General features: G+C 27.4%; 2 protein-coding genes, 1 long non-coding RNA gene and 2 pseudogenes across 6 annotated transcripts in view; 2 read left to right on the plus strand and 3 right to left on the minus strand.

Annotated features, from left to right (window-relative positions):
* The first annotated feature begins 2,812 nt into the window (after nucleotides 1-2,812).
* LOC149061131 (uncharacterized) lies at nucleotides 2,813-3,979 on the plus strand. Its single transcript, XR_016189879.1, has 2 exons — nucleotides 2,813-3,503; nucleotides 3,683-3,979. It is a non-coding gene; the product is annotated as an uncharacterized LOC149061131 (long non-coding RNA).
* Nucleotides 3,980-8,475: 4,496 nt separating this feature from the next.
* On the minus strand, nucleotides 8,476-18,760 carry MAPk-Ak2 (MAP kinase-activated protein kinase 2). Its single transcript, XM_015516115.2, has 8 exons — nucleotides 18,587-18,760; nucleotides 18,365-18,504; nucleotides 12,298-12,362; nucleotides 12,082-12,189; nucleotides 11,825-11,923; nucleotides 11,681-11,756; nucleotides 10,787-10,997; nucleotides 8,476-10,723 (listed from the first exon to the last, which is right to left on the minus strand). The coding sequence occupies exons 1-8, from the start codon at nucleotides 18,758-18,760 to the stop codon at nucleotides 10,517-10,519; spliced, it is 1,080 nt and encodes a 359-aa protein (XP_015371601.1). The 3' UTR covers nucleotides 8,476-10,516.
* A 671-nt stretch (nucleotides 18,761-19,431) lies between these two features.
* Nucleotides 19,432-22,689, minus strand: LOC149061132 (uncharacterized; annotated as a pseudogene).
* Nucleotides 22,690-28,730: 6,041 nt separating this feature from the next.
* Nucleotides 28,731-31,395, minus strand: LOC107167180 (uncharacterized; annotated as a pseudogene).
* An 11,046-nt stretch (nucleotides 31,396-42,441) lies between these two features.
* Nucleotides 42,442-53,347, plus strand: part of LOC107167193 (single-stranded DNA-binding protein-like) — a 15,256-nt gene continuing 4,350 nt past the window's right edge. For 2 of the 4 annotated variants that reach the window (XM_089215741.1, XM_015516127.2), the window contains exons 1-15: nucleotides 42,442-43,156; nucleotides 45,799-45,871; nucleotides 46,025-46,086; nucleotides 46,767-46,851; nucleotides 46,928-46,969; nucleotides 47,051-47,137; nucleotides 47,222-47,314; nucleotides 47,400-47,477; nucleotides 47,552-47,597; nucleotides 47,775-47,807; nucleotides 50,952-51,157; nucleotides 52,733-52,771; nucleotides 52,951-53,011; nucleotides 53,077-53,147; nucleotides 53,243-53,347. The exon at nucleotides 53,243-53,347 is cut by the window's right edge. In XM_089215741.1, the coding sequence (XP_089071867.1) occupies nucleotides 43,101-43,156; nucleotides 45,799-45,871; nucleotides 46,025-46,086; nucleotides 46,767-46,851; nucleotides 46,928-46,969; nucleotides 47,051-47,137; nucleotides 47,222-47,314; nucleotides 47,400-47,477; nucleotides 47,552-47,597; nucleotides 47,775-47,807; nucleotides 50,952-51,157; nucleotides 52,733-52,771; nucleotides 52,951-53,011; nucleotides 53,077-53,147; nucleotides 53,243-53,347 (1,137 nt within the window). In that variant the 5' untranslated portion in view covers nucleotides 42,442-43,100. The remainder of the gene's footprint in view (nucleotides 43,157-45,798; nucleotides 45,872-46,024; nucleotides 46,087-46,766; nucleotides 46,852-46,927; nucleotides 46,970-47,050; nucleotides 47,138-47,221; nucleotides 47,315-47,399; nucleotides 47,478-47,551; nucleotides 47,598-47,774; nucleotides 47,808-50,951; nucleotides 51,158-52,732; nucleotides 52,772-52,950; nucleotides 53,012-53,076; nucleotides 53,148-53,242) is intronic. The other 2 variants (XM_015516125.2, XM_015516126.2) reach the window with 2 other exon arrangements.

Here is a 53,347-nt window from a genome sequence, read left to right on the forward strand (position 1 = left end):
GAATGAGCGATGTGACTGTAATGGGTCTAGACCGAATGCGTCGTTAGCAAATGCATTTCGTCGTCGAGTAAAACAAAATAACACAGCGAACAGTGATTATTTTTAATTTTTCGGGATAAAATTTCCATAATGGTTATAGGTACTCATAATTCATAATGATTATTCGTACTTATAAAATATCAATATATTAATATTATATTATACCTATTCATATTTTGGATGAAGGTATCGAACTGTTCATTGTTTTCCTAGAGTCTTGATTATTCCATGTACTCGTATTTCCATTACTCGTCATTATATTAATTAGTACCTATCATTAAATATTATATATTTTACATGCATTATGTATCTTTACGAACGGCGGAAAAAATTACCGAATAAAAAATATTTAAATGAGTAAACAGATTACTTTTTTCATTTATTATGTGCAAAATAAAAATATCTAACTAAATGTTTCACGACAAACTTTTCCTGTAAAAGCAAAAACAAATTATGAGTAGACTCTTACACAATACAATGAAAATACATGGAAATATATTTTATCGATAGATTTATAATTAAATGTCTTGGCATAAGGCATAATTATTGCATTTAAAAATAAATATTTGTTGGGATGTACAGAATTAATGATTATTAATTGTTATTTGAAGTATAGATACGAAAAAAATAATGGAATTTGTTTCTTTACATATCATAGTCAAATGAATACTCATTACTCAATGATAAGGTAGTAATTATTTAACTTGATGAAAAATTATATATATTTATATACCTACGGAGATATATTGCTGAACTATATTTTCATACCTAATTGTTATTTTGTGAAATAAACAAGTAATACCAACAGACTTACAAGTTTCAAGTAGATAGGTCGTAAGAATATGAAATACCGAACCCCGGAAAAAAATTCGACTAGAAAATTATTATACGAAAAAAAGTCTTGTTATACAATCCACAGAATTAGAAGGTAAGATATAACCTTCTAGAGTGGCTATTGATGAAATATCGGTGGAAGAATTTTTAATTAATATTGGCCATTGTATTCGAAAACGAAACAAATATTAGACATAATTATTTATAGTTTTAAATTATATTTTATATTATTGATGGCAAATTTTATTAGTATTTTGGTATTATAAATTTTAAATTCAATAATCAATAAATCAAACTGGACTTTAGTCGTATAATAATCTTTTGGTCGGACTTTTTTTCCGACTCCAAAAAAACCTACATTAAAATCAAAAGATAAAAATATGGGCGTTTTGCACTTCCCGATTTATCATATTCCAAATAAATGGATTTTAACCAATTTTGTCATAGGTGTTACAGTAATAAGTAATAACTAATAATATAAAAAAAATATTCTGTACCTAACTACATATCATACTTTCTATATGTATGACGAGCTTAAACACATACGTACGTTTAACAAATAATAATTAATAATTATAACATAATATTAAATTATGCATCATCGCAGAGTACAATATTCGTATCGCTGTAGAATAAAAATATACTTGAATATATATTAATTATATTATACAATATTATATTCTACAGAGTTGAAAACCACGCGTCACGCGTATATCATATTTTTATTTCTGTATACGTATCTCTGTGTTAATGTGTTATTACTTCTTAATTAACATTAAATTATTTTATTTATCATTTGAGATTATGACTCGACTGACTAGACTATATTGTATATGCATATTACAAAATAGTATATTATATTAAAACGAGCATGAGCCGTGGTGGTAATCGGAGTAAAATATTTTCGTGTGTCATTCATATAAAATTAATTTTAAAAAGATGAAACTGCAATTTGTAGGCAGATAAGCATGTCATATTATAATATGCCTACGACTAAACTAAAGTAGAAAGTTGAAAAATACCACCTACAGTCTGCCTCCTACCCATAAAATATAAAGTCATCTATTGAATAGGCGTAGGTCGGCATATACAAACCATACACATATTTTTACCCATAAAATACTCAATTAGATTAAATCGATGTAGGAATTTTGTTTTTCAGTATAAGCTTGTTTCATTTTTCTATTTTAAAACGTCGTAATATATAGCTATGGCCGATTTTAGAATTGACGAATATTCACGTAATAAAAGAATGTAATCATATTAAAATTTTTGCTTGGGGTACTCATTACCCGTATGCAAGCATCTATATCGTTTTTTACGAGCAGACCTTATTTGAATAATTATGATTTCGGATAAAATATATCAATATTATTTGTCATGACGTAACTATAGGCAAGGTATTCGTTCGGAATTTAGGAACACTGTTTTTTATACAGGTGTACAACTACAGTCGACTATAAGATACTGAGATAGGATATATCTTAGTATCTTACATACCAAACGTCGACAATAATATAACAAATAAAAATAGTACAACACAACAATATTTTATACCTAACGATATTATTGCTATGCCCCGAGAGTGATGGCGACGACATACCACCGCGCGCGCACACAAATGTTCGTCCACTCGTCCCTGCGCTGTGACGTCATCACAGGCGGCGATCTAACCGCATCGGAATTCCGACACGAAACCTTCGCCGGCGGTGCGTGCGTGAGTCCACTTGGTGGGGATCGAATGGCGGGTGGGTGGAAGAGTAGGCAATAGGCATGTAACAACGTTAATGCATTCGTATTCAGATGCGATGCGTTGCGATGCGTCGAGTGCGTGCGTGTGGCCAAGGCCCGTGCGACCGTTGCGAGTGCGGGCGAGCCGTGTGTGTTGGTCTCTCCACAGTTCACTGTTCGGCGCTCTCTTTCTTTTTCACATTTCCCTTCAACGCGTTCGGTTTGCAGTCACTCTTGTTCCCGTGTCCGAACTCCGAAGCCGCTGCTCCTGCCGTCGTCACCATCGTTAACTCTGAACTCTAAATTTTTATCACTCTTAATATAACTTCTTTTAAATATTATTTATTTTAATAATTCTGCTGCCTCTATCTCCCAAGTCTCCGTACTCGTCAACGGTCTGGCGTTTTCAAAACGGGTCATCTTCCCAAAACGTGTTTTTCGTGGTTTCGTTGACTACGGGTTTTCACACGTTATCCTTTTACTTGTTTTTTTTTTTTTTCAAACCGTTCTCGAACTAACGTTTTCATTTTTCATATCCTAACCAAACTTGCTCACCCACGGCCAGCGCGTTAAAATTTTTGTTTTGAGGTTTGGCGACGGCGGCGAAGAAACGTGCTTCGTGCGTGCGCGCATACGAATGGAACGCGCGCGCGCACGCACCGGAGCGCGGCGTGTTGGCTACGTAGTTCGTGGAAACGCGGAACACGTGAGAACGACAACGGAGCCGGCGGCGACGAGTACTGCTGCGGCGGTCTGCAGTAGCAGCTGACGGCGACAATGCCGAGAGTTTCAATGTCACGTACGGTTGGTGGTGTGGTTACCCTCCGCCGCCGTTCAACGATCACGTGTTTTGTGCGTAACACAAAGGTGGTTCGCGCGGTAACTGCGCGTCGCGTTGGGTAAGTATCATACTCGCGCCACACGTACGGCGACCGCTGTTGGTGAAACGCGCCCGTTCGACCGGAAAACGTTTCAGAACGCGGTCGCGTCCGTGTGTGGCGCGCAGACGATTTACAAAAATAATAATAATAATAATAATTGTGATGTTGCATTGTCTGTTGCGCGATCGGCGTTCAAGGTTTTTTCAGAGTCCAAGACGTCATGTTCGTTTCAATATCGTCATTCCCTTGTTCGTTCGCTGGTCGATCTAGGCTATTTTTTATTTTCCATCATCGTCGTCGTCGTCGTTTTAATAAGAATATTTAATTTTAACTTTAGTGTGTGTTTGAATTTATTTTTATCCCACTGCACATTGTTTTAAATTTTTTTCTCATTCATGTTTTTTTTTTTTTTTACCCATTCTTGTTTGTATAATATTTTTAGTTTTTTACGCCGTCTTGTTTTCTTTTCAGCTACGATAGACTTTGCTATTGAGTGAGATCTTGATAAACTCGCCTGTGAATTTTATGTACTAGGCGAGGATATAAAGATCTTATTTGGTATTCATTGATTTACACCGAAAACAATAATATTCATGGAAATATAAATAATAATATATTTTAATAGAATGTACTGTTCTGTTGATTTATTGTATTCCGGTTCAAGTCATTCAACTTTCATTGTCTATATTTTTAATAATAAAAACTGTATAATTAAATGTGTATATTATTATTCTTTCAACTGTTTTTTTAATTGTTAATTATGTTATACTCTGATGATAATGATTTTATATATAGAAATAAATAAATGTAAACTGTTAAGATAAGGTATTGTTGACTTTCTCCAGGTGATGGCATAATAATTATCTGCTGATAAAATTTTTATTTTGTTCATAGTTTAGAGTATAAGGTCTATTATAATAACTATCTCAAGTCATTAGCTACTTATCAATAACCTTCTCATATATTTAATTGTTCACATGCTTGGGTTGCATCTTCAGACTTCAAGTAGAGCAAATCATTAATTGCCCTGTAATATGCTGTTTGAATTTTGTAATGATATTACAATTGTTTTATTATAATAGGCCAAATAACTTGACTACATCCATATAAATTATTTTCTTTTTTCAATTAGATCATCGTAGGTTGGGAATTCTAACTATTATTAAGTGAACTCCTGATCATAAAGTAGCACTGAAATCAAAAATAACTCATTTTTTGAGAAAATCAGAGTTGTAGTATATTAAATATTTATAAAACTAAAATTTAGGAATAATTGTTAATTGACCTTGTCTTATATGAAAAATATTAGATAATGAGCATGATATTACAATTTATGTGTGGTAACAAAGAAATAATATTTTTAATGAGGTATATTAACTATTTACACACGTATGTACTCATCAAACAAACAAGAATTGCGATAAATGTATGTAAGTTAGATACATATTATTATGTTTTTCAGTAAACATATTTCCATTTGATTTGACTGAAACATGAGGTTTTCATTTGATCTGAATTTAGTTCTAATAAAATGAAATAATTAATACATTTTCTTACAGGATAAAAAATGCAATAAGATTTTATGTACGTTCTTATGTTGCCATATTAAAATTTTATGAATCTCAAATAACAATCCTTAAATATATTTTTTAATACAGTTAAACTACCTATTTGAAAATGACTAAAACTTCGTTAATTGTATTACTTTTTAATTGAATTAATTTTAATTGTGTTTTTAATAAATATGGCACAGTAGTATGATATATAAATATTCTATAGTTATAAGCAGGGTGGCTTTAGACAAAATTTATACATAGGCAAAATCAAAATTTGCCGCATTTTCGTTTTTGTAAGTCTAAGTATCAACTTATCCATAATACAGCTCTGCCTATCACCGAAAGGCCTGTATTGCTTGTGCCTTCTTATAAGCCATTAGCACGAAACTGCTGCAGTTATCAGCAAATTACCTACTTAAACCAATTACACAAATTTTCCTATAATACACATTATAATGAAGTAATAACTAATTAATATTTGTACAACTATTTTGAAAAATATAACTACTTTTATAAGTATTTTATATTTATATTGGTCATGAATAGATTATAATCATCAAATATAGGCGTATGGATATAATAATAAAAGTGAATTTGGCTATGTACAGAGGCGTATTTAGGCACAGGCCCTATAGGTCCGGGTCTAGAGCGGCAAAATTGAAGAGCTGCAAATTTCAACAGTTATTTTTTACAAAATTATAAAAATATTTTTCATTTGATGAAATCAAACTCAAATAATTTTTGTTCGCTCACAATGAATCAACTATATATCTACATGTATCTCAATGTATCTTTTTTAGTATAATATTATAATATGATAAATTGTATATTTAAATTTGTTTTATAAATAATTATAGGAAGGAGGAAGGCGGCGAATTGGAAAGTGCCTAGAGGCGGAAAAACCTTAAATACACCACTGGCTATGTAGGCATAGTTCAATATTTATAATAACGATAAAATGAGGTGAATCCAGACAGATTGGATTTTGTTATTTCTTACATTTGACAAAATACCAACAAATGATCAAATGCTTCTGCCCATAATTTAATTAAATTATTATTGTAATTTTCAGACTGGTATGGAGCTTTCTGCTTAATTGAAAAGGTAAAACACCTAACCACCTAAGTGTGAAATTAATATTCACTTTTATATTATCATATGGTTTTTAAATATTTCATAGTTATTTGGAAAACTCAGATTTAGGTACCTACCTTTCACTTAACAATCTGCCAAAAATTAATTATAATAATTTTAGTATTTATGTCCGAGTTATATGGTTTTTCGAACTATATTACAATTTTATTTTTATTTTATCCCATACACTATAATATAAATATGAGGTATGATAAATTTATATTTACTTATAAATAAAATTTAATTATACTTATTACAAATTAAGCATTTCAAAAATATAATATTATAATGTGGATAAATTAAAATAAATATGATATAGTATTTTCCATATAACTAAATCTAATAGAATCTATACATTGATATTTGAATTTATTTTTAACATATTTATCATTATCCACAACGATTAAAAGTGTACCAGTGACGTGTCACAATTACTCTACTAGACCATAAGTTATCGCAATAATAGAATTACCAATGAAAAAAAAAAAATGCCATTAAGTTGTGGGTCATCAAAATTTGAAAATTTTCCATAACAGGTTGTACCGTGAAAAGTATGGAATCTTCCAATTCATACAATTATAAATCTATGATGTATAACTGTAATAGTGATCAGACATGTGAAAAAAGTGTAAAGTGGGATAGGAAATATACACAAGAGCTGCACTTACAAGCTTGAAAACTACATAATTGAATATATGAAGTTCACTTTACCTAAGCTATAAGTATATAAGAAGTGGCGAACTGAACAGCTATTTTTTGAGGCAACTGCCTCAGAGAAAATACGAGTGGGTGGATGGGTAACCAGGTGTGCAACTGACCAACTGGGCACTAGTTTAATTGTACATTTTAAATATACTATTAATGTATACATTTTTTATTAAGTGAAAAACCTGATGGTTGTAGGGTGGGTGTCAAATTGTATAGTTTGCCTCAGGTCTGAAAAATGTTCTGCACACCACTGTATATAAGAAGATACTGTAGGCAAAGTACTGAAGTGTCTACTAATACTAATGTATTACAAATTTTATAATTAATTAATTAGTTAGAGATGTATCTTAACTTTTTGTCTTCCTTGCTATGATACAATCAAAACATTCACTCTGCAGCAAGTGAGTCCAGATTTTCTGGTACAAAGAGGTATACTTGCTCAATAATCTTAGATAACATTTAAATTTAGAATATATAAATTTAAACAAGCCATTTTTTTTCTTAAAACTTTCAATTTAGTTTAATGAAAAAACAAATATTTAATATTCGTTCTATGTATTATCTACTAAGCACCCTATTTCATATGAATATGAATCAGTTACACTATCAAAAATTATGTTTTTGTATTTATAATTCTGGAATTCTTAATTTAATTTTTTTATAAATTATTATTATCATTATATTTCATTTAATGTGTTTAAAAATCTGAGTATTATAAATCGAGTATATAAATCAAAATTATATATTATAACTTAACATATTAAAATAAAAACGCAAGAGTAGTAATGCACACATAGTAATAAAGCAATATTTTATAAATTTTAACCCCTCATTTAATCTAATTATTACAACTTGAAATTAGAAATTAGTATACTAGTACCAAATGCCTATCTAGCAATACAAAATAAATTCAATGATACCAAAAAACAGTTATAGAATTTTATATATATACCAGGTGATTTTTTTATCATTGAACACTCATTATTTCAAAAATTATTGATGTTTTTGAAAATATTATTTTACATAGTTTCAAGTTGTTAAAAACCAACTTTTTGATTAAAAAATTATATTTTTAAATATTTTTTATCCTTATAATTTTTTAAGTTTTTTATTTTTTTTGAATGACAACAGAGTTTTAATTTCATATTCCAAAGCAGAATATTTTTCTAAGTATTTTGATTCATAAAAATCGAGTTTAGGATAAGTAGTTTATGAGTTATAAGTATTTCAATCTAAACTTTAAACACTTATAACTGATAAACTACTTGTCCTAAATTCGATTTTTATGAAACAAAATACTTAGAAAAATATTCTGCTTTGGAATATGAAGTTAAAACTATGTTGTCATTCAAAAAACTAAAAAACTTAAAAAATGATAAGGGTAAAAAATATTTTAAAATACATTTTTGTAATAAAAACGTTGGTTTTTGAACAACTTGAAACAATGTAAAAAAATATTTTCAAAAACATTAGTAATTTTTGAAATAATGAGTGTTTATAATGATAAAAGAATTACTCGGCATAAAGTTTATAGCCATTAAGGCATGCGATACTTGAGTTGTTTTTCGTTAAATATAAAAGAAAGAAAATAATATTTTTACATGTTTGTTTATTTTTTTAACGTATCTTTCTAATAAATCTCTTAACAAGTACTATTAAAACATTAATTTAATTGATATTAATTGTTATAATTTTTAATAATTGCATATCTTATATTAACTATATAATTTAAATCAAGTTTCATTCAACTAGTAATAGTGTATCAAAGTATTCTCAATTATTTCTGTGTTATCTAATATTACTAAGTTACAATATACTTTAGTAAATTTAACTTAACACTGTTAAATTTATAATATGTTTTGTACTTACACTAATAAATTAGTATCAATTATAATTTATATAAGTATCTAAGGGCCAGTTGTACTGTCTACGGTTAAACTTCGATTACGCTTAATCAGCTGATGACAGATATTTAGCCGTGCAAATTCGGCCGATTAAACTCCGGTTAACTTAAATCAGAGACAGTACAACTGGCCCTTAGCAGTATAAAAATATTTATACATTTGTATAATCTACAGGTGGTCATACAGGTTCATATTTTAAAATAAATATAGAAATATAGCTTATAATTATTATACCTCTGAATTACAATTTTAACATTAAGTGTCAATAGAATATGAAACAAATAAAAATATATATGGTGTATATGGTGTTTAGTTTACATTCACAATTCAATGAGTTACTTAAATTTATATCATATTAAAAATTAAAATCATCTATTGATAAAATGGACTATTATCAACGATACTGGTATTTCGTTTTGTAAATATTATACAAATATGACTCCAAAAAATAGTATAATTTAAGAGGAAATTATACTCGAATATGTTGGCTGTCTATCTAACTGTTAATATAACAAATATCACAGCGGGAATTGACATAGAATTAAGATTGATCTCAACAATACATGCAGGTATAATATCCTCTTAAAACACTATAATTTACAATATACGAATACAAAAAATATATCAATCTTTAAATACTTCAAAATAATACTATGCTATTTTGAAATATATATATACTTGAATCAGGAATATAAAAATTAAAACTAAAAGGATAGAAAAACACAATTTCTAAAATAATATTTCATCACAACCAATAATAGACTTTCTATACATACGTTTTTTTTTAAAATTTAGTTACACTAATATGTCTATTATATTATGATAACAAACCATCACAAATCACAAATTTGGTTTCATAATAATTGAATATAGTCTATAGATATACTTATTTATAATTTGTTCGAGTAGATTATATTAGTAATAGTTTACATTTAATAATACTTTTACATAATTTACTTTAAAACTTTTTTATGTATTAAAAGGAAATCTTGGTTAAACTTTGAATATAAATTGAATTCCAAAAATAAATCATACTAAACGATGTAGACAACAATTGCAATAATTTTCACGCCAAATATAATGTCTTAAATGACTGAGATAATTTAAACAAAATTAATATTTTAGCTTTTAATAAACAATAATAAGTTAAGCAATTTCAAATAAATAAAGATACATTTATGTTTTAATTGTTTTTTAAATAAATAAATATTGTAGAAATGCATTAATATTTCTGTTTGAATTTTATGCATTAAAAATATTGCAACAGCTTAAAATAAGAAATATAATAATTATAAATAGGAAGTTAATGATTTTTAAATCTGATTAATTATTTTTACTCTTGTCTTTTAATTTATCTTATTTAATAAAACATTTTGCAAGCTACCTATATTATTAAGCAATTTAATCTTTTTAAAATCATTTCTTTCTATTATTGATAGCAGATTTAATTAATTTATAAACTAATATTTCAATAAATGTTCATGAAATGGCACTAATTTTTCCGTAATTAAAAAAATTCTATCAAGGTTCAATAAAGAAAGAGCTATTTTGTTATTTTTTAACTTACTATTACATGCATTACTTTAACTATAAATAAACAGTGGTACAAAAATCAAATTTGAAAAAAGTACATAATTTAAAAACCAACAAAAATTATTAAGATATGGGCATTAAGGAAAGGGTCAGTTTATAGTGAATAATCTGGAAAATAAATGTAGTATTAAAAAGTCTATGCACTGTTAGAAGCTTTTTTTCGTCGCTTGTTTAATAATGAATTATTAGAAGTATTTAACGATTTTATATTGACTTGATCATAATCCACACGCATTGTAGCTAGAGACCGGGTCATTTCTTCTTGAACTTCGGGCCACACATCTTCAGACTCTTTCAACATTTTTCCGGTATATAATGGTGTTTGGGGTACTTCGGTATAGCTCTAAATTTTTAAAACATATCAAATGTATAGAATATTATTTAAGTTAAAATATTAAGTACTCACTGCAATCCATTTATGTTTCACAACTTCATTGATGGTAAGACGAACTGAAGGATCAACAGATAACATACTTGAAATTAAAGTTTTAGCATCACTAGACACATTATTCCATTCTGGACTAGGAAAGTCAAATTGTCCAGTTTTAATTCGATTTTTCATGCCAGGCGAAATAGCTTGCCCGTGATTACTAAAAAAAGGCGGAAATCCACACAATCTAGAACAAAAAAAAATTAGTTGAAAATGGGCAACACTTTACAGATAGTGTTAAAAACAAATACCTACTAAACCTATAAATTTAATAAAGGAAGGGGCAGAAATAATATTAAGTAGATAAATATAAGAAAATTAAATTACATATGTAAACTGTAACATTAATCAGGGAGTCACTATCCAAAAGTCTTCCCTGTGTTACATTAAAATGTAAATATTATCGCTAAATGATTCACATTAAAGTATAGAAACACATTTTAAAAAAAATTATAAGAACATAATATTATGTATTTTGTAAGAATTTTTTTAGTTGTTTTATTAGTATATATTTTTGAAATAAATATAATTATTTAAAAAAAACTTATCAAAATAATTTTGGTATCCCTAATTGAAATATTTATAATAAAAGCTTCATACAAAAACACAAAATATATTATTCTAAAAGTTCTTTAAAATAGTAGTACCTAACCATCTTAATTCATATTTTTAACCAAGTAATCACTAGTAACAATGAATAATATTTTTTTATACTCAAGGTGTGCGAGATACTAATAGAGCCATACAAATAAATCCTACTGTGGGGTCTTTTTAATCAAGCTAAATTGCACGAATATTCAATTTTTATGTTTATTATTTTATAGAAATCATTTTGTATTTTTAATATTGAATTCATACATGCATACTTACAATATATACATGATCACTCCTAATGACCATATATCACAACTTTTATCATACTTTTCTGGACCTAGAACTTCCGGTGCTGTAACAAATACATGTACATTAATAGAGACAATTATTTTTGCATAATAGCTGTTGCTTTTAACTAACCAACATAATATGGCGTATAGCAAGGTGTTTTTAATGGAGCTTTTTGTGATACTTCCTTGGCAAATCCAAAATCAGTTAATTTTAAAATGCCATTAGCACCTATACAGAAAATAAATCAATGACAATTTAAATTAAAATATTAAAATAATAGTTTGTTGTTGTGAAACATTTTAAAGAACACAATTATTTATGTAATTTTAACAACTAATATATTAATATTTATTTAAGATATGATTTCTTAAGTTAAAGTCAATTACCAAGCTTAGAATACAAGAGATTTTCAGGTTTTAAGTCACGGTGAGCAATATTAAGGTCATGAAGATACTTGACTGCTGAACAAATGGCTGTCATAATATGTGCAGCTTCTACATATAACAAAATTAATTTATTACATTTTACATGTATAAAATGTATCTAACTGAATTAAATTATTAATAATATATTAATTAATATAATAAATTTATTAAACTTGCCCCTTTCGGTAAAAGCTCCCTCATTGTGTTCTTGTATACGTTGAAATAATTCACCACCTTCCATGCTAAAAAATACATTGGTTAATCATACAATTTTAATATTATCAATTTATTAATCAAAACTTATTAAACTTTTCCAGCAGAAATAATGGTAAAAATAATTAACTTGTTAATATAAATAATTTACATTAAAAATATGTTATTTGTACGAGGTAATTGAAGAAATTAGGAGGCGCATAAATTCAAAATAAAAAATAATCACATAATAATACATATAAACTATTTACATTGTTATTATATTTATTCTTTTAATACCCATTATTCATGTATGTTGGTTATTTATTTGGCTATTTAGAGTTATGGGGGCAAAGCTCCTGTAGTTCATTTTTTCAGTAAAATACTAGTCTTTAGTAAAAAAATCTAATGAAACCTCCACTTAATGGTGATGAAGGGCAACATGATTACACTGAGATGCTACATTTGATGGAAGTATACATAATTGACAATTGTATGTCTTTGAATAAACATATAAATATATTATAACTAGTAAAATATTCTGGCAACACCCCAGCGCAGTTTTATTTTTTGCACAAATCCTATATAGTATATATGTTATATAAATGTTTCTCAGTTTAAGTGTATCTCAGTATTAGTGCATCTCAGAGCATGGACAAATTAGCAACAGTGTACCTAGCTTTATGAAATAATTTTACCTAAATGTACAACTGCATGCCATGGATTAGATTTAGCGTTTGGTAGATTTATTGACATGGTTAGAACTACTTATTATCCAAACTTTTCTGACATCTATAAAAACAATCTATAAGATTTTTGTTAAATTCAATTGAGTATATAAGCTATCTAATGATTTGATACATGCTTGTACCTGATCTGTTTAAATAACCAATAGCAACCATTTATTTAAAAAAAAAAAATGAAAATGCGAATCTCAAAATCCATGTTTAACCACTACTTTAAAATGAGAATGCCAGAAAATTCTTTTTTATTGCACATTTACATAATTAGAGAAATCACAATTCCAAACTTTAAGCTTGTGTGTTTGTAGTTTTTGAGAATTTGCAATAAATAAGTGAGTTAGTGGTTTTTAGCTTATATTATATGGATTTATCATAGTAGAAATTGTTTATAATGATGTTTAAAGGGCCAGGATAAATAGGCCACTATTAGGGCTCAATGTTTGAAAAAAGAAAAATATGTATAAAAAATTTTAAAATATGCATGAAAAAAAAGGCGGGTAAGTCGTGTATGTCGCTCTGCTGCACAGTAGGTTACAAGGGGTTACTGGTTACTGTAATGGATGGAACTAAATTTGAATCCAATGATATTATATCATTGTATACAAAAAACGATTCTGAGCGAAGACGGTTTATCTGTCTATTATAGATTATTAAAAATTTTCAAATCTTAGATTTAAAAAGAAAATTTTTTATGAATTTCTAGTTTGAAATAATTTGCGAATTTTCGTGATTTTTACATATTATGTTGTCAAAATTCAAACTTTGAATGCTTGTAAAAAAAAAATTGTGACTACGCATTTCTTTTATTTTTCAATTTTTATAGTAAAAATATATTATGAGCCTTGTATTAAATTTTCAAATCTTAGATATAAAAAGAAAATTTTTTATGAATTTCTAGCTTAAAATAATTTCTGTATTTTTGTGATTTTTACATAATATGTTGTCAAAACTCAAATTTGAATGCTTAAAAAAAAAATTGTGACTATGTATTCCTTTTATTTTGCAACTGCTATTGTAAAAATATGTTAGGAGCCTTGTATTAAATTTTCAAATCTTAGAATTAAAAAGGAAAACTTTTATGAATTTCTATCTAAGATAATTTGAACATTGCCGTAATTTTTACGTATTTAGTCAAAATTTGAACTTTAAATGCTTATAAAAAAAAATTGTGACTATATATTTCTTTTATTTTTCAATTGCTATTGTAAAAATATATAATGAGCCTTGTATTAAATTTTCAAATCTTAGATATAAAAGGAAAATTTTTTATGAATTTCTAGCATAAAATAATTTACGAATTTTCGTGATTTTTACATAATATGTTGTAAAAATTCAAACATTGAATGCTTATAAAAAAAGATTGTGACTATGTATTTCTTTTAATTTTCAGCTTCTATTGTAAAAAGATGTTAGGCGCCTTGTATAAAATTTTCAAATCTTAGAATTAAAAAGAAAAACTTTTATGGATTTTTTGGATTATTTTGCAACTGCTATTGTAAAAATATGTTAGGAGCCTTGTATTAAATTTTCAAATCTTAGAATTAAAAAGGAAAACTTTTATGGATTTCTATCTAAGATAATTTGAACATTGCCGTAATTTTTACGAATTTAGTCAAAATTTGAACTTTAAATGCTTATAAAAAAAAATCGTGCCTACGAATTTTTAATATTTTTTAACTTCTATTGTTACAATGTGTTAGAAGCCTTGTATTAAATTTTCAAGCTTTTCTACAGAACAAATAAATTTTTATCGATATTTATAGAAAAAAAAACTAATAATGATCGAAAATTTAAAATGTCAGTAAACAGCTCAAAACAAATCTAAATATTTTGAAAATTTTATCAAATATATAAAACGCCTATATAAACATTCAGTCAAAATTTCAAGTATCTGCGGTAATTTGTTTTAGAGTTACACCAAAATAAGGAAATCGCTAAAAGTGAAAATCCAATGTTGTAAAAATTTAAATTTCAAATGCTCATAAAAATTTAATTTGAATTTCCGGTGGAATTTTTATTTGTGATAAAGATTGAAAAACTTGTAAGGAATCTTGTATTAAATTTTTAAATCTTAGATTTAAAAAGAAAATTTTTTATGAATTTCTAGCTTAAAATAATTTGTGAATTTTCGTGATTTTTACGTATTTTGTCAAAATTCAAACTTTGAATGCTTATAAAAAAAAATTGTGACCATGAATTTATTTTATTTTTCAACTGCTATTGTAACAATATGTTAAGAGCCTTGTATTAAATTTTCAAGCTTTTCTGCCTAACAAATAAATTTTTATCGATATTAATTTAAAAAAAACTAATAATTATCGAAAATTTGAAATGCCTATGAATAGTTCAACTTAAGTCGAAATTTTTTGAAAATTGCATGGTGGATAGAATATACTTATATAAACATTAGGTGAAAATTCCATGTATCTATGGTCATTTGTTTTAAAGTTACATCAAAAACTAAAATCGATTTTGACGAAAAATGAGTGTGCGTAAAATTTCCCGTTTTTCCCTTAATTTTTAGTTTGTTTTTCTCAATTATTTAGAAAAGTATTAAGAATTTTTTACTTTTGACCCCCCAAAGTACCAACTAGATTCACTTTCTGATCGAACGAGGTACAGAAGTCAAAAATCGAAGCATTTTTACTGCCCCAAAACGTGATGACAGACACAAAAAAAAAAAAAAACACACACATCATGGTAAAATCAAATTATTATTTATAAATAAAATATTGTATAACAATTTGTTTGACCTTGACAAACATAAACCAATACCTACATATAATAAATATTTAAATGAAAATAATTTAACAAAAAACATAAATAAATAGCTAGTTAAAATGTTTTTTCATAATTCAAATTTAAAACAACAGTTTAGATAATTCACTAAAACTTTTTCCAACAGTATCAATTACACTATCTTTATCAATTAAAAAATTCGTTTCAATATTAATCAATGACAATGCTTCCATTGTTTTTTGGGAAATAACTGATCTTAACTTGTTTTGATATTTTTTAATTTTGAAAACGTTCTCTCGCAAGTAACTTGGGTACATGGTAGTGTTAATACAAATTTATATGCATAATATATATTGTTAAAACAACCAAAGTTTTTGGGATCTAAGCAAATGCAATCACTTAGTAATTTTGAATTACTAATAAATCGTGTATCCAAGCTATTCACACATGGATATAATTAAAAGTTTCGAATTTAAATCTATTAGTTAATGACATATTTGGTCGTTCATCTGTTGCTTTTTCACCGGGCATATTTTTTTTTTTTGATTCTCTACCTATAGATTTCCCATTATTAAAATCAATATTTGCAGTGAAATTACTACTATTTAATTCTAATTCTTTATTTATTTCTATAATAAAATGTTTAACTTTGAATGAAGATTTATAAATATACTATCAGCATTATCTCTTCTAGATCTAATTTCTTTTTGTAAACATAAAATACACGTAAATGTCAGTTACTAAAACAAAGATAATATATTTAATTTAAAATATGAATATGAAGTCAGAGGGCCCAAACTAGCCAGGGACCCAGTCCGCGATTGCGAACCTGTGGTCCAGGCCAGTCCGACCCTGGTGCCTAGAAAACTATCAAGTTACCTTCATCCAGCAACCCATCACTGACTTTTTTGAACCGACGTGAGGTTTAAATTAATAAAATTTTTTTTTTGAAAAAATGTATTAAAAATATTTGTTTATATGTAGTATGTACCAAAGTAATGTGCATTTATATTTTGGAGATTACATAAATAAAAAAAATTTATTTGAGCGTAAAATAATGTATTAGATTTAACCTTCTCTGATAACACAAACAAATTTGTGTTAAACATGTCGGTTTGCACAAATTTTTTAACACGGATAGGTTATTTTGAGGTCCCATAACATAATAATTTACTGCAATAATAGTATTGAACTATATAACAGAAAAAGCAATCTAAAAAGGATTAACAAACATTTATTTTAATTAAAAATATAAATTTAAAGGAAAGCAAAGAATCTAAAGTTTTTAAATGAGTATTTTATTTTGACTATTTTCATTTTTTTCCATTAACAATATTAAGAGTAGAAGAAATATATTATACAATTGAAGATGTAGAATGGATCAATCTTTGGATTTTTTCCAATTTGAATTTAAATGCTGTTTACCCAGATTCATAATTAAAGGTAATTTTATATTGAAAAATATAATGATACAATAATTGTGATATAAATAGTTTATCATAATATTATATTTTTTTATAGTGATTTTAAACCATATTTGATATTAATACATTATTAAAACTTTAAAAAAATAAACATATTTATTATATTATATGTATTTACAAATTATAATTGTAATAGTATTCTCGATTCTCAATATATTTATTAGATAACACTGGGATATTTATACATATAGTAAGCAGAATTATGTGTAATGTAATGAATATGTGTTATCTAGAAAAATTGTTTGTATTAAGTTATAACTTATTACAAAATACAATTGAATAAAAGCATAATAATAATCATGTTATCTTAAAATGAAAGCAACATTTTTGGGCCATTATTTTGTTGACATATATTTAACAGAAACATAAGTCCACAACAGAGTTGCAGTTGAATCATTATTTTTTTTTTATTATTTAATTATAAAAAATGATTGGTTAGTGATATACCTGTTAACACTGAGATGGTCCAATAATTATAGGAATTGAGTAATAATCTTGACTATTTTTAAGAACTGATTGAATAATCTTAAATATTATTATGATTGTTTTTATCTTACAAAACTAAACCTTATGTTCTTATAATAATGACTTTTTTAATGACAATATGTTTAAGATAATTGCATAGTAAATAAAACTTTTATGATAAAAAAACTAGTGATGGTGCTTTTTTCAACCTAAAAACCTTTGCATACATAGAAGTTGCACCTTCATATTAGAACAAGTAATAATTCCACAAACAAAAAAAAAGGAAATATTAAGATAATGATGCATTTAATACAACAATGATAATATTTCATGGGATGAGGATAATTGAAAGAATTATCCTACAAAAAAAGTATAATTTTTGAAAACAACTATTAGTTAGTTAAATCTTGTAACATTGTTAATTATAATTTTGTTTTCGAAAATGTGCACGGAATTCTTTGAATAAAAATATAAACTGTGACTGTTATTGTGGGTAAACTATTCAGTAGTATTTAAAAATGTTTTTAAATATTTTAAATGTTTATTTTAATATTTTGATAATAATTAAGATTTAAATATAAAATATAATTTATAACAGTAATAGTGTAAAGTATAACTTACCATTCCATGATAACCAACAAACATTTCTTCTCCATGTATTGGTTTTCGTATACATCAATTATATTGACTATATTTATGCAACCGCTAGCCCTCCAGTGTAGATCGATTTCTCTTCTGGCTTTCTGACAGTCAACGAGAACCTGTAAAAACCAAAATACAGACAACAACGATACCAGACACTTTAAACACGACGAACATCAGTCTAACATTGTTCAATATTACCTTAAGCGCATACTTTTCACCGGTTTTAACAGAAAAACACTGCACCACCTTGCCATTGATACCCAGTCCGAGTACATTATTGGATATTCTGTAATCCTTTTCGATAGGTGTAGTTTTGGTTTTGTTGTTGAGAAAATAAAAATCGTTTTCTTCCATAACCGCAGTGTTTATCATGTTGCTACAGCGATTGATGCACACCGACTGCTATGAAACATCTCAGACGTGGTCCCTATGCGACTGTGGAGTCCAAGGTCTCGGTCGAGAGCTCTGGAAATAAGCCCGAAAATCGATGCGTAACAACTATAATATCCGATGACGACGACTACGATAATAACAAAACAGTGATAAAAATGTCGAGTTGGTTCGATATTAATTTCAACAACAATATCACGCAATGTTCCGATGAAGTAGTACCTATACTAGGTAGTCATCTTCACCACCAGCACGTAAGACCGCTAACCGTTAAAATGCCTGTAAATAAAGTCTCTTTTAACCCTGAACAACAATAGTAAATAATAATATGAGTAATAGGCTAATCGCTATTGATAACAACAAAATGATAAATTATTATTATTATCGCATACATTGCATATTATTATTTGTATTGTGTTGTGCGCCTGTGCCAATGTGTCATAATATTTTTCATTTTTTCAAATACAATACGAAATCACAATGCCAAGAATCAACTCGTGAGAGCCGGCGATGGAGCTAATGTTTGGACGTTTGATGATAACATTAATATTTAATATTATCCTCCAAAAAAAAAATAAAAAAATACCGCAAGTCAATAACACTGAACAAAGTATAATTTATACAATATCATTATCGAATTATTTATTTCGATAATACGTCAGTTTCAGATGCCGGGTAGGTAAATGGGAATGGAACGAATTTGATTTATGAAGCCTTAAAGTATAATATTATTCTCATTATTTATATACATGGTGTAATTATGTAATATATTACATATTGACTCCACGTCTGTACACGTCGTTTATCATACCGAACAGAATAATTAATATCAAATTATTAACAAACACTTAAACGTAAAATCGATGAAATCGATGAAATGCTATAATAAAACAAAACTATTGTATGGGCAACGAAACATAAAATATGTTTAATAATACCTATATAATTATATATTTAAACTTGTATTCATAACACGATATTATTTCGATAAATATAGTGTATTAGGTATTGGTATACTTATTATTTATTAATGTGTTGTACGTGGTGCCTACGCGTACTCCATCCATGTGATGTTAATATCGTGGATTATTTTTGGTGATGTGTCGATTTAAATAGGTCCATGTGGATATAATTTTAATTATTTCGATTCGTATCTAGCTGGTATTGTTGGTTGACTAGTTGGTACCTATCTAATTAATACATACTGATTTTAAATGACAAATGCTAGTAGGTACATAAGCGCAATTAGAGAGGGCTGGAAAGCCATATCCCATCCCCAAAAAATAAATACATAAATGTATTCTTCAATTGTTTCTTAAAATAGTAATTAACTTTTAGAAATTTAATTGTACTTCTTATTTATTATTTAGAAAAAATTTAATTATTACATTTTTATTTAAAGTGTAACTTTATAATTATTTTATATTGCCTATAACTATCATATTAGCGTATGCTCTTCAGCTATGAAGAGGATAAATCTATATTTACGCTCCACAATTAACCAATAAGATTGGTTTAGTAACCAATCAATATTTTATGTTGAAAAAGATACTGTGATTCAAAGAGAATAAATATTAAAAATAATTATTGACAAAAATAAAATAAAGTAAAAATGAAGAGGGTAAATACATATTTGTCTTTTTTGTAAAACTTTTACATTTTCAAGTGAATGTACCTATGTACCTATAATGTACCTATAATGATAGATAGCGGTTAAAATATATTATAATTAGGGCTCGGAAGTTGATGACCTAAAGAACCTTAAAAAATATGAATAAATTATTTAAAAATGATGGAAAATGACTGCAAAAAATGACCCAACAATTGTCAAATTATGAAATAAAATGATTTAATTAACTAAAAAATGCAAAAAATTACTTATTTTATATTTTTAAAAGTTTCGAAGTGTTCACAATAATAATTTGCAGCACTTAGCCACGTCTCCCATCTAGTTAATACAGGCTGTGGCAGTAAAGAAATATTCGGTGCCTTTTCTCGAAAAAATTGAATACGAGCAGGACACTTAAAAAAAATTTTTTTTACGTTAGATATTAATTGATCAACTTTAGGAAAACATTTACGAACTTCTTCTGCAACCCTGTGTAGTCCGTGAGCTAAACAGGTGACATGTTCCATTTTAGAGTACATTATTTTTATGCCTTTACCAGCCTTTACCATATATGGCGCTGCATCGCTTAAAAACAGCAAAATATTGTCGTATTCAGTGGCGGTTATAAGGTGGGGGGGGGGGCGATAGGTGGATCGCCCCCCCCCCATGGTCCGTGTTTTTTTATAATAAATTATTATTGAAATTTTATAATAAATTATTGAAAGAAGTATTAATCATGGTACTATTTTTTTGTGTTTCTAATTTATAGAAATAGTATCAGCAATTTGTAAAGTTGTCTTGCGCAATATAATACGGTATATTTTTAAATAATTGTAGTACATTTTATTAATTTTTGTTATTATAGTACATGTACGTATACCTACGTAATATGTAATTCGGAAAGTTGCGTGTCATTGTTTATATATGTATATATGTATATATGTATATATGTATATATGTATATATATATATATATATATATATATGGCTGCTAGGAATAATCTCAATAATGTAATAGATTTCCCATTCTGATATTACGATAATTTTAAGAGGACGTTACACCTGTATGTGTTGTCTCCGTCTTACAATTTTGTGTGTTTTTAAGCACGAATAACTTTTTTGTAGTTCCGATATCGAAAAAATAAAAACGATATTGCACAGACACAATCCTCCTTTTTATGTGGTGAAATTTTCGTTTCTTAGTTATAACTTATAAGTTATAACTATATCTTTCTCGGTTCTTTCCCGCGCCAAACAGTTTTTGCAATGTTACGCACTTGTAAGACGGAGACAACACATGCGGGTGTAGCGTCCTCTTAATATAAATCTAAAAATATAATAAACGCTATATTATACTCAAAAACTCACATATATTATTACACGTTTTGCTAAAAAAAAAAAGACATAATATGCTTGTATTGTAGATTTTTATTATTAAAAGGTTGATTAACTGTGCATCTGTGACTATACTTTTTTTAATTTAATTGTAAGTACAAGGTGAACCTATTTTGGATTATTTCAAAATATTGGGGAAAAATTCCAACGACTCATTATTTTCCTATGATTTTTATAATTTCCGCCCCCCTTAAAAGTCAGTTATAACCGCCACTGGTCGTATTTAATCCCTTGAGGCCATAAAAGATGAAGTGCTTTATCCAATAATTTAGCAATGCTGGTATGATTAGCTTTTTCCAGTGCTTCTGTGTGAAGGAAAAATATTTTTCGTTGGTATCCAATTTCTAACGTACCCATAATTACATTCGCGATGTACCGGCCTTCCACACTGTGGTTTCGTCGATAGAAATCCACAGTTTTTGATTTTCACAATACTTTTTTATATTATTGTTTCTTCGTAACATTGGGCAACATACGATTTTCTCAATGTCGATTCGACCGGAATACTCTTGCTTGTATATTTTTCCAAAAAGTTACGAAAACAGTCATTAGATAATTTATTCAACGGAATATTAGCCGATAAAAAGGCTTGACACAAATCATAATTAAATGCACATTTTCTGGATGGTTGTGTCAGTAAACTTTGATTTTTTAGTTTGTAAATTTTTGCGCTCAATACCATGTATATGCTTTTGACGTGACACGTATTGTTCCACAGTGAACTTTTTATCTGCTGCAAGCTTAACGTCACATATCTTACAAAAAAGTATAGATCCATCAGTTGAAAAAATATCACTTCCGAATTCAGACATAAACGCACGTAAACGAGCACTAGTCGAAGTTTTATTTTTAGGCATTTTTTAATAAAAAGTTCTTAAGACAGGATAACATTCAACAACACGCTACACTAGACGGTCGAATACTAAATTATATTATACAAAATATAGTGGCTACAATACGTGTTAGCTGTTATTGAAAAATAATCATTTTATTGTTTACAATAATACACTATAAATATAAATATACTATAAAGTGTAAACTATAAATATAACTTATTTCAAACAGCTCGACCACGGCCAGTAATTTTAGTGTACCTATAGTTATTTTTGTAACACTAACAACAATAAGCTATATTTAAAAGTTAAAATAAGATATTAGGTGTATTTTATTTTTATGACATTTGCACATTTAATGAAAAAAATTAAGCGTTAAATTTATGTTTAAGAAAATTTCGCTATATTTTAAAAAAATTACGTATTTGTCGAAAAAAAATTATTTAAAATGTAGGACCGTGATAAAATGATATCAATGAGAAATAAAGGCAAAAAATGCAAAATAAATATTTTATATTATTTTAGTAGACCATCTAAATCGGATTTTTAGCTTGATAGATTAATGACTACATCAAATAAAACAAAATGCAGAATGCATCAACTTCCGAGCCCTAATTATAATCTTACAGCGATATTCACTTTCGTATATCATTATGTAATTTTCTTCGTTTTATCAATATAATTTTAACAATTTAAATATTAAATTGAATGATATTTAGGCATAGGTATCACATTCTAACCTAACCTATCTTCTGCCCATAAGTCTAATAAAATTATGTACCAAATTTTGCCACAATCGATCCAGCTATTTAAGAATGTATATATAGGACAAACAGATATAGCTATCGATCTATATAGCTATATCTCTATATCTATGATGTCTGTGTATCCTTTATTTAAATGCTTTATAATATATGCATAATTTATACGTTTTTCCACTAATCACGCTTGCTTATGAATTACGTATTTATATTGATATATATATATATATATATATATATATATATATATATATGTATGTATAAACATAATATTATATTAGCCTATATTATAAAGTACTGCTTTTTCTTTTTTAATATCTGGTCACCATAGGCCTATATGTGACTCAGTTGGTCACATTAATTAATTTCATTTTGACTAAATTAAGTTTATATTTTTCTTCATAAAAACATTAAACTTTTATAATTAAATGTATGATATTGTTTTTAATTGATAATTTTCAGTGTAGTAACTTAAAACTTGATATTCATTATGTCAAAATTTTAATATCTTAAGTAATTTTATCATTATTCATTAACTAGCCTATATTTAAACAATATGATTAAAAATTCAGTTTAGTTAAACTATATACTCAAATCTCTAAAATAATATTTATCGCAATAGGCTTATTTATACATGATAGTTAAATTTATTGTATTTAAAATTTTTAAATAGATTATATGTGGAAGAATTATTGGAAATTCGTCGGTATGTACTGGACATAGCAAAAGTAGTGAATAATTCCGATAATTAACTGATAATAACAAATTATATAATTATATAATATTAAATTATAATCATAACATAACAAGTCAACTTCTAATGGATATATTTAATGTGACTATGTGAGGGAGTAAGACGGGCAAGTCCCGTCTGTTTCCAATCAAATAGCAATAATTATAAGATCCCAAATGATATGGGATATGTGCATATTTCAGCATCCATTAAGGCTATTACTGCCACCAGGGATCATATAAAAGTTGTGAATATTTTTAACAAATAAACGATGATCCAAAGAGGCTATGTCATGTGGCCTCCATGGTTCCACATAGTGATGCACAACACCAAAAAATAAAAAGGTACCTAATAGGAATCAGCTAAAATATTCAGTGGTAAATGTCAATGGAAAATAAATCTAGAAAAAGTAAATAATGAAATAAATGTAGTATAATATTATAATCAATCCTACTATATTGTTAAATAAAATATTCAAAAATTTAAATAATTTAAAATATATGTATTATATAAAAAAAAATATATATACGGATATAACATTAGCAACGGTTCAGAAAAGATTATTGATAGAACAATTGATATGTTGATACTTAATTGAAAAATTTTTTGATTAGAATTATGTACTATTTAAAAAACATTAATTTATATTATAACACACTCAGTGTTCTTTTATGACGCTAAAATATCGAAGTATTATACACACAGAATTAATAAGTAGCGAAGAAATACTGGCTCGAAAAATTGACCACAACGACGAAGCTCTAATAACAATAAAGTCATGTAAGAAGTAACCATACACTTTACAACAAAACATATATGTTAACTGTTTAGTAGTTATCATTAAATCGTTGTGCGATTTATACGAAAAGTCATGAGTACAAATAAAAGTTTGATGAAGCACCGGTGGACACACACATGAGATGGTATATCTTATGCGATATAATATGTGACAAGTCATTCAGTTAAAAAAGGTAATATGACAGTACACCAGAGGACACACACTGGAGAGAAGTTTTATCCATGCGATATATGTGACAAGACATTCGTCGTTCATTACAAATGATAGTTTGATAAAGCGCTGGCGGACATACACGGAAGAGAAGCCTTACCATGCGATATATGTGACAAGACGTTCAATCAAGTAGGTAATTTGATCGAACACAAGAGGACACACACGGGAGATAAGCCTTACCCATGCGATATATGCGAAAAGTCGTTCAGTACAAATTATAGTTCGATCAAGCACCAGCGGACACACACAGGAGAAAAGTCTTTCTTGTGCGATATAATATGTGACAAGTCATTCAGTTAAAAAAAGTAATTTGACAGTAAACCAGAGGACACACACTGGAGAGAGGTTTTATCCATGCGATATATGTGACAAGTCGTTCAATCAAGTATGCAATTTGATCATACACCAGAGGACACACACTGGAGAGATCCCTTACCTTATGTGATATATGCGACAAGTCATTCAATCAAAGTGGCCAACTTACAGCGCATTCTGGAGACAAACTATTGCATTTGGCCTTGATTATATTCGACAAGTTGTAAATTTAAAGTACATCAATGACATTATACTAGTCGAAAAGTATGTGCAAGGTATATTTCTAGAGAATTGTGTTATATTCTGTCACTTTGTATTCATGGTTCTTAATTTTGATTATTGAATTAAATACAATTGATACAGATGTTTATTTTTAAGTATTTTTTATAATATCACATAGATTAGAGTGTTATCTAAATTATTAAATCAAGAATTTTTTGAATGTGTTCAGCTTTTGATTGTGTTAATTGATAAAAAGTTTTAGGAAAGGGGATGCAGCCAGTCAGCAGATATATAGGAAAATTGCCATCACCAATATCAAAGAGTTGTTTTGAGAATATATATCTCTAGATTGATCATTTTGCTACATGACACGTATATTCTTGCTTAAATGTAATATCTCGAGATGTTTCCACGATTGGAGGACCTTAAACATGCATTCAGTTTATCAGCTTGCGTTGAATGTGGTCATTCAAAAAGTGTTTACAAATGTTGCTCAAAATTACTTAGTCCTTGATTGGTTGAGCGAACGAGCTATACAGGTTGCCAAAAACACTGATGAAAAGGAATTAAATTTTAAAATTCAAGATTACATTCCTGACGAGAAGAGGATTTATAAATAATTTGATACGCCATACGGTAACTAATGAAGAAAATATAGTGAAATATCCACCGAAATTTTTAAACTCAATTATTTTTCGTGGGTTGCCGCCTCACAAAACAATGTATGGTTACATGACTATACTAACTATAATTTTTAGTAAATGGTTTGTCACATATATCGCATGAATAAGACTTCTCTCCAGTGAGTGTCCTCTGGTGTACAGTCAAATTACTTTTTTTAACTGAATGTATTGTCACAAATTATATCGCACAAGAAAGACTTCTCTCCTGCGTGTGTCCGCCGGTGCTTCTACAAATTATAATTTGTACTTAACGACTTCTCGCATATATCGCATGGGTAAGGCTTCTCTCCTATGTGTGTCCGCCGGTGCTTCGTCATACTTTTATTTGTACTCATGACATATCGTATAAATCGCACGGACGAATTAATGATAACTACTAAACAGTAAACTTATATATTTTTTATTGTAAAATGTATAGTTACTTGACTATACTAACTATTATTTGTACTGAACGACTTTTTGCATATATCGCATGGGTAAGGCTTTTCTCCAGTGTGTGTCCGTCGGTGTACAATCAAATTACCCACTTGATTGAACGACTTGTCGAATGTATCGCATGAATAAGACTTCTCTCCAGTGTGTGTCCTCTGGTGTACAGTCAAATTACTTTTTTTAACTGAATTTATTGTCACATATTATATCGCACAAGAAAGACTTTTCTCCTGTGTGTGTCCCCAGGTGCTTCATCATACTTTTATTTGTACTCATTACTTTTTGTATAAATCGCACGGACGAATTAATGATAACTACTAAACAGTTAAAATACATGATTTATTATAAAATGTATGGTTACATATACTATAATAACTATAATTTTTACTAAATGGCTTGTCACATGTATCGCATGGGTAAGGTTTCTCTCCCGTGTGTGTCCTCTGGTGTATGATCAAATTGCATACTTGATTGAACGACTTGTCACATATATCGCATGGATAAGACTTCTCTCCAGTGTGTACAGCCTCTGGTGTACAGTCAAATTACTTTTTTTAACTGAATGTATTGTCACATATTATATCGCACAAGAAAGACTTTTCTCCTGTGTGTGTCCGCAGGTGCTTGATCGAACTATAATTTGTAATGAAAGACTTTTCACATATATCACACAATAACGACTTCTCTCCTGTGTGTGTCCGCCGGTGCATCTACAAATTATAATTTGTACTTAACGACTTCTCGCATATGTCGCATGGGTAAGGCTTCTCTCCCGTGTGTGTCCGCCGGTGCTTCGTCAAACTTTTATTTGTACTCATGACATTTCGTATAAATCGCACGGTCGAATTAATGATAACTAATAAACAGTAAACTTATATATTTTTTATTGTAAAATGTATTGTTACCTGACTATACTAACTATTATTTGTACTGAACGACTTTTTGCATATATCCAGAGATGTAAAATTTCATGTTTTCACAGACCTGTTGAAACTTTTCAGAAACTTTTCATGTTTTCATGAAACTTTTCAAAAAAAAATTGAAACTTTTAACTTAACACTTTTATACACCTTTAATTTTTTTTTAAATTATTTAAGTCTATAACCAACTTAAATATTAACTGTTCTTAGCATAGATTAAGATATTATTATTTAACAGTCTCAACAATATTAAATAGGTACTTATATAAAACTATAAAATATGAAAAACCTTTGTAAACATTACAATGTAGCCAATGTAGGTATGTAAGTATGTAACTAACTAACAAGTCAATACTGTATACGTACGATTATGAAATTAAATTTTTGATATTGAAAAGTTTTAATACTTTTCATTTCAATAGCCTTGAAACTTTTCAAATTTCATGAAAAGTTTCACTTGAAAATTTCAGAATCTTTTCAGTCTCACATCTCTGCGATATATATCATGGGTAAGGCTTTTCTCCAGTGTGTGTCCTCTGGTGTACGATCAAATTACCTACTTGATTGAACGACTTGTCACATATATCGCATGGATAAAACTTCTCTCCAGTGTGTGTCCTCTGGTTTACTGTCAAATTACTTTTTTTAACTAAATGACTTGTCACATATTACATCGCACAAGAAAGACTTTTCTCCTGTGTGTGTCCGCCGGTGCTTCGTCAAACTTTTATTTGTACTCATGACATTTCGTATAAATCGCACGGACGAATTAATGATAACTACTAAACAGTAAACTTATATATTTTTTATTGTAAAATGTATGGTTACCTGACTATACTAACTATTATTTGTACTGAACGACTATTTGCATATATCGCATGGGTAAGGCTTCTCTCCCGTGTGTGTCCACAGGTGCTTCATCATACTTTTATTTGTACTCATTACTTTTCGTATAAATCGCACGGACGAATTAATGATAACTACTAAACAGTTAAAATACATGATTTATTATATAATGTATGGTTACATATACTATACTAACTATAAGTTTTACTAAATGGCTTGTCACACATATCGCATGGGTAAGGTTTCTCTCCCGTGTGTGTCCTCTGGTGTATGATCAAATTACATACTTGATTGAACGACTTGTCACATATATCGCATGGATAAAACTTCTCTCCAGTGTGTGTACTGAACGACTTTTTGCATATATCGCATGGGTAAGGTTTCTCTCCCGTGTGTGTCCTCTGGTATATGATCAAATTGCATACTTGATTGAACGACTTGTCACATATATCGCATGGATAAAACTTCTCTCCAGTGTGTGTCCTCTGGTTTACTGTCAAATTACTTTTTTTAACTAAATGACTTGTCACATATTACATCGCACAAGAAAGACTTTTCTCCTGTGTGTGTCCGCCGGTGCTTCTACAAATTATAATTTGTACTTAACGACTTCTCGCATATGTCGCATGGGTAAGGCTTCTCTCCCGTGTGTGTCCGCCGGTGCTTCGTCATACTTTTATTTGTACTCATGACATTTCGTATAAATCGCAAGGATGAATTAATGATAACTACTAAACAGTAAACTTATATATTTTTTATTGTAAAATGTATGGTTACCTGAGTATACTAATTATTATTTGTACTGAACGTCTTTTTGCATATATCGCATAGGTAAAGTTTCTCTCCCGTGTGTGTCCGCCGGTGTACGATCAAATTACCCACTTGATTGAACGACTTGTCGAATATATCGCATGAATAAGACTTCTCTCCAGTGTGTGTCCTCTGGTTTACTGTCAAATTATTATTTTTTAACTAAATGACTTGTCACATATTATATCGCACAAGAAAGACTTTTCTCCTGTTTGTGTCCGCCGGTGCTTGATCGAACTATAATTTGTAATGAACGACTTGTCACATATATCACACAATAAAGACTTCTCTCCTGTGTGTGCCCGCCGGTGCTTCTACAAATTATAATTTGTACTTAACGACTTCTCGCATATATCGCATGGGTAAGGCTTCTCTCCCGTGTGTGTCCGCCGGTGCTTCGTCATACTTTTATTTGTACTCATGACTTTTCGTATAAATCGCATGGACGGATTAAAGATAACTACTAAACAGTTAACATATATGATTTATTATCAAATGTATGGTTACATGACTATACTAACTATCATTTGTACTGAACGACTTTTTGCATATAACGCATGGGTAAAGTTTCTCTCCCGTGTGTGTCCTCTGGTGTACGTTCAAATTACCCACTTGATTGAACGACTTGTCGAATATATCGCATGGGTAAGGCTTCTCTCCCGTGTGTGTCCGCCGGTGCTTCATCATACTTTTATTTGTACTCATTACTTTTCGTATAAATCACACGGACGAATTAATGATAACTACTAAACAGTTAAAATACATGTTTTATTATAAAATGTATGGTTAAATATACTATACTAACTATAATTTGTACTAAATGGCTTGTCACATATATCGCATGGGTAAGGTTTCTCTCCGGTGTGTGTCCTCTGGTGTACTGTCAAATTACTTTTTTTAACTAAATGGCTCGTCACATATATCGCATGGGTAAGGCTTTTCTCCAGTGTGTGTCCTCTGGTGTACGATCAAATTACCTACTTGATTGAACGACTTGTCACATATATCGCATGGGTAAGGCTTCTCTCCTATGTGTGTCCGCCGGTGCTTCGTCATACTTTTATTTGTACTCATGACATTTCGTATAAATCGCATGGACGAATTAATGATAACTACTAAACAGTAAACGTATATATTTTTTATTGTAAAATGTATGGTTACCTGACTATACTAACTATTATTTGTACTGAACGACTTTTTGCATATATCGCATGGGTAAGGTTTCTCTCCCGTGTGTGTCCTCTGGTATATGATCAAATTGCATACTTGATTGAACGACTTGTCACATATATCGCATGGATAAAACTTCTCTCCAGTGTGTGTCCTCTGGTTTACTGTCAAATTACTTTTTTTTAACTAAATGACTTTGTAATGAACGACGAATGACTTGTAAAATATTTTATCGCATAAGATAGACTTCTCCCATGTGTGTGTCCACCGGTGCTTCATCAAACTTTTATTTGTACTCATGACTTTTCGTATAAATAGCACGAACGAATTAATGATAACTACTAAACAGTTAACATATATGTTTTGTTGTAAAGTGTATGGTTGCATGACTTTATTGATATTAGAGCTTGTCGTTGTGGTCAATTTTTCGAGCCAGTATTTCTTCGCTACTTATTAATTCTTGGTGTATAATACCAAGAAGTTTATTAATTTTTATGTTTTTGAATGAGTTTAGCTTTTGATTGTGTTAATTGATAAAAAGTTTTAGGAAAGGGGATGCATACAGTCAGCAGATATTTAGGAAAATTGCTATTACCAATATCAATGAGTTGTTTTGAGAATATATATCTCTAGATTGATCATTTTGCTACATGACACGTATATTCTTGCTTAAATGTAATATCTCGAGATGTTTCCACGATTGGAGGACTTTAAACATGCATTCAGTTCATCAGCTTGCGTTGAATGTGGTACCACTGGCAATGTTTTGTGAAAATGATTTGATAATAAAATCATTGCACCACCAAATTTGTTTTGGTTGTTCCGTAGATTTTTTAAGGTTCTATCTAAAGCCACTAAAGTTTTTTTAAGCACCATCGTACATTCGCCCCACACTCTATTAGTTTACATGCCTCTGCTATTGCCGAATGTTTGGAAATATTGCAAGTCAGATTTTCGTTGCCCTGTATATTCAATGGAAATTTTAAAGCTGAATGGGGTCTGTTGTTCAACCGCCTTCAAACAAAGTTGCTGCAATGACTGACGATTTACGAATCAAAATTTAGAGCAATTTCATTTTTTGAACGAATTGTCACCTATATTAAAGTAATTAAAAACATTTTTCCTGAACCACCAGGAGTGTATAAGAAGTAAATCCCTCCATTGCCATTAATTAATTAATTAATTAGGATCCTTGAATTTCGGGTTCTTCTGACTAAATTTGTCCACCGCCTTATAGGAGGCATATTTTGTAAGTCACAAACACATAACTCTTTTTTAATTACATAGAAATTTGTGGCTTTAGATGCACATAGATGCACACTAAAGAGACGTTAACATTTTACCACAGGCAATTGAATTATTACCATAGACCTATTGTCAAATAAGTGGTTATGATAAGGTTAGGTTAGTTTTATCAACAGTTTCAGCCACGATTATCATTTATCATATGTCATTGATTAGGTACTTAATAAACTTTTTTCATTTATTAAACATTAAAATTAAACATTGCGGTCAGCACATGCTCAACCAAGACCACCCACCCCCTTAACATTGGTGGTGCAGTGCACCAAAAATAGTATACTCAAACCGCCTCTGTGTCCTGCGTTATTGCAACTTTGATTAATTTTATATATCATAATCTATACATTTAAAATTTAAGTATATATAACTATCACTAATAATAACCGTCACTAAAGCAACCATTTATAAATAAATAAAAATTTCCATCCTAAAAATAAGTTGAGCTGTTCTCGAGAGCATTTGTTTATTTAACTTTCTCAAATTTTTCATCCGTAAAAACTTTTTCCTGGCAATTACGAACCCAACAAAAAAAGAATGAGCCCAGCCGTTCTCAATTGAGGAATTGTTATACATTTTTGTCTCCATTTTTAGATATATAGAAGAAAAATATCTACAACTTACTAGACAGTGTACCACTACAATGCAATCTATAGGTAATAACTAAGTTGTATTATTTTGTATGTGTTATAATTTTTGTATTAAATAGATTTAAATACTATTCATATATTAATATCTCGATTTATTTATATCTATATGGTTAGGTTAGAGTATAGTATATTATAGAGACAAATGGGGCACACTTATTTTCTGTAAGGATTTCAAATTGTTTACGACACTCGACTCCAAATAATCAAAAAACTGTTTTAAACGATTTTTAGATTCAGAGCAAAGCAATAAATATATTGATATCACAATATGATATGTGTTTATTTGTAAATTTTTAATTTTTTTGTGTGTTTCTGTGTACATGATAAGCAGTCGAAATAATGCTTTGATTTTTAACAATTTTCCAATGGGTATGTAAATCTTTTTGATGCATTGGGTAAGTTAAAATTTAAAATCCCCGTTAGTTTTTATTTAGTTATCAAAAGCGGCTGGAAAAGCAAAAAATTTTAAAAATAACGATAATTTTTATGAAAAATAGGATTTTAACAAAATTGATTTTGGATTTTGGTGTAACACTAAAACAACTTAGTGTAAATGCATGAAACTGTATTAGAAAATTTTTTAAAATATAAGAATATCTATTTATATATTAGTATTATTTTTGTATAAATATTTCACAATAATCACAATATGTACCTATAATATTATATATAAAAAAAAAAAAACTAATAGGTATATATAATTGCAGTAAAATTATGGAAAATATTAGTAATAATTATTATAATATTATATACTTAATATTATACCTATAGCAAAATTATTAAAATTATAAGTTGCATAAAATGAAATATTGAAAATTATTTAAAATGTAAAAATACCTTATATATTAACATTGTTTTTACATTAATATTATAGTTAATAATCATTGACCTACTAGGGTACGTGGTTTTGGTCGAAAACAGACTGGTCCAACTATAGGGTATCTTCAGCACAAGCACATGTATGTATATTGTATAGTATAGTACACCTAATTATTATTAAATATCTAGATTGTTGGTACCTTAAATGAAGTAATAACGTGTATAATATTAGGTAATAGTTTAAAGGTTCTATAATTTTTCTACGAACAATATATTTGAATACTCAACACCAAAAAACTAAAATTCTAATAGGAAAATTCGTAATTATTTGTTTGAATATCAAACTCTTATATTTAAAATAAAAATTGTAACTTATATTTTCAATATTAAATACTTTTAAAATAATATCATTCTTAAATCTTAAGGAGATCTGAAGATGTCAGCACAATATTTATTTTTTACTGGACCACAACTATACTTAGATAAAATGTATTGACGTAAAATTGATTTTTGTGTTTTTTCGATTAATATTAGAGTAAAATCTTTAAAAAGATAAATCAAACAAATATGGAAAATAATAGAAGATAATGTTTTGAGAGTGTATATACATATATATATTTTGTATTTTTTTATTACTGGACAAAAAAAATAAAAACAAATTTATACATTCAAAACAGATTGAGCACCTTGTAGGTTTTTAAAGTTTTATCCAATGTGTTACACTGAGATCAGAATTTGGATCTCGGTGAATTTTTATACTCTGCCACGAAAACAACATTTGGGTTTCACTAATATTATACTCTTATTAAATGATACCCAATATTGGTTCTCATTCAAAGATTTCTTATCATTACAAATTTATTATTATCAGATTATTTGCACTAGGTATATTTTGATAAGAGTAGCGAAAACCTACAACTTTATTATTATTTCTAAAGCAAATTTAAATATAAGTGAAAAATTTCAATTTTATATATCATGGCAATAGAAACAAAATGTTAAATTCATTGTTGGCATGTATTAAAATCTAGTTGAGATCCAAAATTGGGTCTCATGATGCTCAATATATTAGATAAATGCCATAAATGGATATTAAATAGTTTTGAGACACTTCTTAGGTAAATCGATATGTCATACCCTCAACAATTTAATTTTTATAATACCAGTATGTATAAATTTATCCAAATACATAAAATAATGGTTTTGCGTGAATGCGTTTTTCCTATGTTGCTCGTGAGTTAAAAAATGGCCTGACATACTCTCAAAATACTAAATTAGATTCTGTAATTTCAAAATAAATTATGTAAAAAAATTGTAAGAACCTAATGACTATAAGAAGCCAAAGTTGTATTTTAAACAATAAAAAATAATTTTAACCGCTGTACAATAAGTTACAATGAACTTTACAACAAAGGTTTTATATTTTTTTCGAATATGTTCAGTAGAAATGAAAAATTCTATTGATAAAAAAAAAGCAAAATTCTAAATAAAAATCGAGATAATGTGAAATTATCATTCGGAAGTTTCATATATAGGTGTTCATATAACTCTAGTATTTATGAATAATGAATGAGAACTAATATTATTGCATGGCATGGCGTATACAGGTAGACCGTAGGAAAAACCCCAAACCCGATAGGATACTCAATATTTTTACAATTCGTACCTATAATATATATATCATATGTACTTAATGAGTAAAGCCGTAAAGGTAATAGTTTTTGACATTTTTTCCAAACTTTTCAGGTATGACGCAAGCAGTGAGAACGAAGTTCAAAGATCAGCTACTATAATATGTATATACCTTACCTAATACATAATATTATATAATGCCATTTTTATAACGTATTGTACTATTGTAGTGGATAAATAATAATGACGTTATGACTTGAGAGCGGATAACCTACAATATAATATGAATTATCGCACACATGCAATACGCTATTGTTCAATACCATTTAACTATTATACCAATGTCGAAAATTTAGAATAACTGCTTGGGTGTTACATGGGAAGTTGTCTCAAAACATCCATATTTAGCATATAATTATAACTGGCAAATGCCTAATTCACAAATCGCGAAAGCAAACTCGCAAAATATTGAAAAATATACGCTAAAATGGTTATGTCAACTTTTATGCACAAGTGTATACGTGTAGTACCATTGATTACAGAATAAACATATTAGGTATAAATAATTTATTATATAACCAATGGTAATACGTAGTGACAAAGTTAATGGCGCCGAAGTAGTTTAAAAACAGTCGAGCAGACTAGGTAAAATAATGTAACGCACCAACTACTCCTAAGAAACTTTAAGTAGACCCGTAGCCCCGTAGATGCAAAGCTCCCCACACTCCTTCATGTAATTACAAATTAGACATATCGTTTCAAAATTCAAACAGTAAATATATTTTAGCGCAATAAGATAACATTTTTATACTGTAACATATTAAATAATATTTTTATACATTTTTTTAAAAATATTTTAGTACTTTAGTTAAAGCTACACTTTTTATACCGAATTCATCAACAACAGCTTCTATATATAAATGTCTGATAAATTCGACTCAAAGTTATAGATTTCGAGCGGAGGAGTCATTGTATTAATTTTAAATTTTTAATAGTACTAACTACTAAGTAACAATGCTCCAATTTAAAACTTTATTGAGTATAGTTTCTGATAGCAAGTTGGATCTAGTTTACTACCCAATTTGGCATAAAAATTCTAGTACTTTTAAATATAATCAGGATAGACAAAATTACCATTTATAAAAACCAGTAATATTTTAAAGAAGGTTTTTGCCTAAATTTTGTTTTCGATAACATCGATTTTGTTTTTTTATTTTAATTCCGAAACAACTTTAGGTACATCAAATGTTCACCTAATATTCATACTTGAATTTAGTATACATAATACAGTTTTCAAAATATATTATTTATTTTTGTGCTACATATAGCTAGTATAGGTATTCGAAATGCCATAATTTATTTTAATTTATATTCAATGTATGCATAATGCCATGATAAGGTTTTAGTTTCAATATAAAGGCTTCATAATTTAACACGAGATTCTTCATAAGTTTTTCATATTCCATCAAAAAATATTGATAATATACATACATAGTTACAATTTCTTTTTGTATTATCAAACTTATTTGAGCATATTAATGCTGATACATGTTAAATCTGATAAATATAAAATAAAAACAACAATTTATTTTATTAAAGCACTTCAATTTTTACAAAATCCCGTACATTTTTAAATTTTCTTGTATAGTTTTAAACCATACAATTTTTAATTTTAACTCCTAAGGTTTGAAAATTTATTACAAGATTCCTTATAAGTTTCTACTGCAGTATAAATTTAGAGTAAAGCCACAAAAGTTTTCTATGAGTGATTGAAGTTCAAATGTTTATATCATTTGATAATTTATATTATTCAAACGTATATAATAATGCAGACATTTTGTTATTTGTTTATTTATTGAGAATTGAGATATATTTAATTATATTCTGGTTAATAACAGAATGTTGAAACATTCCAATATTACTTAAATTATAATTTTATGTATAAACCTATACTGATAATCTTAAAATATTTAGAATACATTTCTAAAAACCATATTTAAGGTTTAGTCAAAAATCTTTAAAATTTAATCTTAAATCTTAAGATTTCAATTATCATTGTAAAACCTAATTTTAGAGACGCCATTTTTTTTAAGGATGTTTTAACATTTTAAGAGGCCAAGTTTTTTCCACCACTAAACCAATCGTTAAAAAAGTTTCTCATATGTTCACTATATAAAACTTTTCTATTAAAAATATTTTTTTTTAGATTACATACATAACATGTACATTAAAAATTGCAGTAATCATAGATTGCAAAGATTTGTTTAGCTACCTACTGCTTGAACATTAATATTTAACAAAATGTATACCTATAGGTATATTTTCTATAGTTACGTCATGCACGCAACATACACCTCCCAAATGATATTCTTTCGTATATTATATATAAGTTGCTATATTAAAAATTGATACATGCGGGAAGGATTTATTTTTAGAAGCATTTAAAGTCCTAATTTTGACAATACTCAACAAAATCATGAAAGTTATCAAATTATTTTGTAGTTAATAATAAATTAAATTTTAAATTTAAATACTAGGGGCATCTAAAGGTTGAGACTTGAAAATATAGAATACAAAGTTCCTCATATCTAAGTAATTCTTAGTTTTTATATAGACACATTAAATTAAAACGATTTTGGTTATTTTTTATTGTTCCTAAATATATTATTTAAAAATATTATTTGTCAAGACTTGAATCCTTAACATAATATACGTATTAATGTATTATTATATTTTAGTAGGTACTTAAATATAGGCATTTATGATGATATAAATGTTTGATAATAATCAAATTATTTAAATATTATCATTGAAGTAACGAATAATTCGGATTTAAATTTTAAATCAGTTATTCCGTAATTGTTACTTAATATCCTAACAGGATTACAAAAAAAAACAAAAAACCGAAGGTTTAACTCTTAAATCTGGTTAGTGTTTTTACGTAACTTTATAATGTGTAAATAAAATATTACTGTTTTTTAATCACAAATTTAGAATGGATAGACTAGATATCTTAGATTATATGTATAATAAAATTGTCTTTTTAAATCTAAGATTTGAAAATTTAATACAAGATTTCTTACAAGTTTGTCAATCTTTATCACAAATAAAAAGTCCACCAGAAATTGAAATTAAATTTTTATGAGCATTTGAAATTTAAATTTTTACAACATTGAATTTTCACTGAATTTCAAATTTAGTGATTTTCTTATTTTGGTGTAACTCTAAAAGTCTAAAACAAATGATCGCAGATACTTGAAATTTTCACTGAATGTTTATATAGGCATTTTCTATATTTGATAACATTTTCAAAATATTTAGATTTGTTTTGAGCTGTTTACTGACATTTAAATTTTTCAACTTTTTTAGTTTTTTTTTCTATAAATATCGATAAAAATTGATTTGTTCGGTAGAAAAGCTTGAAAATTTAATACAAAGCTCTTAACATATTGTTACAATAGCAGTTGGAAAATAAAAGAAATTTATAGTCACAATCAGTGTCGGCCTGGTACTTAAAAAGGGCCCCGGACAGGCCGGACGCATTTCTTCAAAGGGGACCCCAAAAATGTTATTTCATTAAATGATAAGAAAATGATTATAAGTAGTGAAACATTAGTTTTCACTGTTTTCAGTAATATCGGGGCGCCTCGACACAAAGGCGTCCTGGGACCCCGGATGAGACTAGCAACCGTGGCCAGGCCGACACTGGTCACAATTTTATTTAAGTTAGAATTTAATAAAAAAATTTCTTTTTAAATCTAAGATTTGAAAATTTAATATAAGATTCTTACAAGTTTGTCTATCTTTATCACAAAAAAAAAATATCCTCCAGAAATTCAAATTACATTCTATGAGCGTTTGAAATTTAAATTCTTACAACAGTGAATTTTCACTAGATTTCTCATTTAGCGATTTTTTTATTTTTGGTGTGACAAATAACTTAACGATACCAAAAAAATGTACCACTCAATTTTATAACTTGTAAAGTTGTAAGATAATTTGAAAAACATAAAATTAAATAAGGTGCCCGTATCCCATATACGGTATACGCGTATACGTATCTATAGTTATACAGATAACTCATAAGACCGTTAACCAATTTAATTTATATATTCATTATTAATCATAAATCCATAACCAATTATACACATAAATTAACTTTATTATACAAGTTCATTTTAAGATGTTATTTTTATGTAAATTATTAATTTTGGTGTATTTATATATTATATAGTGATGTATTACTTTAATTACTTAGAAATTTATAATGTGTACGTATTGACTTATTGTATTTAATATAATTATGACTTTATAAGTATTTATGCATTTACAGTATAGTGAATTACTGAATTATGTATGAACATTTAAAAATATTTTTTAAATATTTAATTTCTCTCAAATTTGAAATTTATATATCTACAATGTTTATATTTCTACTTACAGTAGGTATATTATGAACTCGCAAGAAATTTTCAATCCTTAGCTATAAATATAAAACATTTATTATGAGCTATTATCTACAAAATAATTTTCACATTTTCGTGATTTTGTTGAATTTTGTCAAGATTTGAAATTAAAATACTTAAAAAAAAAATCATGCTTATATGTGTATTCATTTTTTTTTAAACTGCTATATATAATATGGTTTACTATATAATGTCGAATGTAGCAAAAACTTATTTATGGACAATAATCTAAAAAAAAATTAAACAATATTGGAAATTGAAAATATATTTAAATAATAAAAATAACTTAAAAGTTAAAATATTTTTTTAATGTTATCCTTATTAAAAATAGAAAATGATAAATTAAACAATTGATGAAAATGTCAAGTTCTATTTTTACTATAGTTATCATAATTATTCATTTTTTAATTACAATTAAATAATAAAATTATGATTGCTGAAAATCCAATGTAAAAATTTGAAACACCAATGAACAATGAATATGCATTTCTGCTAAACTTTTAGATTCTGAACGGAGTGATGAATGTATTGATTTTACAATGATGTGTATTTTTTTTTGTTTTTTTGTATGTGTCTGTGTAAAACATAACTAGTCGAAATAATGCTTCAATTTCAAACTTTGGGGGTGGTTTCCAATGGAAAAGTGAATATCCTTGGTGCACAATAGAGGTCAAAAGTAAACATTTTCCAACAGTTTTCAAAAAAATCGAAAAAAACAAAAAAAAAGTGACAGAAAAATGAGAATTTTTACGCAAAACCAGTTTTCGAACAAATCGATTTTTTTATATGGTTGTAATTCAATAATTAATCACTGTAAATACTTGAAATTTTCACCAAATGTTTATGTTAGTGTTATCTATATACAGTTTAATTTTCAAAAAGTTTTGACTTTTTTTGAGTTATTTATAGACCACTGAAATTTTCAATTTTTTTGAGAAGTGTCGGTAAAAAAATGTTTGACGACCAAAAAAACTTGAAAATTTAATACAAGGTTCCTTATGAGTATTGTAGCTAAAAAAAATTAAAAATCGTTAATCACAATTTTTTTTATAAGCGTTTATAGTTCAAATTTTTACGAAATCTGTCGAAAATGCGAAAATTTGCAAGTAATTTTGAAGCTGAAAAATCATAAAATTTTTTGTGTTTATAACTAAGGATTAAAAATACAACACTAAGTTTCCATAAGCTTTCCTTCAAGTAGCTATTGAGAAATCTCGAAGCGTCATTATAGGAAAAATTTGAGGTGCGTTTGAATTTTAAATTTTTACGAAATAGCGTTACGATAACGATTTATCCTGAAACGATTTTAAATATTTGTTATTATTCAAAAAGTATAAGTCGTATAAACTTAAAATTTTACCAGTTATTTAGATTGGCATTTTCTTTACATGATTTAATTTTCAAAATATTTTGACTTTTTGAGATGTTTTTAGACAACTGAAATTTTCAATTTTTCTGAAAATTTTTTTTTGAAGTGTCGATAATATTTTTTTGGCCCTATTAAAATACTTGAAAATTTAATACAAAGTTTCTCATAAGTTATTCTTATAGTGATTAAAAAATTATAAGAATACATATGTACAATTTTTGTTTAAGCATTTGAAGTTCAAATATTGACAAAAATTCGTCAAAACCATGAATATTTGTAAATACTTTTGTAGTTCAAAATTCATAAAATTGTTTGTATTTATATCTAGGGTGAAAAATTCAACACTAAGTTTTCCATGAGTTTTTTTTCAAATAGCTATAGAGAAAATTTGAAGCGTCATTATAGGAAAAATGTTTTGAGCGTTTGAGTTTTATATTTTTATATCGCGTAACGATAACGATTTATCCTCAAACCAGGTATATGTATATCTATGATTAATATAAGGTAGGTTTTATTATGATAACTAAATACAATGTTTTTGCAAAATTGTTTAACCATGCCTTATGCAAAATGCGTCCTGATTGAAAAATAAAATATTTTGTTTCATAATAGAATATTATATGACAATATTTAAATATAATATATCCTAGACTGACAAATCATCTCCGTTCAGAATCGTTTTGCGTATATAATGATACCTATCATTTCATTCAAATTTAACCTACCTTAGTCTGAGGTCCACCCAACCCCCTAATGTACAGCAGAGCGACATCCACTTACCCGTTTTTTTAATTGTTATAATGTATAAATAAAAAAATATTAAAGTCTTTTGTATAACATTTTCAATTCTTATATTAGGTATATAGAAATAACATTTTTATGATATTTTTACTCAAAATAATTGGCAAATTTTATAAATATTTTAACTTCAGACAATCATAAATTTTTTTTGTGATTTTACGATCATCTTTTTATTAAGTTTATACCTACTATTAACAGCTGATGAGAAACCTTATATTTAATTTTCAAGTTTTAGAATTTTTCATTACAATAATCAAATAAAAATATTTTGTACATTTTATGGTGTATCGATAGAAAACTCTAATACCTAGTTATAAACGTTCAATGAAAAATTCATGTATCCTACATAATGTTCCTACAAATATTTCTTATTACCTACCTACCTATTTACCTATTTTCTAAAATATATATTATTTGTATGAAGATGATAAAACTACAATAATATTAGGAACAATTTTTTTTTTTAATTTGTGGATTATATACATGAAACAAGAGTCCGATAGGTTGATTGAAAAAATGCCTCTTGTATTTTAATTTTAAAAATCCGAGCACCTCGCCATGTACGTATTTGTGTATATATATATACAGTGAGAACGATACTACGCTTAATTTTGGCCGTATAGAATGAGTAGGGAAATAGAAACACTGCCTACCGGTGATAATATTATTTTGGTAATTTTTTTTTATTGTTTCGTTTCCCGTTTTTCTCGGTCATTGGCCGCTGATCTTTTGCAGCATAGCAGTAGCTGTAGTATTGTTGGCGGGACATACTTATGGTGAAGGGATAGGCGATAATAGTGAATAGCGGAAGTGTGTGGCCCGGATGGTTGGCAACACCGCAGCCATTTATCAATGTTTGATTATTATCATTTTCGGAAGTAACTATCTTAGACGTCGTCTCTACTCTACCCACTGCACCTCGATCGCAGGTAATGCGCCGATATTTTTCTCTGCATCGATTTAATTTTTCGGGGAGGAAAATATAACAGTGCTTTTTATGCTTTCAAATATATGTTATTTGTTTTACCATTTCCGCGTTCTTTTCATCCCGTCCATTTGCCCGTTCACCAATAAAAATATAATATAATCAGAACCGTAAACGTGTAAGTTTATTAGAAATACGTACTCCGCTGATCGAGTGTACATTGTATTCTGGAGCAAAACCGTTTTCGTAATTGTGCGTCGAGAAGTAATTTTTGTATCTCTTAATTTCCTTGACCGTCGAATTTTGGATCATCTGTCGTTCATTTCGTGTAATCGTTGTTTTGAATCGCTTGATTTGAAGTTTATCTGACGCACAAATCGAAAGCAGAGGACTCAAGACACGTCGAGAAGTTTTTTCACTTGTCAGGTGCTGATTTACAAAGTAACTGAACAAAAACACCACACAATTGTCTGAACGTGCTTGAAGACTACCAAATAAACATACCCTGCAATGACAACTATCGTGTTGCTGTCAGTGTCTGCATAGTGTGGTTTATTTTGTTGCTGCGTTAATCGCAGATTTTATTTGAGGCCAAAGTTATTTAACTAATATAACTTGAGATGTATGCAAAAGGAAAGGGCGCTACAGTGCCATCTGATGCTCAGGCCAGAGAAAAGTGAGTTGTTATTTTCATTCCTAGTTTAGACAGTTATACTTTTAGATATGCGGACTTAACAATTTTGTATGGTTATTTTCATTATTTATTTTTATAGGAATACTATTTATGTGTTTATAATTAATTATGGTATTAATGAGCTTATTGATTAAAGGTAATTCCCAGGTTTATCATATGTGTTTATGGTTTATTAAGTAGTGTATTAACTATTAAAGTAATAGAACCTTTGAACTTTTAAGAATTATCTTTATTTTTGTTTTACCTATGCTTATTATATCTTTAAAAACTCCAAAAAAACAATATTTTGAATCATCTATCAATTATTGTTGATATAATTATAATCTGTATACCTACTTATTAATGAATTAAAGTATTATGTTCTCTACTATAATAAGTTATCACACTCTATGCGCATATTGTGAAATAAATGATTATTTAAAGCATTCATGTTTTAAATAGTTGCTAGAAATTTATCTTAGGTAATGTCTTGTCCATTGCTCATCAAAAACAGTGACGTGTCCAGAACTTTTTTTGTGGATGGGCCACAAATATTAAGTTCTGAATGGTTTTACCCCCTCCTCATACTAAAATTTCATTGAGCATCGGACTTACATACTAGTCTAGTACTTATATAAAAATGTGGGTGGGCACATGCCTACCAGGCCCACCCCCTAAACACACCACTGATCAAAAACTACTGAACATTTTGAATAACATTGATATTTATCATTAAATTTTATAAGTCACTCATAAAATTTTAGTTTTATACTTTAGTTATAAATATTGAGTATATACTAAGTTTTGGATTTTGAAACAAATTAATTAGGTTGAGGCAAAAACTTAGGCGAGAACATATTAAATGTAATTAAAAAAAAATGGATTACAATTTGAAGTACTTAAATTATATAAGTTAAGTATGTTTTAATCGAATCAATTTTTGTATTTCAAATGCTGTTTATGTGTTGTAAATTTAAAATACCTACAATATTAAAATATTAAAATACAATTTTTAAATTTTCTGATTTTTTTGCTGAAAAAACAAACAATAAAATTGTTTCAATTAATACACAGTAAACATAGGTAAAATGATTCAATACTGAAATCTAGCAATCATGTCAGGTTAGGTCTACAACCTTTTTGTATGATAACTGTAGTCACCTTAATGAATAAAAGTTAATATTTGGTTTATCAATAATCTGAATTGAATAAGTAAAATAATTATGTATATAAAAACTATCTTTTCGTGACAATTTGTAATAAATATTTATGGCTTGATGCAAGAAGGGCTAATAGAAATATATAAAAACAATAAATATTTTGAGTTTGATGTTACAGTTGAAATTTTAATTACTACATTTATTTTTTGTTCTTACTTTAATGAAACATTTGTGTTTGACAAAACAAGAAAATGTCTTAACTTTATCTTCACATTAACCTTGATGGATCATTAATATTATTAATATCTGACATGGTCAAGCATTTAAATTTAAAATAAATACATTTGAATAACTAAACAACTTATTATTTTTACTAAAACCTAATGATAATATTCAATTACACATAAATTATAATTTAAGTAACTTATTTATGTCTACAAACTTGATTGATTGATTTTAAAGAACCCATATCGTGCTTATTGTAGACCCTTAATATTATATATTATATTTTTAACACATGTTACATAATCAAATTTTAATGAGTAATTACATTTGTTAAATAATTTTTCCAAATATGACATTGGTCCTTCTTGCTCCCCAGCTATAAATAATATGTATAAGCATACAAAATTAAACTCTACTTGCCTATTCTATTGACTATAAAATGGAAAGATAGATTGGCCTGATTCTGTATTGTCTCAGTTTTTAATTACTTTTGTATAAATACTTTTCTGTTTATGTTAATTTATAAATTCTTATATATTCATCATCAATCCTAAACTATAACTTGATTTCTAATTTAAACAAATTTATTAACATTAAAATAAAAATCCATCAAAATAATGACATCTTATTGATTTAATTTTCTTGTAATGCATGTAAAAAGTTATGATATACTTAATTTTATTAATATAAAATAAATTTATCTTTTATTTTACTACATCCAGGTATAATATTTTTTTAAGGAGATGTGGAGTAGTAAATAATATGTATGATATAAGTATATAACATATTATATTATTTAGTTATTAATATAAAAGTGAATATTAGTATAATATTTTGGTTATTTTTTAGTACAATACTTTAATCACTTGTATTTAATAGTGTATTTGGAAAGGGAGGTAGAAGTAGGGCATTTACTGCTGATACTAATTGTCAATAAACAGTGTGGAGATTTCCAAGGGTTATTAGAATATTAAAGAATTAATGTTGTTGGTGTTTTCTTAGTTGCAAGGAATCTCTTTTCTATTGGTCAAAATTAATTGAAAGTGTGTCAAGTATTTGATTAAAAACTAAACCTTCTAAAATCTTAAATATGAGTTTTAGTAGATGACAAATTAAACCATAAATTCTGAAAAAAAGAGTTGGACAGATGCTTATATATTTTGTAATTTTACTTAATAATATTATAAATTAAAATATAATTGTAATTGTATTTATATAACTATGAATATTTGGAATAAATTTATATATGTATTGTTTTAGGTTAGCATTATATGTTTATGAGTATTTATTACATATTGGAGCCCAAAAAGCAGCTCAAACATTTTTAAATGAAGTGAGTAGCTGATTAAAATTTAATTTTTGTATTGCATTACTTTAGTATGTCTGTATATTTGGCAAAATATGTTAATAGTAGGTATTTATTCATTAATGTTTTTAAGTTTATAAATCGTGTATTAATATGAGTCATTTATGATTATTGCTTTAGATTAGATGGGAAAAGAATATCACATTAGGTGAACCACCAGGATTCCTGCATTCTTGGTGGTGGTAAGTACTATAAAGTATATAAATTTAATTTTTTTTTTTTATTACAATTTTAACAACATGTACAATCTGTACATAAAGTTATATGATAAACAAAGTGGCTGACATATATCTTATATTTTTTTATGTTAATCCAGTGATAGTATCTCAATCAGTATATATACATATATTTATTTTATTTTTTTAAATTTCATAACGAATTATACAAAAATTATAATGATACTGACATCTCCTGGTACATTAAAAATGATTGCAACTTTCTATAATTCATGTTTTTTTTTTTTAACTCTACTATTATGTGAGTGTGCTTCAATTTATTATATTAATTAAAATGTTCTTAAATTTTTCATTAGGTTTATGTCAATCATATTTTGATGAAACATTTTAAAAATTATTTTATATTCATTTTATATTTTTTTCATTGTCAGATACAGTTATGTATTTATCACTAAAATTAAATTATGATGGCTAAAAGTAGACTTAAATTTTGATTATTTATGTATATGTTTTTTGGTAAGCATAGTCATTCTTAAATCTTTTATACTAATAATTTATTGTTTTAAAATTTAACAAAAATTTATATAAATCATACGTTCCAGAAAACTATATAAAGCTATACCATTTTCACTTATGAAAATGATCTTTCTAAATTATTTTATGATTAACTTGCCTTATATTTTTAGTGTATTTTGGGATTTATATTGTGCTGCTCCAGAACGCCGTGATACATGTGAACATTCAAGTGAAGCTAAAGCATTTCATGACTATGTGTGTATTTAAATATTTACAAAGATAACCAATATAAATATATGTATTATAGTTATACGGATTAAACATTTTTTAGGGTTTTGTGAATTCAGGTTATGGTGTAAATGGTATTACACATGTAAGTATTATTGACCTCTAAATATTAATTTTTGTTAATTAATATAAACAAGACAATTAAATTAAATACATTTATTTATAGAACGCTGGACCTTCTCCTAGTCCTTTAGGACAAATGCCCCAAAATGATGGAATGCCTGGAGGGCCAATGCCTGGAGGATTTTTCCCAGTTCGTATATTTTAAAATAATTTGTAAAATTGAATGGCAGTAATTTATGATAAAAAACAAAAAAATTATTTGTATAAATATTAGAATTCATCAATGAGACCATCACCTCCAAGTCATCCTTCAGCACAACAATCTCATTCTCAACCTCCATCACATGGACAAATGTTATCAAATCAGGTTTGTTATTGATAATTTTGTTTTAAATAATTAATTGCTCAAGGTACAATTCAAATTTAAATGTTAATACTTTCTTTTATTTTAGCCTTTTATGGGTCCTCGATATCCGGGTGGTCCAAGGCCTGGAATTCGCATGTCACAATTAGGAAATGATTTTAATTCTGTAAGTTTTTAATTATAAAATTACCACTATAATATCTGAGTAACTTTAAAATTATTAAATAACTCATATTTTAGCCTACAGGTCAGCCAATGATGCCAGGCATGGACCCTTTAAGACAAGGTAAACTATTTAATAGTAATTAACATTTTATCACCTTTTATGTCTAATGCGAAATTACAATTAATTATTAAAAATGATGTGAAATTAGGTTTATTTAACTGATTTTTATAAATTAATTATGAAAGTATAAATTATATAATTAATCAATAATTTGCTTGATAATTTTTTCTCCTGTAGGTGAAGCTGGAGAATATGTTGTAGGTTGGCAAGGTAGGCCAGTATTAATTAAATTTTATTATGCACAATATTTCGTAACTCAAATATTTTATAGTTTATGTTATAATGGTAATAAAATAACACTGTTTGTTTTTATTAGAATCAATGTTTAATCTTTTAAAACTCAAGACCTTTATTCTTTAATTTTATTATTGGAATGTTTGTATTGAATACATATTTCAAAGTGATTATTATGATCAATAAAATTTTTTTCAAAAAAAGCATGGTAATAACAATTCAAATTGTTAAGAGTACGTAACAGTGGTATTTGTTGTCTCCGTCTTACCAAAGTGTAATATGGAAAATTTACGATCAGCAGAACACTTGTAACTCCTTTAGTTTAAAAATTACAGTGAATCGACCTATTATGAAACTTGATGGTAAGAATCTGTGTTTGTACGTTCGTCTTTAAGGATAATTCAATCATTAAGTGAGTTATGAGCATTTTTAAAGTACTGTATATTATATGCTCATAACTCTCTTAAAAATTAAATTATCGTAAAAAACCAACGTGCAAACACAGATAATGTTCTTACCATCAAGTTTCATAATAGGTCGATTCACTGTAATTTTTAAACTAAAGTAGCTACAAGTGTTCTGCTGAGCGTAAATTTGCTATATTACACACTGGTAAGACGGAGACAACAAATTCCACTGTTACATACTCTTAAGAGGACGCCACACTCGCATGTGTTGTCTCCGTCGTACAAGTGCGTAGCACAGCAAATTTTACGCTCAGCAGATCACGATTATCTCCGTTAATTTAAAATTTAGAGTGAATTGACTTATTATAAAAATTAAAGGCAAGATTATTACCGAGGGCATCTCATAGGCTTTTTATTATATTTTAATTTTAAACCGAGTTATGAGTATTTTTAGATATAAAAATAATTTATAATTTTAAAATACTCATAACTCGGTTAAAAAAAAAAATAAAATAAAAAGCTTATGAGATGCCCTCGGTAATAATCTTACCTTTAATTTTTATAATAGGTCAATTCACTCTAAATTTTAAATTAACGGAGCTAAACGTGATCTGCTGAGCGTAAAATTTGCTATGCTACGCATTTGTACGACGGAGACAACACATGCGGGTATGGCGTCCTCTTAAAAGGTCGCAACATCCATATTTGTAGTCTCAGTTTTACAAACGCTTAACATATCAAATTTATTTTCGCATTTTACTTTGTTAGCTTAAAAATTAGAATGAATAGACCTATTACAAAACTTGATGCTAAGAACATTATCAGTTAGTTATTAAGTATTTTTAGGGTAATTCAGTTTTTTAGTGAGTTAAAGCATTTTTATCGCGTTTGTAAGACTGAGACAACAAATGCGGGTGTTATGTCCGCTTAAGAGAAATGGCAGTTATAAAATTTAATGAAAAAAAAAATGGATTTTTGTGCAATCATGTTTAAAATGTAAATTATAGATTTTAGTTTTTAATAGTTTTCATCATAAAAAAAATGAAATTTATTCATCCATTATAAAAATAATTTGATTTGACAACTGTCATTTCCCTTGATATATCTTTAATTTATTTTCATTCACTATAATATGTGTGTTTGATGTTGTTAAGTTATTAAAATGTGTGTTATGAATTTAAAAATCATTTCCATCACTTTTTGTAGTTTATTAGTTTTAAATCGCTAGATTGATTTCCTAAGTTATTATTTGTTACTTTAAGAAGATGGAATTTTTTTCAACGATATATTTATAGATTTATAAAATATTTTCTTTTAATTTATTAAGATAAACATTAATTTCATTAAAACAAAATTTTACTTATTCCATGTTTAACTTGAAATTGTTTTACTGTAGTAATTTTTTGGTTCAAGATTTAAATTCAGATGCGATTTTAAAATTTCAATAAATGTAAAATAGTCTTTATAACTTTTATTATTATTTAAAGATATATAAAATTTATTTTGTTATGTATGATGTACGAAACACAATTTTTATAAGATATAGTAAAAATATGATATTATTAAATTTTAGATTATTTCATTAGAAGAAAGTAAAAATAATAATTTTTTCTTACCTATTTATAAAGTAAGGTTGTTATAAATAATATTTTTTAATTTTGGACTTTATGAAGTATTCTACGATTTCCTAAACTGCATCAAAACATTAACTGATTTTATTATATAAATAACAATAAGTCTGTAGCAATAATGCTTGAAAAATATTCTACTTTTGAATTAATATAAAAATATTGTTTTCCATTGATTAGTGTTGAATATTACAGTTTATTTGAGCATTATAAAATTCAAATATTATAAGTACAGTAAGATCTGTCTAACAGATACCTCTTCTCCTAAACGAATAAAATATTAAGGTGCTGGCAAAAATATTGACATGGCCAGAAACTTTATCGTACTCTTACTAACTTCTCTATAACAGACATTTTTAAAGGTTCTGTTAGTGTTCCTTATGAGCACGTTTCACTGTAGATAGAGTATCTTCAGAACTATGGGTTTATGGTCTCTACTTAGATTCATTTTTCATTGTACACGATAATTAACTACATCAGTCCATTAATTTTATTTTTATGTTGAAATTGTCTAATTTCTCTGACTTATTTTAACATTATTTACGTTATAAAACAAGTTAATTTATACTATATGGAACGAAGGGAATTTATATTTATGTTTTGTATATATTTTATCATCTGACTTTTTTTCTAGATTCACTTATAAGGTTTATTTTTTTTGTTACTAAGTAGTCTAATGATTTCTATTTTTTTAATTAAAAAATTTATCAAATTGTATTTCAAAAAATAATTGTTTAGTATTATTTTATTATGTAGTTATTAAATAGTTTTGATTGATACATTTTTCTAATAAGTTTGCTTAAATTTTTATTTAATTGAACTTGTATTTTTTAGTTAATTCAAATGTTGAAATTGTTTTTTTATCATTTCACAATTGTGTGTTTATTTTAATTGAAAGTATATTAATTTAATATATTAAGGAAACATAAACCGTATTAATATTCAAGATATAAGAACTGTATGTCAATGTATTATGTTTGTTCATTATATTAATTTTATAATTAGTTGTTGCTTATGAAATTTAATTTATAATATATGACATAAATTCATTTTTTTTTTAAGAGTTTTATTTATTTTATGCACAGGTGGTATGGGACCAATGAATCCTCGAATGAATCCTCCTCGTGGTCAAAACACTCAAAATATGAGTCCATTAGGATCATATAGCCCTGGAATGCGTGGGCCTCCACCTAACACAACCTTGGGTCCTGGTGGAGGTGGTGGACCTAATATGCCTTTATCTATGGGTGGACTTGTTGGAAGGCCACAATGGCAACCAAATACAAATACTGTGAGTATTCTATTTTTTTAAATTTTTAAAAGATAATAATAACTACTTAATAGTATTATTGATTTAATCGTCATAGATAAGGCTAAAATAAAATTGTATAAATACATATCAAGCAAGCAAAACTGTACTGTCTTAACTATCATTGGATAAACATAATCATTGTTCTTATAAAAATAAAAATAGTTTGCTTATTGCTTAAAAACCAGAGTTATAACATTACTTCCACGAGGAGCTTATTATATATTGTATTATATAGAATTTTAATACTGCCATTTTATTTAATTGCTTTTTTATGCTGCCTTCTTATTAATAATATTAAATGTAGGGATAGTCCAATACCACTTTTTATGATATCCGATACTCAGAAACTGCTTTCAACTTAAAACCAATGATAGATATATTTGAAAACAATATTTTTGGCAAAAGGTGTTAATTAAGCTGTGTTATTTAAGATCCTTGGATTCATCAAATGCAACACAACCCTCTTTATCTCCGTACCCTCTACTTTAAGCTTGTACATTCCATTCTTGAGTACCTATGTATCGGTCATCCTGTTTCCATATCTAGCATATGATCTATTGCGCCTTGAAAGAGTACAAAATCACTTTCTATCTTTAATTGCCTTTTTATTGAAAATTGAACACATACCTCATGACCCCATACCCCTCATACCCCATATTATCCACTCCACTCTTAATATCTCAACCCTGATCTCACACTGTAATCACTCATTATGTTCATCTCATCACAACTCAACAGGGTTGATAACCCTTCTTACTAGCTACTATTTTATTTCACGTTCCCTCCCACTCTATGAGACACCATTCCCTTTACTCTATTTCTACCCATCTCACCTCACGTGACCATAACCAGTCCTCCACAGAATGTTACATCTGTTAAACCAACCTTAGTCAACTATTTACCTTTTTCAGCTTGTTTATTTTTACTACCTGTTATAAATTACCTACTTATATCTACTTAAATCTGTGAATGTCAATTATTACAGCTAAACATGATATAATTGTTTCTAATATAATACTTATATTTGCAGAGATCTTATAATTTCTTATTTAAAGGCCGTATGATTTATATGTATATTAAGATTTATGAAGCAAAATTGTTGGAAATTTTAAAAATTAGACTAATAAAATTTAAAATAATTAGAAATAACTTGTAATATTTTTGTACTTAAAACTGTAATAGCTGACACGGATCATGTTAGAGCTAAATTGTGATATAGAATCGCCTCAATAGTCTGAATCAATTAATAATTAAACAAACCATAATTTCACTATTGATTTATTGTTCTTGTCTTCTTGTTATTTCTATAAAATATAGATTTTGTCGTACTTATAAAAAATAGCTATAATCAATCAATTAAAGATAATTCAATAGTTTTGTTATATGGTTAGTTTTAATTTTATACATAAATAGCTTTATTTTGCTTTTTAGCTTAATCAATTATTTTTGTCAGAACTATATAATATGAATTGTAATAAATAAATTTTAATATATGCAAAAATAGATAATTATTTTTATTGAACTAATCAAAATGTTTGATTAATATTTTTTCAGCCCATGAGTTATTCATCATCATCGCCAGGAGCTTATGGAGTAAGTTTAAAAGTTACAGTTAAATATTTGATATTAAAAATACATAGCCAATTATTTTTAATTAAATTAGATTAGTTTACCTGTAGGTATTTATACTACTGAGTTATAATAGTTTAAACTACGATTGAGTAAAAGTATTGGTAAAAAGAGATTTAGTTTTTATATAAACTATTATTTAGGGACCCTCGGGTTCAGGCGGCCCTCCTGGACCAGGCACACCAATAATGCAAAGTCCTCAAGGTAAAATAAATAAAAATAGGTAGTTCATTTAGTTTTTGATCTTAATTTGAGCAATAATGTTCAAGATTCTTCAAACTCTGGTGGAGAAAGTATGTACACAATGATGAAGCCGGTTACTGGAGGGAATATGCCTGGTGTAAGTTATAAATTAAGAAAAATTTTACAATTATGTATTTTGTTATACTTTAATATTGTATCCTCAAAATAATAATAAAAAAAAATCTTTTCCAGGATTTTCCAATGAATAATGCATCAGACAGTGGACCGCTAGGACCAATGGGTCCTAATGCGATGAATTCGGTTTTGAATGGCGAAGGATTAGATGGTATGAAAAAT

The sequence above is a fragment of the Diuraphis noxia genome, unplaced genomic scaffold (assembly GCF_037042655.1).
Source record: "Diuraphis noxia isolate RWA-SAM2 unplaced genomic scaffold, SU_Dnox_SAM2 contig0001, whole genome shotgun sequence".
Classification (NCBI taxonomy): Eukaryota; Metazoa; Arthropoda; class Insecta; order Hemiptera; family Aphididae; genus Diuraphis; species Diuraphis noxia.

Excerpts from the sequence above, each read along its gene's own strand:
- MAPk-Ak2 (XM_015516115.2), bottom strand. The coding sequence starts at position 18,760 with ATGATAAACACTGCGGTTATGGAAGAAAACGATTTTTATTTTCTCAAC. Across the intron at positions 18,505-18,586 it reads GTGAAAAGTATGCGCTTAAG|GTTCTCGTTGACTGTCAGAA; the intron begins GTAATATTGAAC and ends TGGTTTTTACAG. Across the intron at positions 11,757-11,824 it reads CTATACGCCATATTATGTTG|CACCGGAAGTTCTAGGTCCA; the intron begins GTTAGTTAAAAG and ends TATTTGTTACAG.